Raw genomic sequence first — 72,089 nt, forward strand, 5'->3', positions numbered from 1 at the left:
GAGGAGTAAGGCCTTGGGTGCCCAACGCCCCACCGTTTTTGAAATCAGCAAATGCGTGATTATTCTCTCTCTCTCTCTCTCTCTCTCTATATATATATATATATATATTTGTACTTGTGGTATACAGCTCTTGTATCGGGACATCCTAGCTTATTTATTCCCCATGTTTTGGATGAGAATTTGTTATTGACATTATTCAGTTTGGCATCATGGTTTTTACAAAAGGAACGGACACAGGTTTTTCTCATCTCTTGCATAGCATGATCATATGTATTTTGATTAATTATATAATTTGTTAGCTATATTTCTTATTAGGTGATTGCTCACCCCAAAACTGACAACCTTTTAGGAGATGATGTAAATGTACCGCCAAAGTCAGTTGGCAAGGGATAACTTTTGGTTGGGAGCACGGAGGCTCTTTAATTGTTGATTGTAGAAGCCATGGGCTATTTTGTGTTGGAGATATGACTCCATTTTTTATTTTATTTTTTTTGGGTCTAATCAAGGAATATCTTTGAAAAGATGTGAGCCCTTAAGGCATTTTGTTTTGTATTATCTCTTATTCTTTGAACTACTTACTCATTCGATAATGTATTAATACAATGATGTAATCACATGAATAGTTCAAGGGGGAAGAGATAACTTGTGAGAGCATGTATCATATTATTAAATGCTTAATTTATCGTCATTAGTTATAATGTTCTTATATCAGCATTGTGAATTAATAATGAAATATCGGGGCATTACAAGAAAAACTGGGCATATTACTCAAACTTGCAAGTTTCGAAAACATGCACTTGTCTTGTAGGCCAATGTTACCAATAAGCCATTTGTGACGATGATTATAGACATTTGCATAGTTAATTATGTAGAATGGTAGTGGGAAAACTCTGGTGCTAATAGGCATGTCTGCTATGATTAAGCTAATTGATGAAGAGAAAACTATTATGCTTGGTATTTCTAGTCAAATACACATCATCTATGAAGAAGAACATGATGTCAAGTTATTTGTTGAAAAAGATTGGCTTTAAGCAAATTGTGGAATCTAATCAATATATGATTACCAAGAAGGGTATTTTGTGGGTAGGGCTATGCTTGTGATGGAATTTTTAATTGAATGTTGAGATTAATTGTGATGGAATGTTCAAATTGAATGTTGAGATTAATAAATCATCTACCGATTTAGTTTATATGTTCTCGTTCTATTATTTTTTGGCATGCTCACTTTTGTCATACTAATAGTAAATGTATATGAATCATTTAGGATTAATTCCCAAATTGACAAAACATTTTGAGAAATATGAAGTTTGCAAGAAAGAAAAAAATACAAAGTGGCCTCACAAAAGTGTTGAAAGAAATAGCAATTTGTAGAATTATTTTATATTGATTTGTGTGAGTTTGAAGAAATTTTAACCCGTAGTGGTAATCGATATTTTATCACTTTTATCGATGATTTTTCAAAATAATATTTACATACATTTGTTAAAAAATAAAAGTGTTGATTTTTGTGAAATTCAAAAGAATTCCTTCTTGAAGTTGAAATTCTATTCGATAAAAAGATTAAGAGAATTAAAAGTGATAAAGGTCAGGAGTATGAATCTCAACTTTTTTATTCAATCGTTGGGACTTATTCATGAGGCTACTCCAACATACTCACCTGCATCGAATAACAAGGCTGAAAGGAAAAATAGAACGTTAATTGATTTGATGAATGCCATGATTATTGATTCAAGTGCTCCTTAAAATCATTGAGATGAGGCTATTTTGATAGCTTGTCATGTGATAAATAGAGTGCCACACAAAAATATTATAGTCATACCTTATGAGTTGTAGAAAGCATAAACCAAATATAAGATATTTGAGGGTTTGGAGTTGTTTAACTTTTGTAAGGCTTGCAGATCCTCCAAACAACCAAATTTGGGTGAAAGAGCAACGCATAATACAACCTATAGATTTTTAAATAAGGAAAGAAATATTATGTTAAACTCAGGTGATGATATTTTTCATGAAAATAAACCTCATTTTTAATATAAAAATAGTAGAAGTAAAATATTTTCTAAAAATATTTTATTCACGCCTAGCACTTCTACTCCATCTCAAATTTTTCAAGATCAAGAAAATTCTCAAATTGCATTGACTATTATTTTTATAACGTGAAGGAAATTGCTCTTACTGTGCAAGAAGTTTTATCATCACTTGATGTTATTTTTCAGAGAAAGACTGTAAATGATGAGATTGATTCACTACTTTCAAATAAAACATGAAAGTTAGTGGATATACCTTTGAGTTGTAAAACAATTGGGTGTAAATTGGTCCTCTGTAATAAACTCAAATCAAATGGAATCATAGAAAAATAAAAAGCGAGACTTGTTGCTAAAGGTTCTAAGCAACAAATTGATTTTGATTTCTTTGATACGTTTTCTTTGGTTGCTAGAGTTACATCCATTAGACTACTAATAGTAGTGGTTGTGATTCATGATTTAAAAATTTATCAAATGAATGTGAATTTTTTTTTTTTAATTTTTAAATGGAGACCTAGATGAGGAGATTTATATAGATCATCAACACAAGGGCTTTGTGGAGCCTGACGAAAAAAGCAAATTGTGTGAGTGTGGGCACCACGTCTTTTGGGCTGTTTTTGATGTCGAATTTCACCCTCTAGAATGTGAATTATCGAGATCTAAATTGGTAATAAATCATTCTTCCCACAAGTCATTAAATTCCATTTTATATTTATCAATGGACATATAGTAACCCACAGTAGCCAAAAATAGACTAACTAACAAAAGGTAGGAGCCATAACCTAATTTTTAATGGGAAAAGTAGGAAATCCTAACTTCATGTTAATTTAGGCTACTGATTCGTTACTACCAAAAATCTTAATTTAGAAGTTTAGGTATAAGACTGGAAAGTCATTAATTAAGCACCCCATTTGCCTAAGCTGAAGGATTGACCTTTCTAATTCCTTTAGAAATTTATTTCCATATTAGGTTCATGTTCCATTTTTTATTCACCTATGCCTTTAAACTAACCTAGCAAGTGATGCACAAAAGTGGACTATATCACCTCTATTAGAATTTTTCTTTCTAAAAACCACTTTAGGAAAGTTTCCAAAAAATAAAAACTTATTGTGGATGTCGTGCCTTTTTGAAAGTTTTCAAGGGCGCATTTCCACACATTGTACCAAACTCTATCATCTCACATTAAATGTGAATCTTATGATCTATAATGATAACAAATTGTTTATCCTACAAGTTATCAAAATAGATCGATTTACGACAAGGAGTCACCACTTTTTTGGGGAACTAAGAAATCGTTTGACTCTGAAAATAAAATATAGGCATTAATCTGTCATAACAAAATATCCTCGGCTCAAAAACTTAGATACGAAAGGAGAAAGTCATTAATTGATGCACCCTCTCTCACCCAATCAAGTGATTGGCCTCTAATAATGGTTTATTTCATGAAATTATTGCTTTAATAGATTTCACAAACTCAATTATTAATCCTAAATCCCTTACTAAACCTAACAATTATGTGATTGAATAAACTTAGTATTGCATAAATTGGATTCATGAATAAAACCATGTAAGCCAATGATTTTGGATAAAACAATGATTTTCTTAACAAAATGGTGGCTTTAAACATCACATGGTTCTAAACATAACCCAACTCAAGTAATATCATGAAAATATCCAAAACACACAATTGAACAATCAAACCACATATAACTTGAATTATTGTAAACAATGCATCAAGTAAACAAGCAACATGCTATGAAGAACAAAGGACTTATCTGAAATCTGCCACAACATGACAATAATATTAATGCACTAAATAATAAACATCATGCCCTAAATATGCTACTACTAACACAAGCAACATGAACATAGCCCAGTTTAATGGATACTAACATGATGATTTAACGAAAATAACAACTAACAAATAAAAAGAAAGACATGTTGAGATTATATGATGATTAAACCCGACTATATGCATGGTAATATCAAGATTAAACTAACCTAAACATGCTACTAGTATACACAACCTAAAAAATGCAAAAGCAAAGCGAAAAGTTGACAAAAGTGCGCATCTACATGTCATGCATGCTTTCTAACACTAACCATTATCTAATATAGAAAACACGATTAAATATTATTGAAATCAAAGGAAAACAGTGAACTTACTTCCTAGTTTAAAACATACTGAAGAACTCAACCGAAAAGGCGAGAAACTGGCTTGATTGCTTCCCCCAAGCTTCGACCAAGGATTGATCAAGCTTCTTCAACCTTAGAGCTACCTTAGAACACTAATATGTTGCCTCCAGGGTTTAGGAATTTCGGATTTAGGGCTAGTATAACAACCCTCATTCTGGTCTTAGTCGTGCTTATATGAATTTATATGATTTTGCCTTGTTAAGATTGCATTTGCAGACTTTGATTTGTGATGCCTAAGTAAAGCTTCTTGCCTTGTTTTGTGATAATGTGTTTTGCCTAAGTATTATATGCATGCTTTGTTCCTTGCTTTGTGCGTTGAGCCTAGGCTGCCTACCGTTGTTACCCCATGCCTAGGCCACACCTTTTGAACCTCTTACACCTAGGCCGTTGAGCATCAACACCTAGGATCATCTTGGAACCATCTTGGTTGACCTCCACCTTCACCCTGGCATACTGGCCGAGATGTTCATTATCTAGGCCGAGGTGTGTATCACCTAGGCCGAGATGTGTATCATCTAGGCCGAGATGTTCATCATATAGGCATCCAACATCTTTGATCCTTGCACCTAGCGATCTTGTTCCTGGACTAGTATAACCTAGACTGAGGTGTCGCACATCTAAGCCAAGTGTTATCCTTCCTAGCCGAGATCAGGGAAACCTTACTTACCCGAAGCCCATGTTTTGATCCAGGATCTTTGCCTTGTCAGAGTGCCCATGCCACCTTACTTGTTATACACACTTTGTCATACTCTTGTCTTGTCACTCTAGCACCTTTTTGAGGAGATTTGATCAGATGATGCCACATGTCCCAGTAGTGGTTTAAGCCAGCTAGCAGTGAGGAACCTATATCATTTTACCATATCTTTGCCTTGTAAAGAGAGAAGCTCTAGGAGGAAGAAGAAGGAGTTCTTAGAGTAAGAATTAGATTTCCAAGCTTGATCTTCATACCTTGAACCGTTGGATTTGTGTTTTGAGGTTAGAGTCTTGATCTATTCTTGTTGTTCTTTATGTTAGTCTGATCACATTGCATGATCTAACATGATTCATGAGCCATATATTGATTTAAAGTTTCGTTTTAGAAAGAGAAAGTAATATTCTTGTGTTCTTGAAGAAAACCATGTTTTGATCCAAAAGTTCATGCCAAGTTCCATGTTTTTGTGTTTGTTCTCATGAAATCTTCATATATGGGTACCCAAGTCCATATTTTTGAACTCATCTCATGAAATCTCAGATTTTGAATAGAAGCTATGATTTTTGGCATTCATGTTCTTCATGTTCTTTAAAGGGGAAACCCAGATTTCTAGACTTCACTTCCCTAAGTGTGGTCACTGAGACCCACACTTGTCCAGTCCTCACACCTAGGCCAAGCATTGCATCTCACATTCGCCTACCTTGCATGATCACTTGCACCTAGCCTATCTTGCCTGCACACCTAGGCCGACCATGGTACACCCTTGCCAGCACTTTGTGACATCTCGGCAGGCAGCCGCACACCTAGGCCAAAGAGACCACACCTTGGCCATGACCTCCTGAATTCACCCAGCTAGACCATTTCAGCCTAGCTCATCTCTGTGCATCCATTCCAAGACCTGGTTTGTACCCAGCATGCTTTTCTTAGAAAAAAAACATTGGTTTGACTCATAGCACATGTTTTGCTTTATCTTGACTTGGTTTTAGAAAGAAATGTCGGGATCTATTTTACCCATTTGAAAGCTTGTTTTAAGAGTGCACTGCATACCCATCTTTGAGCATTTCTTCTTGCTTTCTTAAAGTGCATTCAGTGGACTTTGCCATGTATTTGTAGGTCTTGGATCCTTGCCTTAATTCCCTACATCCAAAGAGCTATTGTGAGTGGTATTTTTAATAAAGCTATGTTATTATGTTTTGATAAAAGCTTTGCTTTGCTTTGTTTTGGAAAAGTATTTGATCAAGTATGAATGATTATCCATTAGCTTTTGTATCAAGTATTATCTTTTTTTTGATGACATTCTTGGAAGGTCCTTTCGTGCTAAGGGACGTTAATACATGTAGCACCCACGTTTGAGATATCTCCTTTGCCACCAACGGCCGTGTATGGGTGGGTTTGTCTAATCGATTCTGAGTCGACCACCGACGGTCATGAACGGGTGTGCTTTTGATTCCGGATCGGTTATTCCTTTGTTTTGTCAGGAATGTCATCCTTTGTATTATGTAGATGTTAGTAAACATCCCAAGAAGCTTTGAAAGACTTTGATTGATGAACTCATCCCATGATTTGTTACAAGCTATGATATGTATTGTTTTGATAAAGATCTCAGATACCATTCATTCAAACCTTTATTACTTATATCATTCACTAAGTTTTTAGCTCACCCCTCTCACTTATATAGATGTAGGTGATGAGCAAAAAGGCGGTGATGCCTAAGATGCTATTTGCAAGTTGTTTTTGGATTCATGTTTTGCTAGCATCTTGAAGATTATGCTTCTTAGTTTGTAATTCATTTCCTTTGTATGCTTTGGCTTGAGAAGTCTTTTGATCAAGATGTATAATTCACTTTACCTTATGTTTGTACTCAAGTTGTGAAACCATGTTAAGATGTATGCCATTTCATTTGATATATGCATACTCTGTTTGTGTGAATCTTTGTAAGTTGGCCTTCAGTAATCTCAGATTACTGGCGATCACGGTACCATTCTACTAGGGGCGGAATGGGGTCATGATAGCTAGGGTTTGAACACTTCACACTTCTAATTCAACTAAACAACTCAAAACCACTAAAACTCTTTGTCCCTCAAAAGGGGATCAGGTGAGCTGGGGATGCTCAATTTATGACATTCTCTTCTCATGCCTAAACTCCTTAATCGAGTTCTCTAGTTGTGCCGAGTGAATGATCTATATTGGTCAATGTAAGGGTTTTCTAATTTCTCTAAAAAGATTAGGAGGCAACTCTAAATCTAGTTATATTGTCTCTATTTGGCATTTCGCTAGATTAGCGAAGTTTTTATGTTATTGCTAAATCTAGACCCTAACTCATTTCACATTGCACACTTTTGTGAACAAGACGAGAGGGCGAGTTGTCGGGCCAAATTCCCTCTAGGGAAGACATCCCACAACCACATCTCATCTCTCTCTCATTGTACTCTACGATCTGATAGGATTGATCTTGAAAGAGAAGTCTTTCTTTCTAGTTATGAAATTGCTAGATTGAATAGCAAGTTAATGATGCCATAAATCAAATGGGCGGGTGAGGCAAAAGTCTTTCACTGCCACTCACTAGAGAGAAGGGATCATCTCATCTCCAATGTAGTTGTGAGGTCTTAACCCCATATTAGTCGCCAAAGTGAAGGCCAGGTAATTTAATAAGCTAAAACTTGTAACAAAAGCATCGAATACTAGGGAATACGCTTCAACGCCGATCAACCTTCAAATTTATTATTTAATTTAATGCTTAAAAGGCTAATATAATTCTATTTTAAGATAGAAAATCACATTCTTAGAATTAAATACTAAAAATATATTGTAAAACTAATCAGATCAGGATGAAATAACACTAAATTGAGGTAAGGCAGGTGAGGAGGTGTAATGACCCGACCCTCTTACATGCTTTACGTCTTTAATTATATGTGTGATTATAAGCTTGATGTGAAATTCCATGTGAAATTGTGTTTAATTATGTAAATTATTCGATTATGAAATTATGTCCGTCAGTTATGAGAAAATCTATTGAAATTAAGACCTTTGGACTGGGAATTGAAAGCCTTAGAAGCGCAATAACCCGAAATTTACTTAAAGTTATGATTAGCATGATTTTTAGGGCATAATATGAATTTTTGTAAAAATTTAATTCGCAGCGAACTAAATTGACTTAATTTGGGTTTAAGCCTTAATTAATCTATTTAGAACCATGACTCAAGGTTGATAGATATAAGAAGGCACTTATATGAGCCTAGAAGACTTAGTTTCATCAAACACTAAAAATATCTCCTGGAGAAAGAGAGAGAAGATGAGAAAAGAGGAGAGAACTCAACCTGAGTGGAAGATTGAAGGAACTTGAGGAATAGTTCAAGGATTGGCTCAAGGTAAGTGTAAATCAACTCTAATACCTTAAATCTTTCCTCAATTGATGAGAATCAAGCTTCAAAAAGAAGTTATGCACTTATGTAAGTTAAGGTTTTGACATTAAGGTCTTGTTTGAGAAAACATCTATGGAAATCATAAAGAGTCATTGTTCTTGCTGTTTTAAGAGTTGAACCTTGTATTTTGAGGTTAGTTTGATCTAGCTTGAGAGGAACTACCTTTTAATCTTTAATTTTTCATGTTTTGGCTCCTATATGCATAAATAATTGTATCTATTTTGATTCATCGTGCAAAGATGAAGAAATGAGTGAAATGTGGTAATTTGATTTATAAATGTGCAATTAAGATGAGTTATGATTTACTTGGGCTTGAGATTCATGTTTATTGTGATTATATATTATATGTTTGAAATGTAATTGTTTGGATTAGGGCCTTGAAATGCCTTTGAAAAGCTAAAATTGTTGAATTTTCGGACTACTCAAACAGAGCCCAAATCGCACGTGCAAAGCTCATGGCCGCACGTGCGGAAAACAGGGGAGCCAGATTGAGCATTCTGAAATAAAAACACGTGTGGCACCTCTTACCGCACGTACGGTGGGGGACTTCCGCACGTGCGGCCAGTGAGGGAAAGCTCTATCAGCTTCTTTTTCTTCTGTTTAACCCTCTAGAATTATTAACGTGTACATTTGATCCTGCCGAAATGCTTAAACATGAGTGGAAATTTAACGAATCGGACGAATGATTAAAGAGAAAAGACTAAAGAAAAGTGACTTACTTACAAGTTGTGTGTTATGTGTAGGTCACGTACAGGAAAGGATTGTTGTTCATCCACATCATAGTAAGTAATAGTAGTGTAACGATATGTTTCATTTATGTATTGTGATTACGACTCTTCTATTGTTACTTGTGAATGGTGCATGTTATATCAATTGTGTTTTGGTTGAAATAATGTGAATGATTGAACCATGATATATGAAATGAACCCCAAGCCATTCCGCTTTGATTGTGAAGAATGGGCTTGAGGCCGTTATGATATGGACTACTTATGATTCAGGGCTCAAAGGCCGAGGGAGGTGGAGACATGTCGATATTCCATCTATCCTATAATGTTCCAAACAACTGTTGTTTTGTTGGGCCCAATGCCGTTTTGTTATTATATTGGGCCCAAGGCCGTTCTGTATTACGTTAGGCCTAAGGTCATTCTGTCTTATGTGGGCCCGAGGCCGTTCAGAAATGAGAATATGAATAAGACCGACTTATGACTTATGACTATGCTTTACATGATTTATGCATATACACATAAACCTCCTTACATTGCTATTATTCATTGAGCCTTGCTCACTCTATTTTTATGTATATTTATGTAGGTGATCAACTCGGAGGCCAACCCTAGTTTGGCTCCAGGAGCCTTTCGTTGACCATGTTGTGTCAAGCCTGTCAAAGAGGAGCCTTTTGCCTTTTGTGGAGTTCCCCTTTTATAGTACACATTGTTGGGTCATTGGTGATTTTGTCAAACATTCTTTTAATATGTATAACTTTTGAATCCTCAACATTTTGGCTATATCCCCATGAGTTGGGCTTGTATGTCTATGTGGACTCTATATGTAATATGGACATGGGATGAAAAATGTTTTGAGATCCTGGCATTTAGACACTACTCAATTGGCGTTTCATTTTGTTACTGTAATTGTTTTCGTTTAGGCCCCGATTTGGTATAAAATATGTGTTGATCATTTGGTTTTGAGGCCTAAGTTCAAGCCAGTCATGTCCAAACTTTTAGGGGCAAGTTTGGATTATGACAGGAGGGGTCTCTAGGTGTTAAAATATGATTGTGTCATATCATCAAATTAATGTTTTGTAGTTCAGATTCAATCATATTTGCACTTTAACTCAAAGACTAAACATTCTCGTTTTATCTCAATGTAAATAAATAGAATGCTTACTTGGTTAATGCCCATTGCATTCGATCTCTTCTGTTTCTATTTCTCAATCTAATTAGTAAAAATTACCTACCCAATCCTTCTCATTCTCTGTAAACCATATCGAACCTTATTCTTCTCTCTTTTATCTCTTTGCAATTTTTTATCGGTATCTTCTTCCTTGTAGTAGATGGGTGGTTCACGGATTGTGAAGTAGGATTAGGGGTCTTAACTCTCCTAATCAACTGCAGTTCTAAAACTTGAATTTCAAACATGGATCAACCACTGTCCAAAAGAGGGGAGATATGGAACCACCCATTGAGTTTAAAGAAAACATTCATGAACGATGTTTGCTTTGACAGTACAACTTGAGCAAAGCACAAAAATCTGACATTGAATTTTTATTTTTATTTTTATTTTTATTTTTGATGGGAGTGAACAGATTTTATATACACAATCATAAACTAAAAACCAAGATCAATTTTCCTTTTTACAAACTACATCAAACCAGATTATGGAAGCCTTCATTTCCCAAAAGAGAGAATATCAATATTTCTATCATTCACATTGTTGGTCTCAAGTGTGTAACGCCGCTGGTGATGTAAATCAGAGACATTCAGGGATGGGTTCATGGAGGCAGAGAGAATGCTTTCTCCCTCCGTTAAGAAAAATTGGCAATGTCGAGCTAGCTCTGTTTCCCGGGAATGTAAACATATTGTTTAGGTGCTTAGTTGGGATAATACGTGCATGAATGTCGCAATCTAGATCATTAAAAAATAAATTTGTGCCGGGTCACAATCCCGTTGCCGCTATTTTAGCATCCAATGTATATTTAAACTGCAGAGAAGCTGTCACTCTCCATCTTATTTGGTTTCCGCTTATCTTCTTTTGAATAAATGCAGCAGCCCATCGGCCAAAAGCACCAATAATTGGAGGTTTTTCCCAATATAAGCCTTTTTTACATTGTATTTTCAAAACTAGGCCGACTTCTGATGGAATTCCAAAACTAAGCTAAAGCGCCATTACTATTCGCGCTTTTACTGTTAGGAGCGCAAAAGTAGATGAACAGGAAAATCGCTATTACAAATAGCGACTTTGATTAAGAAGTCGCTGTTACAAATAGCGCTTCTAGGGTTAATTTTTTTCCCAAGGAAAACGCTGTTAAGAACAGCGCCATTTTTCCCAGAAAACGCTATTACGAATAGCGATTTTAACATGAATAAACGCTATTACAAATAGTGATTTTAACAGAAATTTTTTTTTTTTCGCCCAACGTTTTTAACATAAACTTTGTTGGAATAAAACACTATTTTCAAGATAAAACAAAAGAAAAAAACATAAAACATATTTTAAAAAATATATTTACACTGTATATTTTAGTACTTGGCTTTACTAAAGCCATTATCATGTTAAAATATGTTTTTTTTTTCTTTTGTTTTTGTTTTTGTTTTTGTTTAGAATGTATAATTCATAAATTTTACATAATATGAAAAAAAAACTCTTTTCATATATTAATTTTACATATTATTTTTCATATATATAATTTCAAAATCATATTCATGTAGATATTATTAAGCCAATCATGTTTATTTGTCATGTTACATTTTTCATTTTTTCTTTTGTCTTTGTTTTGATTTAAAAAATGTAATTCAAAATTTTTTTTCATCTTCACTAAAGTTGTTTTCATGTAAATTTTTTTTTTGCTTATTGTTTTGTGTTTGTTTTGGGTTAGAAGATGATACTGTAAATGAAAGCGTTTTCATTTAAGTGAACTCGCTATTAGCAATAGCTTTTTTCTGGCAAAAAAATTTAGTGTAAAATCGCTATTAGCAATAGCATTTTTCTGGCAAACAATTTTGTGTAAAAAGCGCTGTTCTTAACAGCGTTTTCCTTGGGAAAAAAATTAACCCCAAAAGCGCTATTTGTAACAGCGACTTCTTAATCAAATTCGCTATTTGTAATAGCGATTTTCCTGTTCATCTACTTTTGCGCTCCTAACAGTAAAAGCGCGAATAGTAATGGCGCTTTAGCTTAGTTTTGGAATTCCGTCAGAAGTTAGCCTAATTTTGAAAATACAATGTAAAAAAAGCTTATATTGGGAAAAGCCTCCCAATAATTGCTTTAGAATCAGCGAAGTTTTCCATTCCGTTGAATATTATATTCGCAACATTGTAAGGATCCAAAAAATAATAAATAAATAATGAAGGGAACAACAACCAAAACAGAACAAGTGATGCCAGCACAGGTAATGAAAATGAATCTCGTAACGACAGAGTGTTTCTGTTTGTTGTTTAAATCATCCATTCTTTCCCATATCGCGACAACTTGTGTAGATGCATATGCATGAGATAAGTTACATATATCAAGTGCCCGAACACAAAACAAACCTAAAAAAGGGCCATTACATAAGTTATTAACAACACATCAAGCATGAAATCTGCAAAACTCAAATACATACTCATGAACAAATGATTATAATGAGATATATGGCTAATTTAAGGTTTGGAAATACTACAGATGGCACATTTGTGCTCCTCTATTACTTTGAAATCAGTTACAAGAGCAACACACACCAGAGCATAAAAATGCACTGACATTTGACAGCGCAGCAACTATGCAATGGGGTATGCAACATAAGCAACCAATTGTCCGTGAAAAAAATCTGGACAATGGAGACATGAAATGAACCAACTTCTTAGCATCTCCTCATGATACTAGCAACATTTCTACCAATCTCTTCTTTAGTTTGCTCAGAAACAGGAACATCTCCAATGTACATATCAAAGAAAGCCCCTGGAAATTAATATATATCTTTTTGAGAATCATTGACTATATGCTATTTCTTACATATATACTGAAGACATAAACATATATATATATATATGTCAGAAATGAAAGATGAAAAGATGAATTTGAAGAGAATTCACTTACTGCCCAAATCCTTGCTATAGACTGTTCCAATCTGATTACCTCCAACTGCACAAATACAAATTCCACCTTTAAGTTGGGTAAATGAGCATGACCCAAAAAAAAAAAAAACAGACCACATTAACATATCTTTACACTGATAAAAAAAACTTTTCCCTACAAGTATACTCACTTTCAGTAATTAGTTGTCCATCAGCTGTTCTCCGAAAATCTATTATTGTTCCCTGAAGAATTTCAATTTTTAAGTCGGGCGTTAAAAATTCATGGCACCCAAAATTAGAAAAAGCAAACAATAGATTGAGAAAGGAAAAATGACTCATTACCACATGTAAAGGGATATCTTGTGCGAAAAAAGAACCAAACGTTCTTAGGCAATGGTAGTCTGTGTCTGGGTTTGCCTTTAGAATAAGAGAAAATTGTTAGGAGCCTGCAACACTCACTATCAACAGGGTCATAGGAAGAAGCAGCACAAGCCAGATGATTTACCTTCACTAATCGGGCTCGAAGGGATTTCTCAAAAGCACTGCAACAATAAAACAAATGGCTCAGAAAAATTCAGATTTCATCATCACCATTTACCATGCACACATTTCTTGCTTAGGAAAGTAACTGTTCACAAGCAGAGCCATGCAATAAATAACCTGGGTCAGGAGAAGTCCAAAGACATACATGCCTACAAACTTATGAAGCTAGTGTATCTTATTGGGCTTCAATGTAACTAGATTGAGTTGAATTGATACTTTAGAGAACTCAGATACACTAGATTTTGATCTCATTTTGAAGACACTCACTGAACTGTAGTAGGTCTCAGTTTAAATTTGGATTCTTGCACCGATAAGAAACTTCTTAAAACTTCTTAATAAAGTAAGATCAGCATCATAAGAAGCATGCCAAAAATAATATTCTTTCTTTTTCCCCTCTTATCAGCAACAGAAGAAATATTATTAAGAAAGAAAAGTACAAGAAAATTGGAGGACAGGGAGTCCTCCAAAGAGGAAAATAAATAGTACACAGTTTCTCAACACATATCACACGCTGCTCTCGTATCTCTAGAAATCAAAAATGTGTAATTCCCGCTACAAGGAGGGAATACCGAGACCCAAAAAATGACATATAACAAACCTTATCAGATGAAGATTCAACATCTTCTACCTAATCATAAAAAACCCTAACATTTAACTCATTAGACCCTTGATTTTAATTTTTGTTTTATTACAATTTTAACCCTTTGTAAAATTACCTACACGAACTAAAAACATTAAAAAAAATGTTAAATAGAATTTCTTTTTACACCCATCCCATTTCTTCCCATTTGCAACCACCATCACCCTTCTTCTCTACCAACCATTGCCAACCAACCACCACCCCTTTTCCTCCACCAACCACCGCCACCCTTTCCCCATTCTCTCTCTCTCTCTCAACCCAGGGCCAAAATACGTGTAGCAAAAAAAAATCTTTTAGCAAAAGGAAAATTTTAACATATTTTAAGAAAAAAACTAGGGCAAATTACAACCAAAAAAAAAAAACAAAAATCCCAAGGTTTAGCGTATTTTTCAAATTAAATCCCAAGGTTTCAATTTCATCAATTTAAACTCTTAATTTTTTATTTTGAAACAATTTTAGCCATACGTCTCTTTCAGTTAAATATAACTAACGAAGTTGGGGTATTTCTGTCAATCAATTCCCTATTGACGGTATATATCTTATATATACATATATATACACATCATATATACAATAACATCGGAAGGGATGACTAAAGAAGGAAAGACGGGGAGGGGGGCGGCAGGGCGGTGGGGTAGGCGACTGTCGATTCGACAACCCGCTACCTTCACCCGTCATACATCGCCACCTCCTTCCTAGATGCACTTTCTTCCTCATCATCCTCTAGATCCCTCTTTCAGGTACACAATTCACTCTTACTCCACTCAAAAACATATTAGCTCTTCACTTTTGCCAATTCTAAAAATCTGTAACACATACACACAACTAATCTTCATTACCTAACTTTTAATTTTCATTTTGAAGGTATTAGCTCAATTTCTTGTCTTCAAGTTTATGGGTTTGATTTACAGTTTATCAGTTCAATTTGAAGCTATGTGCTTGTGTTGGTGAGTTTAAATTGTAAAATCATGAGATTTCGTTTTCTCTCAACCTAGAACTTGGATTTAATATAATTTGAGTGTTTAGGTATTTTTAACTATCATTGCAAAATTATGAGATTTAGATCTAGTATTCTCTCAATATGGAACTTGGATTCGTTTGGCATGTGCCTGTTTTAGCCTAAAAGTCAAAAAGTTACTAAAAAATCAAAAAATCTATAACTTATGCCAAAAAGTCAAAGATTCTATTTTCTCTCTACTTTTTACACATCTTTTCGTAAAAAATCAAAAAGTCATTCCAAAATATTAGGTTTTTTTACTTCATATTTTAGCCAAAAAGTTACTAAAATAGCCTGCTCCCAAACGAGGCCCGCAATTGTATATCCATCACCGATTCACATTTTCCAGCAATGGCAAACTATGCTGAATCCATATCCGATGACGGCACAAGGACGGGTTGCTCTGTTATTAGAATCATACGATTCAATTCGATTCAATGGATAATCAATATTAATAGGTTGCATGAATCGCAAATAACTGTGAATCATAGGTGAATCATGAATTGATTCAATTCACTAAAACCGATATTTGGCTTTCTTTTTTGGTTTTTTATTGTTGCAAAGGGTACACAACCTTTTTAAGGTCTTTAGGATTACCATATGCCATCTTTTGACTTTCTCCCTCCCAATTTACTCTCAAATATTCAATTTTATCCAAGTGCTTGCATTTTTTACCAATCTTTTTTAACACGGGAGGCCCAACAAAGACTCCGCTTAAGATTGTCCTCCATATGTAACACCAAGTATTAAAAGGGAGAAGCTAAATAGGACACCCTAAAATTATTGCCAGCCTTTGTAATCTATCCAGCTAAAAATTAATGCCCACAATGTTGTTTTGTTTATATTAACCTTTAAAACCCAAAACAATCTCCAAAGTTCTCAAAACCAGAAGCGCAGTTACCCTAGATGTAAATTGTAAACTGTAAATGGGACACTAAGACACATTCCCTCCATATAACAAAGTCATCAAGAAGAAAAACCTCCTTAACCATATTGACCATCCTCCCCAAAACATCGACCACCAAAGTAAAGAGATACAGGAACAGAGGGTCGCCTTGCCCAAGACCTCTAGAAACATTAAAACTTTTTTCTGCCTTCCCATTTACAAGGATAGACATATTACAAGACAAGCATCCTTGGATCCATCTCCTCCATCTCCCACCACATTCCTTTATTTGGAGCTCATAATTCAAGAAACCCCAATCATGTGATCATACGTGTACTCAAAATCAACTTCAAAGATTAAACCCTCCTTTTGTCTTGCTCAACTGCCTCATTTGCAATCAAACATCTAAAATCTGACGGCCTTCTACAAATGCACCCTGGGCTAAAGAGACAATATCCAGCAAAACTATTCTTAATCTTTTTGACAAAACTTTCCCCATTTTTTATATAATGATTGTGATTGTTTGGCCTAAAGTCACTAACCTTAATAAAATTCTCCTTTTTAGCTATCAAACAAATGAAAGAAGAATTGGTACAAGCATTCAGAATCCCATACTCTTGAAGAACTCCACAAAAACTCTAAACCAAATCATCTTTAACAATATTCTAGCAATTTTAGGAAACGACCATAGTGCACCCCTCAAGGCCTGGTGATTTAAACATCTCAAAATCAAAAGCCACCTCTCTAATCTCCATCTCATCAAAAGATCTCTCCAACCACCTAAATTTTAAAACATCAATCGGAGCCCAATTTGAATCCTCAATACCATGTCTAACTACCCCTCCATCTTAATACAGAGTCGAATAAAATTTGAAAATATCGTTGACAATTTTATTTTCCCTATCCACAAACCCAAGAACCACCTCTAATCTTTTAATGAATTTTTATTTTTATTTTTATTTTTTTATTTTCTCATTTGCGGCCTTATGAAACAATTTATAATTGCTATCTCCCTCCTTATTCCAATTTATTTTAGCCTTCTGACCTCGAAAGATTTGTTCTCTAAACACAACTTCCTCCAACTTCATCTTTAACTCAACTCTTGTTATTCTCAAATTCTCATCAAGGCCTCCCTAGACTAGAGATACCGGCCAAATCAATCCTTCTAATGCCATTTTTAACACCATTCAGATCCCCAAAAACCTCTCTATCTCTAATTTTTCCTTGATCATCTTCAATTTTTTCATAAATTTAAAACCTTCCTATCCATAACAAACAACAACAACTACCCCACCATTCTTCAAACCATTTCTTAAATGATTGGTTTTCCAACCTTGTAAACCTAGATTAGATAAAAGAGGAAGAAAACCTTTCAGCAAATTTTTCAGGAAGAAAACTAGCACTAAAATCATCACACAAACACCCCCCCCCCCCCCCCCCCACACACACACACACACCAATTGGGAAAGCATAAACCAAACAGACCAACAAGCTCATCCCACTACCCAATCCTCTCCTTTAAGGCAAGTAGGACCATAAACACCAAACAACCACCACTCACATTTTCAAGGTTCCTAAATCTAACAGACAAAGAAAAGTCCCCCAAACAATCTCACAATCAAAAACTAGTCTTTCATTTCAAACAACCAAAATGCTCCCAAAGCTGCCACACACAACCCCCCAAATACTCCTAATCAAACTCCTATCAACATTTTCCAATTTTTTTCTCAAAACATGACAATGTCGGGCTCAATTTTTTAATAAATCTTTAATAACCGCTCATATTCCTAGACCATTTATTAGTTTCATCAGGAATCCCATGCATAAGCACACTTCTCACTTCTTTTGTGTGATCATTGGGCACACCCCTCTGAAACATTATTCACATGGCATTCCATATTAGTAGTGATAGGCAGCTGTGAGTCACAAAATAAGCAATTATCATAACGTAAATAAGGCACTGACACATCCCCATTGGAAACAAATCTCAGCAATTGCAAGTGAAAAAAAGGAGACAATCATAGAAGAAAGCAAACCTTGACCAGAATACCCTCCCTTAAGATGATTCAGAATACATACATCATGCCTCAGGAAAAAATAAATAAATAAAAAAAAAGGAATTATTACTATGAGGCTCAGGGAAAATAAATTTGGAAGAGGCAGTCACTGTTCTTCTTCAAAGAAAGACTTCAAGTTGATTTCTGAATCATCAATAGCTTCATCCTCAATCTCAACATCAGATTCAGATTCAGATTCCAAATAAGATCCATCAGAAGAACCGTAACCCATAAAGCATTCAAAATCTGCCTAGTTTCAATCACACCTTCCTCCGCAAATGCTAAATTTCATTCCCATCTTACCATGCTTTTAAGAAAGCACATTAAAACATGAAGATGCTAAGGAAGGGGAAGAAGAAAATACGAGTTGTAGACCAAAAAGTTCTCCTCCATCTAAGATACATTTCTATCTATGGACTAGATACTAACCAACAAAACAAAGACTCCGGAAGTGTATAATGATCATTCATTTCTCCAACAGGAAAAACAAAGGAAAAAATCCCTAGCTTGAGAATAAGTTGGAAACTGATCTAAATGGAAATAATTGGAGGTGGTAAAACCTCCCATCAAAAACATATACACACATTGCCTGGAGATGTTATCAGAGAATCCATTGTTATTCCTTATGCTTCAATGCCAAATTGCACTTTTAATGGCACAGTAATTTCTTATGCATATAAATCAATTAATAAATAAATAAACCAAGCATAATGAAGTTGGCCAACCAAACCAAACAAATTGTTTCTAAACACTTGAAAAACAAATCTAACATAACATTGCCTATGCAAACATGAACTATTGTGCTAGATCACTTTAGGAAAGTAACTTTGAACTGCAAATAACATGCCCTCTTTTTTCATTAACACTAGGGTTCATACTGCAGATACTGACACATTTAGCAGCAAAATGCAAAGCACTGGTACCTCCAATTTCTAGGGTTCTGTAATATAGGAAAGAAAATATGCAAGTGATTCCGCAGGCATTAGCACTAAAATATTGGGTATGTCAACACTACAAAATAAAATGAAGAATTGATGTATGGCCAATTTTGTCAATAAATAAATAGGAATTTTTGGTCGTCCACATAAAAGAAGAATTTCATCTTTTGTGCAATTAACCTTTTTTTTTTTAAAAAAAAAAAAAAAGAAGGTTATGTTCGACTAATCAAATAGCTTCTTCTTCTTTTTTTTACTTTGAAAGTGTAACTAAATAGCAAATATGTGCCGGTTCAGGAGTCTATCAATTGTTTTGAGATGAGAGAAATTTTGCAGTCCCCCTCTGAAGTTTGAAAAGGCTAATGTTGAGCTGAGAAATGACACTCCCCTTTCTAGCTCCCTTTCCCTTGGAAAAAAATCTGTAAAAGATCTTTTTTCCACAGTATTGTATTGCATATCTTCACATACCAATGTAGTTAATATGATTATTACACAACCCAAAAATAAAGGTAGATAAATATTGTCATCTCAAAAAAACATAAAATTAAAGTAACTGAATCAATGGCATATTCATCTTTATTTTGGACAATAAAATGTCATTAGAAGGTTTAATTTTCAAATTAATAACTGAAAAAAGAACTTACTCTCTCACAGTTTTGACTTTCACCCCGTTACAATTAACCACAAGCCTGATAGTCATATTGATATCCTCCCTGCAGCAGCCACATCAAAGACTTAGAAGGGAAAAGATTTCATGGAAGTGTTGAAGAATTCAACAGATGTATAATATTTAACTTGCTATTTTTCAAAGTTTGACTCCATCTACAAACATTTATCACATGCTAACAAATATCAATATGTATGATATGAGACTTAATCTCAGAACGAAAAATATAACCACTATGTATTAGCTCTTGATTGCATCTTATGTAAGAACATACAATGTATTTATATACCATACACACATCACAAGAATGAAACAAGCATTGCTTGGCGCAATAAAAGCTCGGGTTGCCAGGTGTGAGAAAGCGAGTGCAACCCTGATAGCAGCCATTCCGTGCAAATAAAGGTGAAGGTTGGGTATGTATTCAGTCTTGTTCCTCCAAACACCATCAATAAACAGGACCAACACTAGGTAATGTCTTTTCATACATAAGATACATTCATATTTAAAGTTGCATGGTAAATTTTATGAAAAATAATTTGACAATATTGTTTCTTGGGTATTTTCAAATTGAAAGAAAGCTTTTATGCAAATCTTTTGTTCATTATGTTCTCAACATTAAGGAAGCCTAATTAGAATACCTTCTCTTATTTATTTTTTTTACAAATAAAATTCAGTAAAGGCGCCGAAGGGGTTGCAACCTCTGTATGCTAGGAGTATATGAGAGAATACTAAAATACCTCCACAGAATGAAGTTCTCCCATAAAGTCTACAAAAGAATTAGAAGATTTTCAAAAATTTACTACAAGCCAAAAAATGTAAGACAATTTAAGTCTATGTACAAGCATCTCTATTTCTTCAAATATATATTGACACTTTCCCTCCAAAAGCACAACATCAAGCACATAGGTGCAACCATCCAAGCCCTCCTCATTCTTATTGGATGGCATCTCACCTCTCAAGACTCACACAAAAGGGGCAACTAATGCTCGCACATCACACCAAACACCAATATAGAGAAAAGCATTCTCCACAAATCCTTTGCCACATCAAAATTAAGTAAAAGGTGGCCCACTGATTCTTTTGTTCACTTACACATGCAACACTAATTTGGAAACATATTTTTCCTTTATCCGAAATTATCAAAGACTTGAGTCCAACACTTGTCCAAATAAATAAAGCTACCTTTATCAGAATCCAAATTCTCAGATTCACACTTCATTGGCCACAAGAATATCTAGTATTTGTCTTTACACACCCCCACCCACACCCCCCAACCAACAAATGCATTCTACGACTCCAAAATCACAGTACCAATAACCTCAACAATCTAGGGGCTATTAATGCAACCTACTAGGCTAATATGTTTGAAGTCTTTCAACTCCATTGCAACACCCCTTCAACAGTTCAGAGCATTAGAAAAGCATTCAAACTTCTTCCAAAAGACTTGAACTCATAGAAATGATCTATTGCTGTCATGACATCCTCTTTCATTATATTTTAACAAGCAAGAGGGCAAGCCATTGCCAAGCCCTCTTTATCCCCATTATAGTCTTTTAATGTTGCCAGCATTTCTTCCTCAAAAAACTGAATCTCTAAACTCTCCCTATTATCTCCAGACAACGTGAAAAGCCCCAAGCCAAGCAGAGTCACCTGTCACTAGTTTCCGAACACAACTGCTCATAAAAATATGCTACCACTCCCTTACTCTCTTCACTCTGCCTTGTCTCCACTACACCCACTACTAAAATTTCCAATGTGATCAGAGTGCCTATGAGCATTAGCCATCAATGACAAAATGTAGCAGTTCCATCCCATTTCTTACACCACAAAAACCTATATTTTCGCCTCCAACTCTCCTTTAGCCTCTGATCTCAACCTCTTCTTCTTTTAGAAATGTCCACTTCCCTCTCATCCAAATCCTTAATAAGTTGAAGCATACTAGCCTTTTGGACTAGCACATTCCCATACTCATCTTTAATCCATTTCTTTAAATCATCTTTCAACAATCTCATCTTCTTTAACCAAAAACAAAAATTCAGCTCCTGAAACCTGATAACTTCACCACTCTCCCACCTTACCAACAAATCCATCCACTTCCACCCATATTTTTTTCAAACAGAAAAGGTCCCACCCCAAATTCCCCCACAATAGAAAACAATAGTGGCATGATCAGAACTGAATGGAGCAGAGCAATCTGAAAAAAGGTTCAACGGCATAAAGTTCTTCATGGGAGTCAAAGTTTCTCACACTCTTGCAAGTCAAAGAATCATACTATTTGCAACGTTTAAAAACCTAGACCAGAACAACCAATTGTCTGCTTGTCAACCGTTGAACCTTCTAACCATGTACTTTCAAATATTGCCTTAATTTAGCATATGTAATGTTTGGTAAACTTTTCCTTTAATTAAGCAATTGATTTGCACTAATTGCCCTAGTATCTCACTAATTAACTGGCATTAGTAATTGACTTAATCAATCATGTATGCTACCTAATTACATTTATTTTAAATTGAATTGAGACATAATTGCATGATTAATTGATTGGGTTTGGTTGACCCATTTTATATTTGAAGACCCTTCTTGAATTGGGCTTTGGGGTGTTAAGCCCATGACTTCAGATAATTTAATTTGGGCCGCTAAAACTTAATAGAATATGTTTGGGTCACATTTAGCCCATGGGTGGGTACTTGAATCATGATGCATGACCCACCTTAATTGAGTAGGATTTGACTAGTCAATTGGAGACGCTTTGGGAGGGAAAATTCCCTTCAATTTTCTGCTTCATATGACTGAATCCCTCTCCGTCTTCCCCTCATTTTCGTTGATCAAACTAGTTCAAAAGATGTTGAATGGCAGGTTAGATTTTACCAACCCTTTGACCATTTGTCTTCTAACCTTACACACATGCAAGAGAGGACACAAACACACATTCCCCCCCAACCCTGGTCTAGCTCTCTCTCTCCCCCCTCTCTCATTTTCCTTGGTCCTCCATTGAAGAACACAAGTTCTAGAACCACCACACCATTACCCATCGCCCCCTCTTGCTCTCTTGACCATTCTTGGAGGTTTTGAAGGAGTTTTTGGAGCTCAAAGTCCACCTGAAACTTGAAAATTTGAGATAATGCTAGTTGGTGACATTGCCCTTTACACCATCCTAAGAAGCACGGACACTTCTAAGAAGGTGACACATCCGTGTCGTGTCCGTGTCGGATACCGACACTCTTTGGACACTTCCCCGACACATGTCCGACACTCTTCAAAACATGTCCTGTTTTTTAATATTTTTTAAAGATCCGGACAGTCTTTGGACACTTGGAGGACACACGTGTGTATCGCTTAGACACACGTGTCTATCAATTAGAAATATGTAAAACTAATTATAAATTTGAACAAAACAACTTAAGATATAATAATAAAACAAAAACCATATAAATTTATAAGAAATAATGTCATATTATATTTTTTATTATCTTTGAATGATATATTCATATATATAACCTATAATAAATATATAAAATTATATATTTCATACGTATCCCCCACATGTTGCGTCCTGCATTTTTTGAAAATTAGCGTATCGGCGTGTCCGTGTTGTATCCGTGTCGTGTCGTGTGTCCATGTCAATGCTTCTTAGACACCATCCATCTCTATTGCTCTCTTTGTGGTAAAATAGAGTAGGGTATTCATCTATTCACTTGAAAAGTTTAGACAGCATGCTAGGGTTTATGATTTCATGTTATTGGTTTGATGTATTCCATGATTCTCCATGTTAGTATGCTTCCATGACTATATTGCTTTTGAATTGGTGTTTTTGAATATAATCATATATGTAATAGCTTAGCTCCGTGATTTCCATGTCATTAGTTTAAAGAAAATTTAAATTTTTGTGTTATTTCATCCTATCTCATGGAACAAAGTTTACTAAAATAAAATTAGTGAGCTATGCCTTTGAATTTCATATTGATTAGTATACCAATTTCTATGAAAAGTTTGCTTGTTAGTTTTAAATATGAATTATTCAAGCTTATTTCATTGCTTTTGTATGAGTTTTGGTGTTGTTAATTTAGAGATAATGAATAGTATGTTTATGGCTGCTAGTATGAATTTCCAATATATGTTACATCATGGGTTTATGGTGCTAATGAGTATGTATCACATGTGTAATTAGAGGTGTTAAAAGATTTGTAGAAAAAGTTTACGATAGGTGCCGCGTCATTCCATCAGTGAGAGCCAATAAACCCACGCATGGTTGGTTTCGCATAGTTCGGTGGTTTCCCATAGTCGCCTAGGTTAAGGTCACAACTTGTGTCTAGTAACCCAACGGAGGTTTGACTAGGTTGTTGATTGGTTGCTTTCCTTGATTTGAGTTGCTACGTATTGATTTTATCCACATATTTCAGACTATTTGAGAAATTGGTTATTGTACATATATTACAACAATATACCCACTATAATTAATACAAAGATTTAAATATATATATATATATATTGGATGACATGACTCTTGCACGTAGTTTACTCATTTCAAATGTCTTAGATGAATTATTTGGTACGTCTTTGCTCACCCCCTACTTTTTTAGGTACTCCATTGCTGATGACATTGAGTTAGGCAGTCATGCCTTATATTTTGTTTCTTTTGCGGACTTATACATACACCCATGCTTAATTGCATTTAAGCCATTTTTTAGGTTTTGTCATTATTTTGGGCATCAGCATTTAAACCTAGGTAATTTGCATTCAGACTTGTAAAATTAGTTAGTTCGCATGCTTATGTTAATTTGATGAAACATATTCCATATATTTGGGTTGTGATCACACTCCTTGCTTTTCGAAGCCTAGTTCTAAAAATACTATCTTTGTAATTCAACTCAAACAATTCTCGATTAGTAAAGTATGCAATTGAACTCATTTGAAAAGAGAGAGAGAGAGAGAGAGAGAGAGAGAGCGGAAAGAAAAAAAAAAAAAGCGCCCAATTAGTACACAACAAGGTTAGGTGTGTACTTAATCTTTCTCCACCCAAACACACATTTGGATATTGAGAATTGGAGAAAAATAATCCTTCATTTAAATCTGTCACAAATCATTTTTATCATTAATTAAATATTGTTGGAGTTGTTCAGCTCACTCAAAATACAAATTTTCTCAAATTGAAGCCCTGCCTAAATTTTTAGCTAAAACCAGACAATTGAATTGGAACTTAATATGCTTCATCCATGTTTTTAAAACAAAATAAATGAGATTTCAAGGGAACAGGAATTGGAACAATTAAATGGCATCTTATCAGTTGGCCAATTTGTAATCTGATGAAATAAACTGGGAACCAAACTTAATTAAGTAACCCTAATCGTGCAATTAGTAATAATCCACAGGATTTAGAAACCAAGGCGCGACAGCATATTTGGGAGTGGCACCTCCTCGGTGCATTTTTCAATAAACTTTACTTATGGCCAAAATAAAAAATAAAAACACAAACAAACTTATAAAGCTGAAATCAAGAAAATGATTATTGCACATACTATAAATGAGAAGAATGATGGACTTCTTGAAAAGTAGCATAGTTTTAAATAAGTCACACACCCTTGTCTCAGCCAAGATATGAACCAGTACCTCCCCTTTGGGGTGACTGGAAATACCACTCAAACTAACGATCGTTTTTTCTTTTTATTTTTTAATTTTTTTAATTTTTAATTTTTAATTTTTTTGTGACATATAGTTGGTATGATTAAATAACAATTTCACATTTACCTGAGAAGATCCTTGTAAAAATCATGGCATTTGTTCAGTTCACCAACTGGAATAGAAGCATACTTTGGACCCAACTTCACACAAACATCATAGGGATGAACATCTAAAGGAAAGGCAACAGTAAAAAAAAATTAAGGGAAGGATTTACCAGAGCTGCATATGTCAGAAACTTGTAGTAATCGAGTGAAATCCAAGAATACTTACAAAACCCAAATGCATAGATCTTCAAAGATTTGATTTTGATTATAGTCATTGTTCTGGATCCGGTACCGACAAGCACCTAAAACAAAGATCGAACTTATTCAGAAACTACTAGTGATAATGACAAATCAAGAGCTTCTACAACAAAAGAAAGCATGCCAGCATAAGAATATTGATGTAGGGCAAGCGAGAAACACTCCTGCAAGCAGTGGAGGGTTGTATATAAGACTAATTACATCTTATGTTACATGGACTCGGGTATGAGTGTCAGGCATGGGTGTGTATCTAAATGTCAAACATTCGTAAATAAACTTAAATCTTAGAATATTGGGGTATGTATCCAAAAGTGGATATGGGTATGGGGACTTGTTATGGACACATTATATAATATTTTTAGATAAGATATTATAAATTATGTTGAAATGCATTTGCAATTAAACAAGATTTAGGGAAAATATGAATTTTTTTATCTTTCATCCATGTTAAAGGAAATAAATGTTTCTTTTCTAGCAAATGTGTGTTTTTTGTTCTTCAAACATTGTAAACAATTGGAGGATTTAAGTGTCTAAATTGGATAACGGTGTCGGACACATATCCCATACTCTTACTGTTAAAACCTATCACCTACTTCACCCACTTAAACCTACTCCACTAAACCTAACCCACTACACCACTACCACCTCACCTACTCCATTAAACCTAACCCACTACACCACTACCACTTCCACTTCACCTACTCCTTACCTACTACACACTCACCCTCTTCTATATATAGGAATCATGAATCATTGTAAAAAATATAACATTAATATCAATCAATAATACAATTCTCTATTTCTCTTTATACATTAAATTTTCTACATGGTATCAGAGCAAGGTTAAGCACTTAGTATTTTTCGCTTCACCGGCGGGCGACAACCTCGCCTTGGCCGCCCGCCGGACCCCAACCTAATCTGCTAGAATTTTCTACACATACCTTGAAATTTCTTCGAGTCCACCACCACTGCCCCTCCTCTCACTGTTGTCCTCCCATACACCACCGTCTCGGTCGTCTTCATCTACAATGTTGCAGTGAAGGATCTCAAGCGTGGTTTTGTTGCATCCAACTCAAAGGATGATCCAGCCAAGGAAGCTGCAAATTTCACCTCCCAGGTTATTATTATGAATCACCCGGGTCAGATTGGTAATGGGTATGCTCCAGTTCTTGACTGCCACACCTCCCACATTGCTGTCAAGTTTGCTGAGATTGATCGTCGATCTGGCAAGGAGATTGAGAAGGAGCCCAAGTTCTTCCGTGAACATGCTCTCCTTCCTTTTACTCTTGGAGTGAGGCAGATGATTTGCTGCTGTAACAAGATGGATGCTACCACTCCTAAGTACTCAAAAGCAAGGTATGATGAAATTGTGCAGGAAGTCTCTTCCTATCTGAAGAAGGTTGGTTACAACCCTGACAAAATTCCTTTTGTCCCCATCTCTGGTTTTGAGGGTGACAACATGATTGAGAGGTCCACCAACCTCGATATGATTACACAGCCCAAGAGGCCATCAGACAAGCCTCCTCTTCTCCACATTCTTGATAACACCAACAGCAACAGTTTGACGCATTTATTAGAGAAAAGGTCCAAAGGCAGCTCCTGTCAAAGCTGATGCTCAGCAGGCTGTACCACCTATTGAAGTGCCAGCACTATCCTTGCACATGGGGGGCACCCACTCATTTCTTTATTGTTTTCTTTTACTCACCCATGTGACCCACGATGCAACCTATACTTTTTCTTTTCTTTACACTCTTGTTCCCCACTTTCTTTATTATATATATATATATATATATATATATATATATATCTTTTTATTATATTATATTAAAAAAAAAAAAAAAAAAATCTTCATCTCTCCTCCGTTTGATTTCCAACTCCATTATTTTTATTTTTATTTATTTTCTCCAAACCACTTTCCTTATTTCCTCCATCTTTTATTTTTTGATTTCAAATATATTTTTATTATTTTTTCTTTATTTTTCTTTCACATTCTTTTTAATCTTTTTCCAATTCCCTTCATACCATATAGCTTTGCACACCAAATCATATTTTATTCATCTCAGGGATCAACCCCGATCACAATTTTACACAAAAAAAAAAAAAAAAAAAAAAAAAAAAAAAACCAACAAACAAACAAACCACCACAACACACCCGCACCCACAGTGGGATTTTTCTTCTCTACTCTGCTGCAGGTCTCTTCTTCTTGCTTTTCTCTTGGGTGTCCCTTACCGGCGCTGCCTCCATACTACCCACTCCACCGAGCACGTTCACTCCACCCTGCTCCTCCACTACAGCATATGGTGGACCTCCAAATCGGAACATCACGGTAGCCTTCCGCTTCAGCTCCTTGTTTTCCGCCTTCAGCACACTTATCTCTGCTCGCGCATCCTTATACATGCGCTGGAGCAGAGCCAATTGGCCGTTTAAATGCTGCACCTCATTTGTCCTACTCTGCAGCCGGTGCGACAAGTTTGTGACTGCCGTCATCATCTCCACACAGGACTTCAAAGTATACTGATTGGCTTCAATGTCAGTTTGCACTGCCATTTTTTGCTCAACAGACCGCATAGGAAAGTTCAACGGAGCAAACCCTGGGGCGCTTGGTTGAGGTTCACTGGCCCCCGCACCAGTTATCTCTCTTGTTGACTCGTTAAGGTCTGGAAAGAGAGTGAGCAGACCACGGGAAGACGAAGCCATTTTCTGGACAACAGAGTGTTACAGAGTGTCTCTCTCAGAAATCTCTCTCAGAAAACAGAGTGTTACAGAGTATCTCTCTCAGAAATCTCTCTCAGACAACAGAGTGTTACAGAGTATCTCTCTCAGAAATCTCTCTCAGAAAACGAAGAGTTTTTCAGAGTTTTTCTAGCAGGTTTTTGTCTCTGCTTCCAAGACTCAGCCTCCGCTTCGGTTTATAAAGACCATGACAAAGAAGCCGACACGCGTTCTGTCGATCACGTGCATCGCCGCGTGTCTGGCGCACCTTTTGATGGCACGCCTTTTTATGGATTGGGCACGCCTTTTGATGGCACGCCTTTTGAAAACATGGGCACGCCTTTTGATGGCACGCCTTTTTATGGATTGGGCACGCCTTTTGATGGCACGCCTTTTGAAAGATTGGGCACACCTTTTGAGGGTGCGACTTTATAAGGGTCCGACAAGACTCTGTAAACTGTCCCGACATTGATTCCGGTTAGCTCCTTTATGGGTCCGACAAGACTCTGTAAACTGTCCCGACATTGATTCCGGTTAGTTTCTACAAGGGTCCAGCAAGACTCCGTAAACTGTCACAACAACTGTCACAACATTGTCTGCTACAACGGTCCGACATGACCCCATAAACTGTCTTCTACATCGGTCTGACACAACCATCCAGTGTTCTCTACAACGTTATGACACGACCATACAGTGTCTTCACCATCGGTCTGACACGACCATACAGTGTCTCCTATCCTCTTTTCTTTTATGTATTCGTCTATTTTCTTGTTTTGTAACTCTCTCCAAACTCAAGTTGGCTAGTTCCTATCCCCCTTGAGTTTGCGGGGGCTGTTAAAACCTATCACCTACTTCACCCACTTAAACCTACTCCACTAAACCTAACCCACTACACCACTACCACCTCACCTACTCCATTAAACCTAACCCACTACACCACTACCACTTCCACTTCACCTACTCCTTACCTACTACACACTCACCCTCTTCTATATATAGGAATCATGAATCATTGTAAAAAATATAACATTAATATCAATCAATAATACAATTCTCTATTTCTCTTTATACATTAAATTTTCTACACTTACCATTACCGTTGTCATATCCAGAGGACACAGAATAAAAGAGTCCATGTAGCATAGATTACATCTATTTTGTCAGGCCAAAAGCTTATTGAAGACACATGGGGCGGGTATAACGGTTTTAGGGGCTAAGTACACAAAGGTCATGATTTGGAGCCCTAGTTTGGTCCACCGGCAAGTCCACATGCAATTCAAATGAGTAAAATCCAAGAAAAGATAAACTTCAAAAGTTGGCACGATCAAAAAGGAGTTCCAATTAGAACTACGCAAATCAAGTTTTTGGTTATGGTAGTCTTTTTTATCATTATTTAGGCTAGGCATAAACTAACATCAACAAGAGATCTATATAAAACTCAAATCAAGAAGCCACAACTACATTGAATAACTAGCGAAATGAAATAGAAAATGCATTCCACAGGAACTAAAAAATTATTCTATTTTGCATTAAATGGCATATTAGATAACCAATATTCAATTATATATCAAAATTTCATATAGGAAAGTTAAAGATGTAATTCAACACTTGCCAAGTTTCTACTAGAAAGTTCTTAAAAAGTTCATTAGATCTGCCCAAAATCGATTATTATTTGCTTTCAAATGGTGTAATAGTCAACTAGATGAGCCAAATAAGGAAATGCAACACAATAACCATAAATTAAAAAAAAAAAGATGCAATACCCTCAGACAAATAAAAATATAAAAAAACTGTTACAATAGTCAAGTTTTATGATATTTTACATTGAGGATACTATTGTTATATTCTTATATTATTGTTCTAATATTAAATATGCACTAAGGATGAGGGTTTGTTATACACCCAAAACCTATTCACATCTCTTTTCTCCTTCTTCCAACGCTTTTGAGGTTGAGTTATTCCAAATGTATGAAGAAAAGAATTGAAAAGGACCTAGAATTTCATGCACAATATGGGTGTAGTGAATTTTTTCCTCTATTTTTTATTTTTTTATTATAAGCAAAGATTAATAACCAAAATCCATACAAAGGGAGAACCTTGTACAAAAGGGAAAAGCCCAAAAGCTATACTTCCACTGGCACATACAAATCACCTATAAATTGCACAAAAGCTATACTACCTAGTGAATTTTAGGATTGCTGTTAGTGTGAATTTTATATTTTCATAGGTTAGTATGATACTGAAGATATTTAGTGGTGTCACATTAGGTTTTAGCAGTGTTACCCAAGGCTCATCAAAGTGCATTCAGTGCACTTCGGAACATCTCATGCCAGGCAATGTAAAACATGCCCCATAAAGGCGCATGAACTGTGCACTTTGGACTTAGGCTCAAGGCTCACGACTAGTGCGCTTTTTTTTAAAAAAATTATTATTATAATTACTACTTACCCTTGATTTCACTTAATCTCATTGTTTTATTACTTACGTGCTGCTATAAGGGATTAAACACTTAAGCATACATTGCAACCCACCACTTTAAAAGCCCCAATTATACAAAGATGTTGGTTAGATAGAGCTTTCTCTTCGACCACACAAATAATTATCGTTATTCTTCTTCCTCATCTCCTCAATCTCCTTCTCCTTCTCATTCTCTATGCTTATCTTGTAAAACACTTCGATTTTGTTGCTATTTTCAAATATTTACAATTTATGAGTTCAAAGATCATGTTTATGTGCAACTATGAATTATTTGTTTATGATAAAATATTAGAGTTTGTTGTTATTTATGTTTTAAAATATTTAATATTACATTTTATGTATGTTGAACTTTGAATTATTTCTTATATTAAATTATCTATTTTTTATCGTCAACATGAGCCTCACTTCGATGAAGCCCGCGCCTCGCCTTACGCCTAGGCCCTAGGAAACCTTGGCACTTTAGTGTGCCCATAACCTTTAATAACACTAGGTTTTAGTAGTTGAAGATTTTTTTAAGTTCTTGAATTATCTAGATACAAATTATAGAGATCACGTACAAGACATGTTAGGAGTCAAATAACGTTGTTGGGTCATACATAGAGTCTTTATTAGGTCCATAACATTAAAAATTCTTTGTTTCCTAAATGTGTATCATAGTCCTAGTAGAATTAGAAATATGTATATAGCAACTTATAGATATCTATGTAATGGTTCTATTCAATGAAATTTTGAATTTTGAGAATTTGAAAGAAAAATTTGAAGCTTTGTCTGATGTGTTATGCAGCCTTTCCACGTTGGATCCTTGAATTCTTCCTCTCTGTCACAAACGCTACTCCCAAGGGCCCCCAACCCCCAAATAAGAGTCTTTTTCAATCCGAAAACCATAGCGTATTGATTTCTAAGTCAGCCTAACCCTTTCCCCTACACTTTGGCATATGATTTCACACCAAAAATGGTAAATGCCATAGCATGCTTCCAATGTTTTCAAACTGCAATAGTTCCTTTCTTCCTAGATATACCACTCAAGTATAAGAGAGACTACTGATATTAAATTTCATAAATTTTTGTTTAACTAATGTTAATGATAAACAATGTTGGCTGATAGGTGACAAGATGTACACATTTAGGCCCTATAAACTACACTTTTTACGTCCGTAATTGTCATTATTTTATTATTCTAATGGATTTGCATGTTGTGCAGGTCATTTGAGTCTTTAGGATGACAGTCTGTCTAATTGGCAGAATTGAAGGACCAAAGTCCAGGGCCAAGCAAAGCGAGGAAGCTCAAAGCTGGATTTGGATGTGTCAAGTTGCACCCAAGGGCAAGCCTTGGTGTGCTCGAGCGCACACCAATGTGTTTACTGTGTAGGTGCACCCAAGTGCATAACTACACAAGTCAAGTTTTGAGATGAAGTACTTTGTCTAGGTGTGTCTAGGCATAGGTTATGGGAACAATGCAAATTTAAGTGAAACACGTGAAATACCGACCTAATAGGTTGGGTTGGAAGAGAAAAGTATAAATAGAAGGAGTTCTTAACTTGGTTTGAGGGTTCGAACTTTTATAGCACTACGGCTACCGACTAGAGAAAGGATTTTCAACAAGTTCTTCATGACATTTTCTTCTTCCTTAAAGGATTTGTCTCTTCTCCATGAGTGGCTAGGTGCCATACTACGGGTTTAGATGAAACCCTAGCCAGGTAAAGTTGATTGTTGTAATTAATTTTGGGATTGGTTGTTGATAGTGTGGGTGTTTGGGAAGTGAGTTTTTTTGTAGGTTTTTTTTGTTGTAGGATATTATTGGAAAAAAAAAAATTTGTGTTTGGTAAGATAGTTAGGTTTTTTTATGGTTGGATGTGATATTTGTTAGAGAAAAAGTGAAATGATTATGAGGTTTGATGTGATATTTTGTTTAGATTTGTTTTTTTTGGTTTTGTAACCAATGTCTTTTAGTGAGAAAAAAAAAAAACAAAACAAAAAACCAAAAAACTTCCAAACCAAACAGCGCCAGTTTAACTTTGAGACAATTTTTTTTGGGTAAATTACACTTTGCCCCTTTATGTTTGACTCATTTCCCACTTTAGCCCTTAAAGTTTATTTTTTTCCAACTTTGGTCCTTTACCTTTGAAGTTTTTCTCAATTTACTTTTAAAGCTAACCTCTGTTAAAAATTAGACAAAAAATGACACATTGACAATCACGTATAAAAGTATTTTATTATATATAATTCATACCTCTGACACAAACTCAAACCTCAATATAATAATATATTTTTTATGTTATGTAACAGTTATCGTGACATTTTGTCTAATTTTGAACAAAAGTTTACTTTAAAAGTAAATTGGGAAAAATTTTAATCATGAAGGGTCAAAGTGGGAAAAAATAAATTTTAAGAGTTAAAGTGGGAAAGTGACCAAACATAAAGGGGGGCAAAGTGCAATTTACCCATATTTTTATGTAATAAAATCAATTCTTCCTATAATATTTGACGTATTTGATTCTAGTAGTTTTAAATACATGATAATATAGTAGTTTTGATTGTACATGTAACTGTGAATTGTGATAGCCTATGCTTGGACAAGATGAGTCATGCTTAAACTTGGTTGAAGACGATTCGTTCCATCAAAGATAGGTTATACCTAATTCATAACTATATGAATCCACTTGAAGACAGTTCAGGCTTGCAGTCATGGATGGATCATGATTGTTCAGTTAATCAGATCTCGAAATTGGTACAATATTCATAGTTACGAAGCTAGGTTGGATTCAACACCCTAAGCTCTTTCAATTGTTTCTCTTCAAATACTTTGTTTACTTGGGTCTTAATCCAATTCGATCAAATTCATAATTCTTCTCTTCATTCAAATTAGTTTAAGAATCAATTTCAATAATTAACACAACATACCTTTTTAGTCCCTAACGTTTGGTCCAGATTACAACCGCTATTTTATTTGAATTAAGGTTATAGTTCGGTTATTTAATTTAAACGATCACTGGCTATCAAGAAACAACATACATGGAGAGAAATGAGTTCACTTGATGTGAGAATGTAGAAATAATTGAGAGCCAATATAAGAAGAAATAGAATAAGGACTAAAATTTTCACTAGAAACTGAAAGTCACATAAACAAGGATAAGATGAGATGTTCTTGAGGTTTGATCTGTAAACAATTAAGACCAATAACTATTGCAATAAAAAGGGAGGCAAATCACAGTTAAGGCTTAATGCATTACGATTATACTGCCCTCTACAAAGCTAAATGATTTTAAGGGTTTGAATAGTTGACCTCAAATCCACTAGATTCTAGCTATGTTGAATTTTGAGATTGTTAAGATGTGGGTGCATATCTAGGATAGGCCGACTCTACAAAGAAGGATCCAAAAATTAGGTATAGTTACGTGGATGCGTCGTCTAATTAGAATATCATAATTTCATATATGTAAAAGTAATATTTATTCAGGATATAACATATTATATATAATGATTTTACTATAACTTTAATATATTGCCAATGCAAAATATAGAATACAATGATTTTACTATAATTTTAATAAATTGGCAATGATTCTACTCCAAAATTTACTTTTTCCCTAAAGAAATTAAAAGAAAAACTAAGGCCTTGTTTGGTTTGTTTTTCAGAAAAATTTTTGGGAAAAATTCTCTACAAACAAATTTTCAAGAGTAATCAAACCAAACAAGTTTTTTCAAAAAAAATCTCAAAATTTTGTTTGGTTACCTACTTTCCAAAATCACTCTTTCTCTCATACACATCAAATCAATCACTTTTTTTAAAACTCTCTCCCCAAAACAATTTTCCAAAACTATTTCTGAAAAAAGGCAAACCAAATAAGTTTTCGTACTTTTTATCTCAAAACTACTCTACAAACACAAACCAAACACACTCTAAGGGTGTGTTTGGTTTAGCTTTGAGAGAGGAGTTTTGGAAAAAAAAAATCCAAAAAATTGTTTGGTTTGAGATTTCTCAAAAAATTTCCAAAATCACTTTTTCTCTTTTACACATCAATCAATCACTTTTTCTCTCTCCTCTCTCCTTCTCAATCACTTTTTCTCTCACACATCTACTCAATTACAACAAAATATCAAATCATCCCAAACTTCCAAACTCCAAAACTATTTTCAAAATATACAACCAAACAAACCAAAAAAATTTCTAAACTCTCGCCCCAAAACTTTTTTTGAAAATCACTCTCTCAAAAGCAAACCAAACACATCCTAAGTATTTGTTTCAAATCAAAAATATCAGATCCATATCCCATACCATAACTGTGTTCTGTCGTATCAACAAGGGTACTTCAGCAAAACGGAAGAGTCCATGAAGCACACATAGTAACGTACAATATAACGGTCCAAACTCCTTTAATCATTTTCATTTTTTACCATTTATATCTATGAGACCTCTTCTTTGCACATTTTAGCTAAAAGATGAACAAAAGAATAGTGATCAAACAAAGGTTTGAATGCTTAGCTTTATAAGAGAATTTCTTAGCCACAGAATAAATATCCATCTAGTGCATAATTGCGTCTATTATCACCATTGATCTCCAGTATAGGATTTACAAAAAGGGTATCCACTAAAAAGGAACCACATGCAAAAGCAATTGCAGCTACAGAGAACCCATAAAATGACTACACAATGACACATCTTTGTAGCAGCTAAGCAGATTCAGAATGCAGATCAAGAAGCATATGTAAGGTTAATGAATACTATGCAAGAACACCATCAGTAACCCATAAGAAACAAGTATAAAGTTTTAAATCTTGACCTCTGAAGTTAAACTAGAATTATTCCCTCCAGCTAAAATGTTGTCCAAAATTGTAGGGAACTCGATACCAGTTCTGGGCTCAACTGAATACCTTGTCCAGTTTAAATCAGGAAAAGAAAAATCACCACATCCCTGATGCTCAATGTCACAGGGAATTTCATCTATGCATCTCTGTATTCGCATATCAGTATTCTCCAGAGGAACACCAAAAGCCTTTGGAGACCTGATAACCATAGATACTGAAAGAAAATTAGAAAGCAAGATTCATGCAAAAGTTATGCAAACAAAGACTACAAAAAAAAAATGTTGACCCACATCACACAACACATCTAATGAACAAATGATAAGTTGTTTCGAAACAAACCAAAAAATTCATATGTAGAATAGAAAGAGCAAACATGTATAAATGACTTACACATTATCAAATGGTGGTACTAGAGCAGCAGCCAGTGAGAGGACAGGGAATGACTGGAGCTCCATAGCTGCACTGTGCAATTGTTTTGTGGTGACACTCAAAATATTACCAAAAATCACTGGGGAGAAAGTTTTCCCTTTTGACCTAGAATTGAAGTAAAATCCTAAAAGATTGTGTCTACTTGAAGTACTGAGTTTTACTTGTGCAGGAGATTTAAAGCCTTTAGGATTTGAAGCATATGAATTTCCCGATAATTTGTGACTTGTATTGGAATTCGACCCACTGGCAAACCAAAAGAGTAGAGCACCGGCAAACTTTGAAATGCAGTTGAAAGCCTCCTGAAGAGCCAGACTTCCAGGGACATACAAGTATCTAGTGTTGTAAAGAGAATTGTCAACAAACGAACTAATCTGATACAACAAATGACCCCCAAAACTATGTGGCGCAAGTGGTTCTACTGGAAACATGTAAGGTGATCCCCCATCAAGATCCATAAAAAACAACCAATTATTCCGCATATTGAATTATGTACAGGTTATTTCCCAACACTTAATGGGAAATTCTCTCGAGCTAAAAACCCAGCCCTAATATAACGCACCTGCAAAAGTGTCAATCATATTGAACAAGTTCAAGTTATGTACTTTAAAATATATATATATACACACACATATACAATAATAAATACATAAACATAATGGGCTAAAAGAAACAGAAAGAAAAGGTGTAAATTACAGTAAAAAACTGTAAACCGCACTCAACTATGAGTCATTTCCGAGTTGCCCTTAACGTTTCAAACTCAGCACTGAAACCCTTCAAGTATATGAATTATAAATGCCATAGACGCCATTACGGAAAGTATTAATTTTCCTTTTCACCCTTCAATTATAGCCCTTCCATTATCTTCCTCGATCAAACCCAATCAGTTTATCTCTCTCACAAAAAAAAATACATCCACCCATCACAACCTGCCACCTTCCCTTCCCCCTTTACTGTAATTTGATGCAAGAGCTTATAATTCATCCAAGAATGAAAGATATAATTTGATGCAAGAATAAAATAAAATCAATTTGATCAAGTATGAGCACCAGAAGTCCTTGACATCACTGAACTCACATAGAGCATGTCAAAAGAAGAGAAAATCAAAATGTTGTTTTTTGGCGAGAGACACTTATACTCATCAAAATCAATAAGAACAAGAACAAAAGATCAAAATGGACTCATGGAACAATGATGTTCACACCTCATAATTAAATGTCCCCCACTAATGGGCAGCGCTACATACATTACTTGGGTTAGTAATTATAGATGTAATACACATCTTGGATTGTCAATTGTCACCTCTGAAAAAAAAAAAAAAAAAAAAAAAAAAAACTATATATTAACACCCTTGACTTGCTGGTGCAGACACCCTAACTTGCTAGTCTGAAGACTCTAAACCCCCTCCACCAAAATTTTGAACACCTTTTCTATGTCAAGTTCAGTCTACTCCAAGAAAGTTTTATCCAACCCATTGAACAATATCTCATTTATTCCCCTCTCTCTCGCTTTCATGACTGATTGTTATTCTTTTTGTAGTTTGAGGTGTGTGGTGGTGAAGATCTGTTGCAAAGTATAATGTCTTTCCACAACACTAAAGATTAGATAGTGTGCTGCAATGGTATGTGCATTTCTTAGTGTTTCAATTCTTCAACCATGGAGTTTTGGTTGTTAGGAACAACGGAGCCCCAAGCCACGTTGTGGGTGCATTAGTTTGATATGCAAATGTTGTCGATAGCCTTGATGTTTTTAAGACATCTTGTTTTTTGGCTGGTCAAAGTAGAGGATAGCTATTTTGTTGATTTGTGAGCTGAATTCTATGGGATTGATTAGTATATTCTATTTTTGCTGATTTGATATTGGCATATGGGATTGCTTAGTATATTCTATTTTGGAGTGTTTGATTACGCTATGTTTTTTTGTTGGCTTTTTGATGTGTTGAAGTGCGTTTAAAACGCTTATTTTTTGGAGAATAGGGGTGTAAGAAAGATCGTCAGAACCAAATTACCCAATCAAAATTTTGGTTTCCCTGGACTTTTGTTGGCTTATCGGTTTGTTCGTTGTTTATTTATTTCAAAACAAACAGTGCTATGTTCGGTGTACATATTCAAATGTTTGACCCTGAAAGTAATCGAAAACAACCCACATAATTATAAAAATGTATAATATATATGGATGTAGATGAATGAGATAGATGTTCCATCTAGTTATTAAAAATAAAGGGATGAGGGAGTTCTTGTCAGGTAATGAAAATATTAGGGGGGATTGCAAATCAGTGAAAAATAGAGAAAGTAATTACAAAAACATGGAGTGCGGTGCAAATGAAAACTGTGGCCATACTTGCAACAGTGCACAGACCCCACCTGCACTGTGTTTATAATTATATTTTGTTTACTTTCCCTAATTTGCAATTCCCTCAAATATTTAGTGCATATCATTATTTTAAAGAGGGAGAAGTAATAAAGAATTAATCAATGAGTTAGATAGATATATGTCAGTCTCCATTCTTTTTTGTCCTTTATTCTTTTGACCTCTCTCTCACCCTTTTTCCCTTTTCTTTCTCATCCTCCCATCTCTTTCTCATTTTTCCATACCTTTTGTATTCCCCAACAAAGTTTCACATATCTCTCTCTCTCTCTCTCTCTCTCTCATGGCGTAGTACCAAATGACCCATCTTTTCTCTCTAAAAATAACACTGTTCAGCTTTCTCCACTACTTTCATGGCTAGAAATACTCTTCTATTTCCCCCCATGTTCACAAGATATTACAAGGGTGGGTATGTATCCGACACCCATACTCAATTAAAACACTTTCTACAAATTTAATTTATATGTTCTTTGATTGATGTGTGTATATATATACACATTCAAAAATGCAAGCCAAAAGATTGACTTTATATGTACTTCTTGGACTAACCGATTAAACCGACCAAACTATACCATCTCAATACACAATGGTTCAACTAAACATAAAATTGAGAGGATTAGTTCGGTGGAAAATCTCCACAAACCCCAAACCAAATCTCTGTAAACCCCAAACCGATTTCACCCCTACTGGAGATTTTTCACCCAAGTCACTTGTGTAAAACTACTTAATTAAAATGCTTGTTGATCTTCGTGTTTCTCTATTGAGAGATTATTGTGGTTGTTTGCTTGGACAGGTGTTTTGAGCTTGATTGTAATATTTATTTTTTTATTAATAAAATTTTACTTGTCAGAAATTTTTTGTTTCTTTGTACTGAATACTGATTTAGACTTGTTTTGGCAACAACCTAAAATAGTCAAAAACCCAAAAAGCCACCGCTAAAAAGTCAATTCTTCTCTCTATTTTTCTAATGTCTTTTCATAAAAATCCAAAGGGTGATTCTATTTACACACTAGTAATAATCTTAGTACACACAATTACTTAGTATACACACAAAATAATTTTAGGGTTTATAAATGTCTTAATTCACACCTTAACTTTCCATTACTAACCCTATATTAGCACACCACTAACTATTTGAAAATGCACACCATTACACACACCAAAAACTTTTCATCTTCACCACTACACACAACAAAAACCCTACAATCTTCAAAACAGAGACCATCTTCGTCGGTCTTGATCTCCATCCCCAACAGAGGTTTCATTCGGCCTCCTTCTTCGCCAGTGTTGATCTCCACGGTTGGTGTTGAACTCTTATCGTGTCTCATCTCATCGTCTCGTCGTTTCAGATCACCGGCAGAGTGTTTCATTCAGCCATCTTCGCCGGTGTTGATCTTCATTATCGATCTTGAACTCTCGTTTCTCGTAGTCGTTTCAAATTCATCAAATTAGTCATGTTCATAAATATAGAGTTGAACAAACTTAATGTGTTCAAAAATTTATATCTTAACAATAAATAAAAGATTAATTTATTTTAACCGAACTAACTTAAAATGTTCAATTTTTTATATATGAACATTTAATATTTGGTCAATCTTAATAATTTAAACAAAATTGTTTTGTTCAAATATAAATAATCGAACACTGTGTAAAAATTCAACTCTAGTTATCCGAACACGACGAACAAACTCACTTGCCTAACATACGATGAAATAAATAAAAAATCAAAAAACTAACTCATAAACTACCATTTTCAATGTTCAAATCAACGTTTTCAATATTTATATCAGAACTAACCATCTCAGTGTCATCCATGATGTACAAATCTTCAAAACTAATTAATTTCAATGTTTCTTAAATCCTAAATCTTCAAAGGCAATAATGTTTTGGGTTTGAAAAATAAGTATAATGGAGAAGAGAATGAAGTGAGTTAATTGATAATGAACGATATCATAATGATATGTTAATGGTGAAGATGATGAAGAAATACAATGTTTATATATTAAAATCCTAAACCATATTGAAATGATGGTGTGTGAAGAGTATTTTGTGGTTTTAAATATGAAATTTTTGAATGGGTAAAATACACCTCATGTTGTCCTTAATGGTCATATCATTGGAGGATACTATTGGAATATGAACTTAATCTATTAATAGCGTACACTGAGAGTATTAGTGGTGTGTAAATAGAGTCACCCAAATCCAGAAAACCAACTAAAATATCCACTTCCCAAAACAACCCTACATCAAATTGAGTATATTATTTATTTTAATTAGTGTTTCCATTACGGTTAAAATTTCTTTATATATATAAAAAAAAAAATTATAAAAAAAAAGTATTTTTCAACATATTTTCCTGTTAAATGTGATTTCTTCTATTTCGTACAAAAATTTGAATGCCATAGTAAGAAAAAATTCTGGAGCCGAAACTGCCCCCACTCCACCCCATCCCGCCCCCAAAACTATAACAACATTACATTTATAGCATCTACTTCTTGAAGAAAATTCAAGAAAAATTATTATAAAAAAAAAAATCAAAGCAAACCTAAAACAGTTTGAATGGTACAACGTCTTCGATAACAGCTCATAACTTAACCAATGACTAATTAGCAAAATCAAAATCATGTATGAACCTAATGTGTGTATATATACATAAGGAAATCGAGATATACATATGAATATGAAAACATAATACAGATCAGTTGAAAAGGAAACAAGGACGATGTAAAAAAGCAACCTGAAATGAGGAGAAAGGTTAAAGGTGATCGAATGCAGAGGTCGATCAGGGTTCGGTTGCGTTTGACAAACGAAGCAGATGCATGTGAAAGTTCGTGCTTTTGGAGTTTTGAGAGAGAGAGAGAGAGAGAGAGAGAATAAAAAGGAAACGAATATGCCTTACTTTACATTTGGGAACAGAAGAACAAAACAAGTCATAAATTCGTCTCGTTTGGCAACTACGTGTTTAACATGTACTTAAAACGTGTATTTTATTTTTTTTTATACATATATTTATTTATTTAGATCATATTAATCAATATTTATTAATAATTATTTTATTTTTTTATCCATTTTTTTTATTTTTTTACATATTTTTTATAAAAAATTAAAAAATATACTTATTTAAACAATCTCAAACCATTCCATTAAAAAATTTAAAAGTTATTATAAATTATCACATCACTTTTTTTATTTTTTTATATATTATCTTGTAAAAATATAAAAAAAAATTACTAAAATAACTTTATTTTCAAATGTTACTAAAATAACTTTATTTTCAAATGTGACATAAATACACAAGAAAATGACACGCCTTTTCTTTTTCTTCTTTTCACACTTTTTTTTGTTTTGAGTAAAGAGATTTATTTAAAATATAAATTATAATCACTGTGTTTGGTTTGAATTTTTTGGATTAAGTTTTTTGAAAATTGAATTTTTTGATTTTCGTATTTTTTTATTTTTAGTGAATATTTTTAAAATTTTAAACATTTTTTTTTACTTTTTTAGATGTACCTTACTTAGATGTGTCTAAAAAGTAAAAAAAATTGTGAAAAAATATTTTAAAAAATATTTTAAAAAATTAAGAAATACATAAAAATACAAAAAATGTACTAAATTCTTGTATTTTTTTGTATTTTTAGTATTTAGTGAATTTTTAAAAGATTTTTTTTACAATTTTTTTACTTTTTAGGTGTATTTATGTTAGGTGTGTCTAAAAAGTAAAAAAAATTGAATAAAATATTAAAAAAATTCAATAAAAACAAAAAAACACGAAAAATAAGAGTGTTGAATTTTCTGAAAACTGTTTTTAAAAAATGGAAACCAAGCAAATTCTGAAAATTTCATCCGCCTTTTAAGTTTTTAATCATTAACAATTGACTCCTTTTATTAATAAATTATCAAATTAATTAATAATTTTTAATAATATTAAAAATATAATTTAATTAACAATTCAAATAATTTTATTATTATATAGGAGAATCGTTAGAAATTTTATTTTTTTATTAATTATGTTAAATAAAAAATTTTGACAAAACTGATATTTATAAGTTTCAAAATTACAAAAGCATTTTATATTTTAAACAAATTTCAAAAAATATATTTATAATTTACCCTTTCTTTTAACAACAAAAAAAACCATTTTTTTTCTTTTTTTTCTTTTTTTTTATCTTTTTTCTTTTTTCATATTTAATGCGGTCATTTTCCTTCCGTGCCGACTGAAACTATCCCATTCATCCGGAACACTATCGATATGTTATGAGGATTTTTATTTTATTTTTTGAAAAAAAACAACAACAACAACAACCACAACAACAACAACAACAAAAAAAACTAAGGTACAAAATCATATTTCATATACTTGTAATCGAATTGATTTATTTGTACTTTTATTTATCCAAATTAGTTGTTTGGGTTTAAAAAAATTGACCTAATAGATCTAATGTTTTAATTTAACAATTGTTGTGAACGTAAATACCCTTCTGGATTTGGTTTGGTATGTATTTTAGTTCTATGTTAATATATATGATATGGGATCAACTCTCTTCTATACCTTCATTTTTTTATACTCTTTCATTCTCTTCATGCGTACCTCAATACGAATTTACACAAATGATTCGAACCATTTATCTTGTATGTCCCGCAATAAAGGTCATTCATGTACAAAAATCAGTATTATTAGACATATATAAGCACATAAATAAATCACATTTTCTTTTATAAAATAAAAAGCAAATATGATTATAAGTTTAAATCATCAATTTTATAAAACAAAATGTAATTTGTTCTTGTGTTTATAACTGTCTGATGAAACTAATTTTTTTCACTGATAACCTTTACTACGAAACTTACCAAATAGTCGATTCGAATCATTGGTGCAGATCTGGATTGGGGCCCACAAAAAAAGCATGGAGAGGAGCTCATCCCATATAATATGACGTATATGTAGCAGTGTAGCGTATTTGTATCCGTATTGGGGGACTTTGATAATCTCTATTCCACGTATGAAATGGAAAATTTCCATTACATATCTAATGGCTATAAAATATGAATATAAATTTATAATTATTTTAAATTTAAAAAATATCTTGACACTAACCATTAAATGATATAATGGAACCTCTCCATTACATAATAATGGAGAGGTTCATAATCTGTATTGGGTAATCTGTTACACATGAATCGTAATCTATTTGTTGGTTCGTGTAGCAGCTAGTGTTTGTGGGAAAGTGGTTTGGCAATACTCTTCTAATCCTGGCGGACGCCAATGATCCTCTGCTAATCACCTGAAAAGGAATAAACGCTCCGGTCGGGGGTGCCGGAATTAGCACTTCGATGGTCAAGTCAGTCTCTACATTCAAGATAACTTGTATTCTAAGTTAAGCACAGTAGTTCTCACATCCCTTTCTTTGACTGTTGTCCCTCTATTTATACTCATTTACAGGGCCTCGGGGCCTGGTCCATTTTTGGCTCACAAACTGCTTATTTGTTCGGCCCTATAGTTACTTGCCCTGTTAATTGAAGCTGGCCTCCGAATTGTGCAGGTTAGAGCCGAGCAGCGTCCATCTTTTAGAGCGTACACTTCTGATTCTGCCCAATTATTCAGCTCCCACAATTGCCCCTCAAACTTCCCGTTGACGGCAGTTAACTAGTGTGTTTGGTCTCGAATTTGGAAAGTCAAGAGAAACATAAATTAGGCGGCTTCACCTATCCCAATGTGAATGTCAGAACACACACGCCTTTCGGTCATCATTATACGTTCCCGCCTCGTTCGTGCATCTTCTGTATTTATTAAGATTTGAAACTTCAGTCTCTTCAAATGCATATTTTTTTAATATTAGAGTCTCCTGGATTGCTAGCCGAAATCCCTCTATTTCGCGTCTTTTACAACTTCTTTCTGTCTCTTCCTGTCTCCTTTGCCTCTCGTAAGTTTTCTTCTCCTTTTTGTAATCCTATTTTCCGTGCTCGTTTTTGCTTTAGAATACCTGAATCCTTACCAGAATGGCTAAGCATTTGAAAGACCTCCTTTCTGAGGGTCGTATTTCTAGGTTCCGGAGACATTTCTCTATCCCTGATGATGTCCACATATCTCTAGTGACAAACAATACCCTTGATATGGAGAGGGAGGACCAAAATACCATCGTCTTTTTTCTCCTATCTATTGCGGAGGGCAGGGTTCGTTTTCCCCTACACCCATTTCTTAGGTTCTTCCTCCGCCATTGGGGTCTGATTCCTTCCCAACCTAATGTGAATTTCTTTCGAATCATAATGGGAATCGTAGAATTGAACCGGCGCCTTAGGATCAACCTTGGCATTCCGGCGATTTGGCACTGCTACGCTCTGGCCAAATCCTCCGGTCGGCTCGGGCGCTTCTTTCTCAGGGCCAAGGACACTGACCATCACTTGGTAACCATGCTTGTCAGTTCTGGCAAACGAGTTGACGATGTAATGGTCAATGTCCGTGGCAACTGGGAATTCGACGAAGGCGAAGATCGCCTAGACCCTGTTCCCAAAAATAGGGGCGAACCAAGTGGCCGTGTAACTCCTTATTTTTATTGGTTTTTCTTTTATTCGGCTTTCTCTTCAAGTCTAATCCTTTGTTTTTGCGAGCAATAAGTTGAAGAAGATTTAGACTTCGGTTGACGACGCAGTCCTTGCGGAAATAAAGACTGCACTCAAGTATTTTGGCCGTCCAAACGTACAGAAGCAAGGGAGAGACGTCCATATACTTCTGCGGTACGAGCCCACTTATACTATGTTCTCGGCGGCGGACGACATTCCGATCCCCTCCGGCAAACACCACCTTACGACTCTTATCTTCCCCAGCTTCAAGACCCTCAGGCAAATTGGTCTTAAAGCTTCGGATTCGGAGCAAGACGTAGAGACGGTGGTCAAGGTAGTTGCCGAACCGACGATAGAGTTCGCTGCGGAGGCTGAAAAGGTCGACGAGGCTCTGAACTCGGCATTTGAGGTAGCCGGTCTTAACCAGCCTGACTCACCGTCCACTTCAGGTCGGGCGGAGTTTTCTTTCGGAGATATTTTTACAAGGTTGGGAGATTTACCCGGCGATTTTTTTGAAGGTATGGCTGGGGAAAATCTAACGCAGATGGCGCGAAAGAGAAATACCGAACGCATGGCAGAGTGACAAAAAGCCTAGGCCAACCGTTCTGGGCCTGTCTCGATTAAATCTTTACAACCCGTAATAGTAAAAGAGACGGCTCAAGTTGTTTTGGCTGAGTCGGATAAAGAGGCCGAACAGTAAATCCAGGAATAACGGCCAATTCAAGAAGAGCGAGGCGAAAAACGTACCGTCGAGGGAGAGGCCGGCTCGGAGGAGAGCCCTGCTGATAAGCAGCCTCGTCTAGAGGAGTCGGATGTGGTTGTTCCTTTCGTTATTCAGCCGAAGATCAAAAACACGCCGATCTCCTCTGACGCATCCGCCTTGAAGGATCCAGCTATAGCGTTGAGATTGGCCGCTTCAGTCTCGTTGTCGGCTGACAAGGCCACCTTTCGAGCAGAGCCGGATTTGGTAGCTATAGCGTTGGCTGCTCAGTCGGCCCTTCTGGTATGTGACTTGATCTTTTTTACTCCTTGTTTGGTTTGGTTTGCATGCGATGTTTCTTGGTATGTGATGATCCTGACTCCGTGTTTTGCAAACAGTTGGGAGGATAGCCAAACTAGGTCGCCGCCAACACGAAGCCATTGAAATAATTGGCCGCCTGAAGTCAGAAGCTGAAGGTGAGAGGAGTAGGGCCGAGTTCGAGGCGATGAGAGCTGCGATGGAAAGTGCTCGAGCCGAAGCTGAGAAGGAGAGGGCTCAAACTGCTGACCGGCTCAGGTTCGACGCCGAGGAGAGAGCTAACGCGAGCGAGGACTCGCTCAAGTTAGCCAATGAGGCGCTCGCCAATGTGGAGGCCGAGTTGGAAGAGTTGAGGAAGGCCAAGGAAAAAATTGACTCTGAGGCTTCTGCGGCGTTTGAGGCTAAAAAGAGAGCTGCCCTTGACAACTACATAGAAGAAGTCCCCAAATTCGAGAATCGGGGATTCAAACATGGGTGGCTCAAAGCCCTTGCTGCCGCTGGAGTTACATTGGCCATGCGAATTCCATATGAGCAAGTGGACGTTGAGCCACTTAAGTCTGATAATGAGGATTGATTTGGGGGACATTCTAGTTTTATTAAGTATTTTCAATTTCGATGTATGTTTTTTATTAGTTGATTTTCGTCTTTTTTAGATTTTCATATGTAAAATGTCTGCTGCTAGCGCCCAATTTATGAATGAAAATTTAATATTATACTCAAGTTATTACTTGTATTGTTTGTTGTATCAGTACATAATTAGGAGAATCAGCAGTTAGAATAAAAGGTCATGATTACGCGAGACAGCAAACTTAAAAACCGATTAAGTTTAGGGATCTGATTTAATCATAAAATGAATTCATGAATATTGTACTAATAAATTGATTCAGTGGAACGGCTGGGACACTCAAGCCGAACTAAATTGATGAATCTGCCTTTGCCCCAGCTGGTTCATGATCGTAGAACACCGAATAACACGTTACTGATGAATCTTGTAGTGATAAATCGATTCATGGAACGGCTGGGGCACTCAAGCCGACTATATTGATGAATCTATCCTTGCCCCAGCTGGTTCATGATCATGAATATTGTGTTGATAAATCGATTCAATAGAACGGCTAGGGCACTCAAGCCGAACTAGATTGATGAATTTGCCTTTGCCCCAGCTGGTTCATGATCGTAGAAAGCCGAATAACACGTTATTGATGAATCTTGTACTGATGAATCGATTCGTGGAACGGCTGGGGCACTCAAGCCGACTAGATTGATGAATCTGCCCTTGCCCCAGCTGGTTCATGATCATAGAACGCTGAATAACACGTTACTGATGAATCTTATACTGTTGAATCGATTCATGGAACGGCTGGGGCACTCAAGCCGACTAAATTGATGAATCTGCTTTTGCCCCAGCTGGTTCATGATCGTAGAACGCCGAATAACACGTTACTGATGAAACTTGTACTGATGAATCGATTCATGGAACGACTGGGGCATTCAAGCCGACTAGATTGGTGAATCTACTCTTGCCCCAGCTGGTTCATGATTGTAGAATGCCGAATAACACGTTACTGATGAATCTTGTACCGATGAATCGATTCGTGGAATGGCTGGGGCACTCAGGCTGACTAGATTGATGAATTTGCCCTTGCCCCAGCTGGTTCATGATCGTAGAACGCCGAATATCAGTGGTTGATGGGGCAATTAGAGCATATGACTCAGTCGGCGCTGGGCTATTGTCGCTTTAATGTTAATGAGATTACCTCGGAGGTGCTGCTCTCATAGGGAATAAATGGGCGTGTACTTCGTGAACGAGAGTCCTATTTATGTGCTCAATCAGCAGCTCAGTCCAGCTCTTTGAGGAAGATTAAACAAGTACGAATGTCAAACAGACTTTTCTTCAATAGCAGAGGTGAAACGATGACGCTATCTGAGATGGGTGGAGCCATGAGTCGAAGCGGTGAACCCTCACGCACAGGCAGTAAGACTTCGAGGGATCGGGAGAGATACCAATCTCCTCGTCGTCGAAGCAGGTCGCCCAGGAGGGACAAACAGCCACAGCGTAGGTCTCCCTAACCCCGTCCTAGAAGGGAATCCGACGCGACTCCTCGCCCATTGAGTTTTGCGGTCTTCGTAGGTAATAGACCAATGATAGAGGCGGATTCGATCATTCGAGATCCAAATGTGGCAGTCGAGTTTGCTCGACAGATTTTTTCACCCAAAGTTCAGCAATCAATGGTAGGTCGGCAGGACTTTGAAGTGTTTCGTGAAGGCGTTCACAGGGCAGTGAGGGGACTGTACACGGCTTACGAGATTGGCATGCGTCTCCGCGCCGCTCTCCGCGATATAGAACAAAGAGATGAATGCATTCGGAAGTTAGAAGCTCGCGCTGAGAAAGCCGAGCATGAACTCAGGAAAATAAAGTCCACCGAGCCTCAATCGGCCAGCCACTCAAACCTAGTTGTGGAAGAGAGGGTTACTCAACGGCTGATTAGTGATGCAATCACCGATCAAAACACGGCCAGCATGTTCGCGATCGAAACTGCGAGGGCTGCGGCCTATGAAAAAGGCTTCCACGACGGCCGAAAGATCGGAATTTAGAAAACCAAGGAGAAACTCGCCGAAAAAGTTTGCCGATATGAAAATCGTGGATTTAGGCATGGCTGGATCAAGGCACTTCAGCAAGTTGAGAGTCTCCAGGCAGCAGGGTTGGATCCGGCGTTTCCGTTGTACCAACAGAATGATTTCCCCTTCTCCGCTTTCGAAATTGAGAAGAGTGATGATGAAGAAGCTGCCGAACCGAAGAAAACCTTGAAATGATTACGTAGATCGAAAGTGAAATTATATATTTATTGGCTTAATTTTAATAAAATGCTTAGTTCTCAATTTGTAGCGTACTTGTTATTTATGTTAGTACACATTTTATTCCGAATGTGCGCACGTTTTAGATTACGTTTATGCGGCTTGAACAATCTTATCTGAATATTTGCATTTTTCGGCCTTTGTTTTATGGAGGCTTTAATTTGGATAATAGTACATTGTACATTGTCTATTTTAACTGTCTATTTCGATGTAATTTTTATTCGGCACACATGTGTTTGCATGTTTTATTGTATAAACATTGTCCGGCCTGAGATAACTAGTCATTTCGGCGGCTCAGTATGAGAGCATTCTACATTAAGTATTTAATCGGCATAATTATGTTACGCACAGAGGCTTAATTGGCACGAAGACGTCTTGCGCCGATGGGGCTCCGAATCCGGAGGCTTTATTTGGCCAATCGTGATATCCACGAAGGGCGCTCCTAATCCAGAGGTCTTTTTCGGCCCAAAGACATCTTGCGCCGATGGGGCTCCGAATCCGGAGACTTTATTTGGCCAGTCGTGATATCCACGAAGGGCACTCCGAATCCGAAGGCTTTTTCGACCCAAAGACGTCTTGCGCCGATGGGGCTCCAAATCCGGAGACTATTTGGCCGGTCGTGATATCCACAAAGGGCGTTCCGAATCCGAAGGCTTTTTTGGCCCAAAGATGACTTGCGCCGATGGGGCTCCGAATCCGGGGACTTTATTTGGTCAATCGTGATATCCATGAAGGGCGTTCCGAATCCGGAGGCTTTTTCGGCCCAAAGACGTCTTGCGCCGATGGGGCTCCGAATCCGGAAACTTTATTTGGCCAATCGTGATATCCACGAAGGGCGCTCCGAATCCGGAGGCTTTTTCGGAACACCGTTGAATTGGAATTTGTAATGAGTAAATAGGGATCTTTGCATTACAGAAAATGAAATGTACATGGTGAACCGTTCAGAACAAGCATCATGTCCCACAAGTCGGGTCAATGATAAAATTTGCATAAATGCGTGGAGTTCCAAGGTTGTGGCAGACTCCTTCCTGACATGTCTTTAAGCTGATATGCCCCTACTCCTGCGATCGAATCAATCTGATAGGGGCCATCCCAGTTAGGACCCAATTTTCCATCAGCCGGTTTCTTGGCAGCTGGCAATACCTTCTTCAGGACCAACTCTCTTGGTATGTAGCAGCGCAGCTGAGCACGTTGGTTATACGACTTAGCAAGCTGCTATTGATACCGCGCCATGGATGTAAGGGCACGGTCTCTTCGTTCTTCAATCAAAACCAAATCCAAGGCCAGCATCATGTCGTTTTGGCCCATATCGAAAACTGTCGATTTCAAGGTTGGGAAGCTGATCTCCAGGGGTATGATTGCCTAGATTCCAAAGCATAGAGCAAACGGCGTTTCCCAGTAGACCGTCTCGGCGTAGTTCGATGAGCCCACAACACACTCGGCAATTCTTCGACCCATTTGTCTTTAGCTTTCTCCAGCCTCTTCTTGATGCCGTCCAAGATGGATTTGTTAGAGGCTTCAGCTTGACCATTGCTTTGAGGATACGCTGACATAGAAAAATAAGGCCAGATACCATATTTGCTGCATAATTCTCGGTAGACGCCACAATCAAACTGGGTGCCGTTATCTGAGATGAGTGCTCTCGGAATGCCGAATCGCGTTATGATGTTTCTCCAAACAAAACGCTTCATGTCGGTATCTCGGATATGCGTTAGTGTCTTCGCTTCTATCCATTTTGTAAAATAATCTGTCGCGACAATCAAAAATCGCTTGTTACCCGGGGCACGAGGCAATGGTCCGACGATGTCAAGCCCCCATTGGGCGAACGACCAAGGACTGGTTATAGAGCTTAGCTCTTCAGCAGGCAGGTGAGTCAAAGGAGAGAACTTCTGGCACTGTTCACACTTCTTTACGTAATATTCGACATCTGCTCTCATTGTCGACCAGTAATACCCCTGTGTCACGGCTCGGTGAGCCAAGGACCGCTCGCCAGAATGGGCGCCACAACTGCCGTCATGTATTTCATTCAGAAGCTTGTCGACTTTGTCCGGGTGCACACATTCCAAATATGGACCAGAGAGGGATTTTTTATAAAGCATTCCTTGCGGATCTAAGTAGTATCACTGGGCTTTGTTTCGCAGTTTGTGCGCTTCTTTCTTGTCCTCTGGGAGCTGTTCGGAAGACAAGAATACAGCAATGGGATCCATCCAACTCGGTCCAGCTTCTATAACATTGACCTGGACTTCCTTCGGAGGGCCAATGCTCGACTCTGGGACGAAGCCTACTTCGATAGTCCGTTTAATCTCTGAGTTAATAGCGGAGGCTAGGTAGGCAAGGGCATCTGCATGTGTGTTCTGATCACGTGTTATCTGGTTCAATTCATGATGGTCAAATTTTGCCAGCAAGGAGTTGGCCGTTTTCATATAAGCCGCCATACGATCGTTTCTTGTCGCGTACTCCCCCTTTAGCTGATTGATCACCAGTTTTGAATCGCAAAATACAAGCAAACGCCGAGCACTCAGAAGATGTGCATTCCGCAAACCGGCTAGAAGGGCTTCGTATTCGGCTTCATTATTTGATGCTTCGAAGCCGATCTTGACGGCCTGCTCAATTATTGCGCCGTCGGGAGCCATGATTACAACTCTGGCTCCACTGCACCGTTGATTGGATGATCCATCACAGTACAGCTACCAAATGTCCCCGACATAAATTCTCCAGTTCGGCTCCGGTCAAATTTTATCGGACCTGAAATCGACAAGACCCCCAGTGAATTCGGCAACAAAGTCGGCAAGCACCTGTCCCTTGATTGAGGTTCTAGGAAGAAACTGAATGTCGTATTGGCCGAGTTCAAGAGCCCACTTTGAAACACGTCCTGACACTTCTGCACTTCGTAGTACTGATCGAAAGGGATAATCTGTTAGCACTCCAATGCTATGTCCCTAGAAGTAATGCATCAGTTTTCTTGCCGCCATGACTAAGGCTAGGATGAGTTTTTTCAGCGAAAGGTAGCGTGTTTCGGTGTCAACCATAGCCTTGCTCACATAATACACTAGCCGCTGCTCTCCCAGCTCTTCTTTTATTAGTACGGCGCTGACGGCCCTGTCGGAAATTGCCAGATACAAAATGAGCGGGTCACCAGCAACAGGTGTTGTCAAGAGTGGTACTGAGCGGAGGTAGGTCTTAAGGCCGTTGAAAGCGGCTTCGCATTCAGCGGACCATTCAAAAGCCTTTCCCTACCGTAATGTGTGAAAGAATTGTCAGCAGCGATCTGTAGACTGACTGATGAACCTGTTCAGTGCGGCGGCCATCCCCATCAACTTTTGAACCTCTTTTATTGAACGAGGGGAGCCGAGTTCCAAGATTGCTGTGATTTACCTCGGGTTGGCCTCGATTCCTCGATGGTTGACAATGTAACCCAAGAACTTACCAGAGCCGATCCCAAACGCACATTTGGAAGCATTCAGCTTCATTCTATATTTGTCTAGAATGCTGAATGTCTTTTCTAGATCGACTATGTGATTCCGCTCTTCCTTGGACTTGACCACCATATCGTCAATGTACACTTCCATAGTGTGGCCGAATTGCTCATTGAACATGGCGGTGACTAGTCTTTGGTAGGTTGCCCCTGCATTCTTCAACCCAAAAGGCATAACATTGTAGCAGTAGGTTCCTCTTGGGGTGAGGAATGCAGTTTTGTCCTGGTCCTCTGGATGCATGGTGATTTGATGGTATCCTCTGTAAGCATAGAGGAAGCTCATACATTGATGGCGTGCTGTCGCATCTACAAGTTAGTTGATTCTAGGCAGGGGAAAACAATCCTTGGGGCAGGCTTTGTTTAGGTCCGTGAAGTCGACGCACACTAACCAAGTCCTATTTTTCTTTTTCACCACCACTGTATTAGAGAGCCATGTAGGGTAGGTCACTTCCCTAATTGCCCCGGCGTCAAGCAGCCTATCAACCTCCTCAACAACGGCGGCAGTGTGCTCTGTAGCTGACCGCCGGCTTTTCTGAATGATCAGCTTGCACTTAGGATCGACATTCAAATGGTGCTGTGAAACGGACGGATCTATACCCGGCATCTCATACAGAGTCCACGCAAAGACATCGAGGTTACTGAGCAGGAAAGAGATTAGCTGCTGTCTGTCCGCCTAATTTAGGGAGACGTCGACCATGAAGAACTTGTCTGGGCTTCCATCGATTTCAACTCGGTCTAAGCCTTCTGTGGCCTTTTCATTTGGGAGCCGCCCAACATCGTCGAGGCTCTCTCGATCTGGCACCTCAATGGAATTCACCTGTAGTTCTTTTGGCGTTTTTTTAGCAAAGAGATAACATGCTTGTGCCAATTTCTGGGAGCCACAGATCTGCTCAATACCACGTTCTGTCGGGAAGTGTAGCAGTTGATGATAGGTGCTTGGCACGGCCTGCATAGTATGCAGCCAGGATCGCCCCATGATGAGATTATATGGCGACGGCAGCTTGACGACCAAGAATTCCACATCCATTGTTCAGGAGCCTGCTCGAATGGGTAGTTTGATTTTCCCCAACGGGTACTCTGGATTGGCATTGAAGTCGAATAGTGGGTAAGGGGCCGAGAGAGATCCGATTCGGAGAAGCTGTGTTTGGTAAATGTCTTATAGTACATAATCTCCGAAGTGTTCCCCAAATCAATGAGTACGCGCTCAATCATGAATCGGTTTACGCGTAACTCAATTATCAAGGGATCAATGTGGGGCAGCGTTACTTCGGCCAAATCTAAATCATCAAAAGTAATGCCCTCGGCTTCATGGGGCCGTTTAGCCGGAGTGAGTTGGTCTTAAGGGTCAAACTTTGACTAAATTGCATGCACCGCTGATGACATTGGCAGGCTGTATATCATGTGTATCATGCCGAGCGGAGGTGAATCCTATCTCAAGGCTATTGCTTTGGTTGGGTTACCTTTTCGGACGTACTGTTGTAGTCGGCCATCTTGTGCCAATTCCTCCAAGTGGTCCTTCAGTGCATAACAACTATCAGTATCATGGCCATGGTCCTTGCGATACTAACACCGTCTATCCCGTCTTCTTGTGTCGGGAGGTTCCACCATTTTCGACGGCCATTTGAAGAACAGAAGGTGTTGGATTTTAGACATAACCGCACTAATCGGCTCTGTCAACTCTGTATATTTCTTGTTGGCGCGCCTCGTGCACCTGCTGTCAACTTGCAACTGTTCATTTTCTCGATGGGAGCATTGGTCACTTGATCGGCGGAAATGCCATCTCTTATCTCGTTTCGCCCGATGCCGTGGTTCAGGGCTCTGAGGTGCTACAAAATTTAACGGCTGAGCAATTTCAGCAGAAGCCGTCTTGTTGGTCATATTGCCAGCTTTAACCCTCAAGGCATCATCTTTCACTTTATAGTATTCTTCAACTTTCTTTATCAACGACCAAACTGTTTTGGGGGACTTTATAGTATTCTTCAACTTTCTTTATCAACGACCAAACTGTTTTGGGGGGCTGTCTGGTCAGAGAGCTGCAGAGGGCGTTGTCGGGATTTAGCCCCATCTCGAAGTCGGTGATGGCCATGGAGTCATTGCAAGCATCGTCTACCAGATTGAAACATTCCCAATACCTCGCCGAGTAGGCACGAAGGGTTTCCTCCAGTTGAATCTGTATTGCCCAGAGGGAATCGGCTTGCTTTGGCTGGACCTCATTAGCGATAAACCTTGCCCTGAAGGATTTTTGGAGTTCATGAAAGCTTTTAATCGAAATCGGCTCCAGTTTGTAATACCATCTGACAGCTAGGGGTCCCCAACTGCTCGAAAATATTCTACACATCAAAGCCTCGTCATCTGCATGGAGTGTCATGGCTTGCTTGTAATGGCGGATGTGATCGGTGGGGTCTGATTTTACCGTCGTACAAGGTGAATGACGGTGCTTTGAATTTCTTGGGTAGCATTGCCTCTGCAATCCGTCGTACAAAAGGATCATGTTGATCTTCATCCGAACTGTTTCTTCTTCGCTTATGCCTTATACGGGGACTCTCTTCAGAAGAACTGGAAGTTTTAGATCGTCCCTTCTTCTTGGGCTCCGGGGATAATGAGTCAGAGTCGCTATCAGTGTCTTGTTGACGGGCTCGAGATCGTCGACCACCTGCCCTCACAAGTTGTTCCGGGCTTTGGTGTACAGCTTGTTTGGACAACGCCACCTCCAAGGCCATATCCTGATAGAGACGTTCGTTCTCTGCGATCATGTTCTCCAACCTTTGTTCGTTTTGCCTTGCTTGCTCCATGATCGCTTGCATTGCTTCATGCTTTGGAGTCGAGGGTGAGGCGAAGTTCAAAGCGTGTCTTACGGGGATAGTCTCCGGTCCAAGCATGTTTGTTGGAGTGAGGTCGTCCCTCTGCGTGGTTTCATCAGTGATTATCGGAGGGTCTTCCATTACGCCCGCCATGGATATGTTTAAGTATTCCTACAGATGGCGCCAATTGTGTGGAAGTGGTTTGGCAATACTCTTTTAATCCTGGGGGACGCCAATGATCCTTTGCTAGTCACCTGAAAATGAATAAACACTCTGGTCGGGGGTTCCAGAATTAGCATTCCGACGGTCAAGTCAGTCTCTACACTCAAGATAACTTGTATTCTAAGTTAAGCACAATAGTTCTCACATCCTTTTCTTTGACTGTTGTCCCTTTATTTATACTCATTTCCAGGGCCTCGGGGCTTGGTCCACTTTCGGCTCACAAACTGCTTATTTGTTCGGCCCCGTAGTTACTCGGCTTGTTAATTGAAGCCGGCCTCCGAATTGTGCAAGTTAGAGCTGAGCAGCGTCCATCTTTTAGAGCGTACGCTTCTGATTCTGCCCAATTATTCGGCTCCTATAGTGTTGTATAGTTATTTGCTTGTATTATGTTGTCCTTGATTATATATAGATTTTCTTAAAAAGATGCACTAATATATATGAATTGTTTGATGATTTTTATATATATTATTTGAATTGTTACATATTGTTTATTGTTATACTTGTTGGTTGAATAATTGTTTTGTTGCCGTAGAACAATTAGAACAGTCGATTTTTATATTTTTTAAATTTATTTTGTATTTCACATTTTTCAGTTTATTTTGTCTTTTCACATTGCAATTACATTGTTACAATTTGCACTTTAAACTGTTGATATTTGTTTGGTACGATATATTAGAGTTATAGTATTGATCTTATTATTATGTTTTTTCAGGCTGATTGTAACCATTGTATGTGGTCAAAGATGATGCAATTTTTCTATGAGGTTATGTGAATCTGATTTTATATTTTTTATTCACGGTAACTTTTTACATTGTATTTTTATATGGATTTAGTTTTTTCAAAAATTAATTATATGTTTATTATTTATTGTGAATATTCATATTATATTTTAGTTCGTTTATATTTTTTGTTGCGTGATTTTTATATTTTCACATTATCAAAAAAAAAAGTGTGAAATTCATAATCTGATAATTTTCATAATATGAATATTTACACTTTCTATTTAACAATTTGTATAATTTTAGTTTAAAAGTGTGAATGTTCATAGTTTTTATTGAATGATTTAAAGAAGTTAATGTTATAGTAAATTTATTGATTAAAAATATGAAGTTTGATACTTATTTTTTATGTCATAGTTTTGAATGTGAAAATTCACACTTACAACTTCCGTTTTAAAATATACATATTTTATTTATTGAAAACTTGCCTATAATGACTTTGAGACTCAAACAGTCAGAGATGGAAATATTCTTAACAAAAACTTAAGAAAGTTGAACTTTGTGACACAAGACAATCCTACTATCATTAAAAAAAATTACAAATAGTTGGGGAGAGCCGTTCGACGAACAAACTCGTTAAAACCACTCACTTAGGTCTCATTTGGGAATAAGCTATTTTAGTAACTTTTTGATTTTTTACGAAGATGTGCAGAAAAATAGAAAAAGTTATGTGATAACTTATAATGATTTTTTGACTAAAATAGTTACTCCAAAACGAGGCCTTAGTCACTATGATTCTACTAAGGGAATGAAAAAGGATGTAGCCGTGTTTGTGTCAAGGTGCCTTACTTGCCAACAAATGAAAGCAGAGCATTAGAGGCCAGCGAGTTTATTGCAACCCTTGCCTAAAGCCGAGTGGAAGTGGGAGCATGTCGCGATAGACTTTGTTGTGGGTCTTCTGAGGACTCAACGAGGTAATGATGCCATACGTGTGATAGTTGATCGATTGACCAAGTTAGCGCACTTTGTACCTATGCGCACGAGTGACTCGATAGATTACCTAGCGAACCTTTACATTAGGGACATAGTTCGACTTCATGGGGTCCCTATGACTATTGTTTCGGATAGAGATCCGCGTTTTATGGCTCAATTGTGGCAAGGCCTAAAAAATACCTTGGACACTAGATTAACTTTTAGTACCGCCTATCATTCTCAGACTGATGGGCTGTCAGAGTATACCATTCAGATCCTTGAAGATATGCTTCGGGGTTATGTTATTGACTTTAAGGGATCATAGGAAAAGCACTTGCCCTTAGAAAAGTTTGCCTAACAGTTTCCAGTTGAGTATTGGTATGGCACCATTTGAGGCATTGTACGACCGACCATGTAGATCTCCTGTGTATTGGGCCGAGGTGGGTGATGCACCTATGATAGGTCCCGAGTTAGTCCGAAAAATGATAGAGAAAGTTGCACTTATCCGTAAGAGGTTGGTTACTGCTTAGATTCGTCAGAAGAGTTATGCCGACCATAGGACGGGACCGTTATCCTTCAAGATGGGAGATCATGTCGTCTTGAAGATTTCACCTAGACGGGATTTGATGAGGTTTGGAAAGAATAGTAAGTTGTCTCTTACATTTATTGGGTCTTTTGAGATCTTAGTGCAGATTGGGGAGGTAGCATATCGTTTGGCCTTACCGTCACAGCTTTTCTGGGGTTTATGACATATTTCATATCTGTATGCTTCGGAAGTACAAGCTAGATCCATTACATATGTTGGATTGGACGGAGTTAGAGGCAGACGAGGATGCCTTGTATAAGGCGAGACCGGATAGAGTTTTAGACACTCAAGACCAAGTCTTGCGAAGTAAGACGATTCCTTTGGTAAAAGTGTTCTGGTGACACCACGGGGTTGAAGAGTCCACTTAGAAGCACGAGGCAGAAGTCCGTAAGAAATATCCGAACCTATTTGTTGATGTTTGAATATGTATTGAAAATTTTGTTATATTAATGTAATATAAACGTTGTATATGTTTTGAAAATGTGAATTGTATATTCAGTAATGTGCATATGTTTATCATGAGGACAAAAATGAATGACCGGTGGATGGGTCATGGCGTTGGCTTCAATTTACCATCATTGTTTTAACTAGTTTAGACATGGTTTTGTCGCTGATTTAAAGTTTCGGGGACGAAATTCCTTAAGGGGGAAGGTCATAGCAATTATGGTTTAGACTCGACCCATTTGATGTTTTGGATTCGGGTTTCATTGTCTTATGTAGTTATTCATGTCTTGTTTCTCTTTATATCTCTTTGAGTTAGGCTATTGTGATGTGTTGGTTGCGTTTTGAACAGGTTAGTAGCTTACTTTTCAAACTGTTGTTGCCCAGAATTTTGTTTCTTCGCTCGAGTGTCACTTTTTGCGCTCAAGCAGTCTTTGTGAACCTTCAGTACTTTTGCAAGTCTGTAGAGATGCTGGAAGTTAGTATTCTTTGCTCAAGCGATGCTTCTTGTGCTCGAGCGTAGAACTTTTGTTTGTAAAACTTCCAGGAGTTGGTATTCTTCACTCGAGTAAAGCTTTTTGCGCTTGAGCAATACAACTTACTATGTCTGGTTGCTCGAGTGACACTTCTTGCGCTCAAGCGATCTGTGTGTATGTCAATTCGTAAACAACCATTTTGAGTCACTTTTTTATTTCTCTCTCTCTCTAAACCTTTCAAAAGCCTAATTTCTCTCACTCTCTCTCTAAAACTCACCTATTTCCCTCGAATACACCTAGATCCGTCGATCTTTTCACCAGCGTACCTGTGTTAAAAAGATAGAGCTCGACGAAGGCTTTGTTCTAATCAGAGCAAAGTCAAATTTTAGCGTCTTTGAGTTTCCTACACACACTCTCTCTCATATTCTAGCTTGAGGTAGGGATATCTCCACACATTCTTATGATTTTTAACTTAGCCATTTGTGTTTTAAAACAATATTGTGATTTGGGAAAATTTTTGAACGAATCTAGGGTTTTTGGTCAACACAGGGGCTTCTTTTTTTCCCTAATAGTTTCATGGAAATGGTTGTAAGATTGGAAATGAGATTGAGTTGTGATAAAATAGTTGGTTGTGTTATGTAGAATTGGTTTTGGAAGAAAATGGTCAAATGTTGACTTTATATAAATTATGGAATTGGTGTTGGGAATATGAAATTGGATTGGTTTTGATGAAGATGGTGGAGTTAGATATGTATTATTACTCACATATTGAAATTTAGAGAGTTTATCTTTATTGATAATTGTTTATCTGTTTATAAATTCTTGTTTTGGGCCATCGGTGGAGAATTGTTATGATTGTTAGAAAAATTGCATGAGAATTAGGAGAATTGAAACTATTTTCTCATTCAATTACATTGAGCATCATCTTACACTTATACATTGATAATGTTTGTCGTTTTAAGAAAATGGAGTGAATCTGTTAAATATGGATTGTCTCGTTGAAATAAGTTTGCTTGAGTGTTCATGGTAAAAGTCCTAAAAACCGCGCGTATACATGTGTGTCAATCCCATGAATGAAATATTTGTAAAGTGATAATAGTAGTGTTTGTATAGCTTACGTTTACATGGGTACCGGTTCACAATTTCGTATGAACGAAATTTTCGTGAAAGGTTATATTGGTTTTGAGATTCTCAGAGTGTGATTCACTGCCCTGTTTTCTATGGCGAAGGAAATGATTTGTGAACCATGATATTAATGTAGCATTACATGGTTTTGGAAAGAAATGTAAAACATTTTGGCACGAGGATTGCACATGCATTCATCTTATATCTTTATTAAAGTTCATATATTGTGTTTGATTATCTCTACTGGGCCTTGACTTACCTTATGTAGGAAAAAACATTTCAAGAGCAGATGATATGCCTCTGTCAAGGCAATAGTTTAGGAAGACTTGGAGTAAGGGCTTTATTTTGTTGATTTTGTATATGTTTTGCACAGGCCAAGTGCCTTTAATTATATTAGACTTAATCCACTTTTGTTGTAACCAACCGCTGTTTTGAAAAGTTGTAAACCTTTAGGGTATATATTATCTGCTTTACTTTCATACGTTATCTTTTGTTGTAACAAATGTATAGATTCAGGGTTAGATTTGTGAATGTATATTTGCATATATTATCCTTTTGTACAAGTAATTGAGATTAATGGAAGATATTCATTTCATCACATGTTATTATGTAATTAATATTGTGGATGGTTTATAATAATTATTTCGAGGCGTCACATTTATTGCACAATAAATTTTTAGGTGAATTACACTAACCTCTTTTGAGGTTTAAAAAAATTACAGTTAGTCTTATAATTTTTATATAATTACACTAATATTTCTTTTAGTATAGTTAAAACCACCGAAATTAATGTCAACAGCGACACTGAAATAAAAAAAAAATTAAAAAAGAAAGGATAAATATATTTTAGTAAGAAATAGATTACAATATTATTTTTTTATTTATATGACTAACAAGGATAAATAAGTTTGTTCTTATTATAGTAGAATGACTATGAAGAATCACACTTTAAAAAATATAATTTAAAAATAAATAAATAAATACATATCTAAACTATTAAACTTTTTTGATTCTAAGTGGATTTACTATTCATCCAAACAAATCGAACAGAAATGGTTGGTTATATTTTGGACGAATATGTGATGACACGTAGATGGATGTCAGGTTCAAGTCTACCCGACCCATCCACATATGTATCAATTATTACTCCATCCGTCCTAATATAATAGTCTCTTTTGAGAAATTTAATTTTTTTTAATAGTACAATTATTATATTTTTAAAATATTAATTTTTTAAAATTACCTCTTGATATTATATTTTTTTAGAAATATCAGTTGTTATAATGGTACTTTTTGGTTATTAATGAATTTAAAAAAATGATAAAATAATAAATTTATATTATTTTATTTCTTAATTTTTTGAAAGGAATTAATATTTTGAAATAATAAAAATAGAATAAAGAATTAATATTTATTATATTTTTAAAATATTAATTTTTTAGAATTACTTTTTAATACTATATTTTTTTAGAAATATCAATTGTTATAATAATACTTTTGTGTTATTAATGAATTTAAAAAAATGACAAAATAATAAATTTATATTATTTTATTTCTTATTTTTTTTTTTGAAGGGTAATACTTTGAAATAATAAAGGGCAAATTACAAACATCCCCTCGAGATTTAGTGAAAATATAGATTCTCTTGAGATTTGAGAAATTACATCCCGCTCCCTGAGGTTTATATTTGTATAACAAATTGTCCATTGAAATTTTTATTTTAATACAAATTTCCTCATAATTTCTCTTAATTTGTTATGAAAATTTGACCCTCATAAGATAATTTGTAATTTTTTAAACCTCAGAAAAAATTTATATTTTTATCAAATTTTGAGGGGTATTTGTAATTTACCCAATAATAAAACATAAAATAAACGACGAATTTTTTTTTTTTCCTTCCATCGCGTCCCTGCCCCTTTTCATTTCAACTTTTGCCTAACCCAAACCCTAAACTGTTCGGCATCCATTTTCCGGAAGAAGACGAGCTTCTTCGATCTCTTCGATTCGTCGAGGGCACTCGAGAGCACCACCAGGCCTCTCCTCCCACCGGTATGTGCTTCTCTCTCTTCTCTCTCTGTCTCTGTCTCTCTGTCTTTCTCTCTCCGTCTTCGTTTTCTCTCTCTATCTGGTATCTCTCTCACTCTTTCTGTTGTGATTTTTGTAAAATTTTGTTACATATTTATATGTTTTGGCTGTTGTTGAGATATAATTGACTTCTACGGTTGGTTTGTTTTCAGATCTAAATGTTTTTCTATACCTCTGTTAAACATGATTTCCTTTGGTTTTTGGGTTTGGCTATACATTATTTGACTTGAATTCATTTTTTGTTTTCTTCCCTCTTTTTTAAAAAAAAAAAAAAAAAAATCTGTAATATCAATTGATTTTGGGTTTTTTGTTTGGTTAATTGCTATACATTATTTCCTTTGGTTTTTTTGTTTTCTTCCTTATTTGCCTGTAATTGGATTTTGGGTTCTATTAGCTGAGCTGGTAGATCTTAGGTATGTTTTTTGCTTGCATACTTGGTTCAGTAAAAGGCAAGGTGAGCACAAAATTTCTATGAAAGCTCAATGAGTCAAGAAATTTTGTATAATTGTTTCTTTGTGTGTTTTGACAGGTTTTATTATGTTAGTAAAATGTAAACCGTCAAACTAATTTGCGTCCATTCGTCAATCTGCCAATTTGCCTAGTTTGTTTTGGACGGATGGCGGATTGAAGGTTCTCAGGCAGCTAGTTTGTTTTCTTCACTTGTCTTAGATTCGAAAAGGAAAAAAATTATTGGTTGGTCGTGGGACATCACGTGACCATGCCCCAGGCTAATCACCACCCCCCATACATTTTGATGTTCCCAATCATCCAATACAAAATCGCAGTTCTTACTTTTTTTCACCAATCACAATGCATGTGGAGCACCACATGGTACTGCCCCTGTACCAACCAATAACTTCTCCCAAAAAAGGTGATGTTGAGAGGTTGTTTGGGGGTGTACTAAAAAAGTGTACTTATTTATCTTTTTATATTTTTTGAGTTCCATCATCTTTCTACTTTTCTGCATATTTTTCGTAAAAAGTCGAAAAATACACTTATTTAAATCATTCTAAACAACCTCAACCTGACATTTGACCTTATTTTTAAATATTAATTTTTGTGTTTTAATCTTTTTTTTTTTTTTGAATTTTTTTTAGACAACTTTGTTAGTGGGTAGAGATTAAGGCCTCATTGGGAATAGACTATTTTAGTAATTTTTTAGTTTTTTACACAAAGATGTGCAAAAAAATAGAGAGAGTGATGTGACAACTTATAGTGATTTTTTGACTTTTTAGCTAAAATGTTTAGTCCTCAAACAAGGCCCAAGACCGTAAATAAATTGAGTTGTGTATAAGTTCAACTCATTGTGACACTATAAAAACTTGACTTATCCCAATTCCTTGTATATATATAAACAAGTCATTTAAATTTTGTAATTCGTTTAATAAACAAGTCAAACTTGAGATAGAATAAATGCAACTCATAAAAATAGGATAAATATATTACTTATATATATTAAATAATATAAGATATAGTATATGCGATTGATGACACTATTTTCTAAATTTGCTTTTGCCGATCTAATTTTTCTCTCCCATTGATTTGGTTTTTTTGCAAAACAAGGTAATTTTTCTTCTGTGTCAATGTCCATTTTATTGTTTGATAATGATGGTGGTTCATGATGTTCATATAAAATAATTTGTTTTTTATTTTTTATTTTATTTTTCATCTACACTAACTAATGAGAGAGTTTGAAGGTCTGCGTAGGATAAAATTCCAGAATTTTATTTAGGCCTAGTTTGGGAAGACTAAATAAGTGCACTTTTTGACTTTTTATGAAATATGGGTTGGATTTGGGTTGGGTTTGAAGTGATGTGTTAGAGAGGTGATGCGACTTAAATAAGATGATGTGACTTAAATAGGATAGTGACTTTTTTACTTTTTGCCTTTTTTCAACCATGCCAAACTTGGCCTTAGTCTCTTAGGGCTGTTTTGGATTTTTCAACAATTTTTTCTTTTTTTTAAGGTTAACTTTTATTTGGATTGTTTGTTTTATTTTATGCCTCTACTTATGTACTCAAATCCAGGTGCCTCTATGTTTAATCTTTCTTCTTGATTGTCAGTAAAGGTAGAAAGAGAAGTGAAAACCCATATTTTTTCACTGACTTCAAATCTTCAGATTTGTAGAGACTTATAGAAACAGAAAACCCTAGGTTGCGTTTGGTAGAGTTTTAGAATTATGATTTGAGAATAGAGTTGTATTTTGAGTTTGTGAGTTTTGAAATTATGATTTGAGTGTAGAAAATTTGTTTGGTTATGAGTTTTAAAAAGAGTTTAAATTGAGTGATGTGACATATAATATTGAAAAGTGTGTGGAAAAGTGAGTGGAATTAATTTTTTAAAGCTGTAACCAAACAATGCACTCAAACTAGGGGGTAGAATTATATTTCAAACACTCTACCAAACAGAGCCCTAATTTTTCAACCCTTGAAGCTTATACCAAGGACTTAGAGATATTCTTTTGTTTTTTATTTTCCTTTTCTTTTTTTGTGGTCAGTTTCTGTTAGAATTATGAATCTTTACTTAGGTTTTCATTTCTTAAATTTACGTTCTTGTTCAAACTCGAATGCCTATTTGGTTGTTACTAAAAGGAGCAAAAAGAAAAGTGAAAGTTACATTTTTGTTATCTTTATTTTGCAATACTTAAAAAGAACAATTTTTGAATCAAAATTTTCTGCTGTTGTGCAGTTTGTGAGTTTCTCTTCTAATCCTGTGGAGAAAGTCCAATTGATTGGTAACATATTGGCAATGCTATATGAAGTGACACTGAATTGAGTAGGCTGAGTTAGTTTGTCAATTTTGATCAATTACTCTTGCTACTTGGAGGGGCAAAAATGCTTGGAACGTTTCCGATATTACCTCTTCCAGCGCCCCCCTCTGATGGGAATCTTGGTCCTCTTCCCCCATCTCAAATTTCAGATCAATCTGATGATGAGAAGAAATTAGACACTGAGGATCAGAACAGACCTAACTCTGTTCCCACATCAGTTGCAACCCATACGAGAACCATTGGAATTATACATCCTCCCCCAGACATTAGGAATATTGTTGATAAAACTGCACAATTTGTTGCAAAGAATGGACCCGAGTTCGAGAAAAGAATTATTGCAAACAATGCTGGTAATGCTAAGTTTAATTTCTTGAATGCCTCGGATCCATACCATGCTTATTATCAGCACCGCCTCTCTGAGTTTCGAGCTCAAAATCAAACGTCTTCCCTGCAACAGCCTTCAGATACATCTGCCCCAGAGTCAGCTCCTTCTGTTCTTGACGCCGATGATAACGAGGCAGTTACAAAATCTGACCCCTCGGCCCAGTTTAGACCTGTCCGTAAAGTTCTTGAGCCACCAGAGGCTGAGCAATACACCGTTAGGCTTCCAGAGGGTATTACGGGGGAGGAATTAGATATTATTAAGCTCACTGCCCAATTTGTGGCTCGTAATGGAAAGTCTTTTTTGACAGGATTGACTAGCAGAGAGATTAACAACCCTCAATTCCATTTTTTGAAGCCAACCCACAGTATGTTCATGTTTTTCACGTCACTTGCGGATGCATATTCAAAAGTTTTGATGCCTCCAAAGGGATTGACAGATAAGTTGAAGAAGAGTGTTACTGATATGACTACCGTGCTTGAACGTTGCTTGCATCGGCTGGAGTGGGAACGTTCACAAGAGCAAGCAAGGCAGAAAGCTGAAGATGAGATTGAGCAGGAACGGGTGCAAATGGCTATGATCGATTGGCATGATTTTGTTGTGGTTGAGTCTATAGATTTTGCAGATGATGAAGATGAGGAGTTACCTGCTCCAATGACCCTCGAAGAGGTTATAAGGAGGAGCAAGATGTCAGCTGTGGTAGAAGAAGATATTGTTGAGCCCGGAAAGGAAGTGGAAATGGAAATGGATGAAGAAGAGATCCAACTTGTTGAAGAAGGAATGAAGGCAGCTAGTCTTGAAGAGAACGGTGAAGAGAAGAAGAATGAGATGACCATGCCAATGGAGGAACAGGAACCACCAATGAGAATTGTGAAGAACTGGAAGAGGCCCGAGGACAGGATCCCTGTAGAAAGAGATCCGACAAAATATGTTGTTTCGCCAATCACTGGCGAGCTAATTCCCATTAACGAGATGTCAGAGCATATGAGGATTTCTCTCATCGACCCCAAGTATAAGGAGCAGAAAGAAAGGATGTTTGCTAAGATTCGGGAGACTACTCTTGCTCAGGATGATGAAATTTCCAGAAACATTGTGGGACTTGCACGGACCCGTCCTGATATTTTTGGTACGACGGAGGAAGAAGTTTCGAATGCAGTCAAGGCAGAGATTGAGAAGAAAAAAGATGAGCAACCAAAGCAGGTCATATGGGATGGTCATACGGGGAGCATTGGTCGCACCGCAAGCCAGGCCATGTCGCAGAATGCAAATGGGGAGGACCAAAACGACGCTGCGAACAGTGATTCAAGGAATCTTCCAGGTCCTGCTGCCCCTCCCCCTCCTAAACCTGGTGTGCCATTGGTTCGGCCACTTCCTCCTCCACCTGGTCTAGCCTTGAATCTTCCTCGCCTACCCCCAAATGCGGTCCAGTATTCGACTCCAACTAGTAGTGGAATGCTTGTACCACCTCCACCAAGGCCACCAGTTAATATGATTCCGTCTGTTCGGCCACCTCCAATGCAACTAATGCCTGGACAGCAATCTCTTTTTTTAAATCGTCCACCCCCAATGCCTCCATCCATCTCTGTGAATCCACCACCTAGTATTCCTGTGCCGCCTCCACCTGGATCTCAATTTACACCTCTGTCAGCTCCTCGGCCTTTTGTCCCTCTTTCTGTACACCAACCAGGCATGCATATGGTTCCACCACCACCTTTACCTCAAGGAATGCCCCCGCCGCCACCACCTGAGGAAGCTCCTCCGCCGCTTCCGGAAGAACCAGAGCCAAAGAGACAGAGGCTTGATGATTCTGTTCTTATTCCCGAAGAGCAGTTCCTGGCTCAACATCAAGTATGGAGCGACTCTGCATTTATCTTTATTCATCATTTGAGTTATTCTTGTTTTATTGAATTATTCTTTGCTTGGTTATTGAATTATTCTTTTTGCTTGGTTTATGTGCTGTTTGTATTATCATTTAAGACTATTTTTTGGATTTTCAGTTCCTGATCGAGGTTATGCATTCTTTTCTTTTTTTTCTTCTGCAGGGACCTGTTCGCATTGCTGTTTCTGTGCCAAATGTTGATGAAGGAAACCTCAAAGGGCAAGTACTGGAGATTACAGTACAGTCCTTAACCGAAACCGTTGGCAGTCTGAAAGAAAAAATTGCAGGAGAGATCCAACTTCCTTCAAACAAACAGAAGCTGAGCGGAAAGGCTGGTTTTCTTAAGGATAATTTATCACTTGCATATTACAATGTTGCTGGAGGGGAAACACTTGCTCTTTCTTTAAGAGAACGTGGTGGTAGGAAGAGATGAATGGTTTTTGTTGGCCTTAAGGATAATTTATCGCTTGCATATTACAATGTTGCTGGAGGGGAAACACTTGCTCTTTCTTTAAGAGAACGTGGTGGTAGGAAGAGATGAATGGTTTTTGTTGGCCAGGCCTTTAAAGGTTCATATTGAAACTTTCTTGTTACTGTGGGAATTCTCCATATGAATTGTGGGACTCTTAATTCAACTTTCTTAGACGTTATATTGGAGATATGTTGGTCATATAATTTAGACAGTTTTAAAATTTGATCATCATTGTCTTTACTACAGATACCATGTATTGGCAATCATCTCTCGAGGGTAACAGGAAGTGAACAGTTCTTTGTCACTAAGCAGAGAAGTTGATTCTGTCTTTGTACAGACTGTTATCTCACAATGATTTCTCATCAAATCTTCTTGTTGAGATGGATTATTGGTTTATGTTTGCTCTTTCATATGCTGTTCATTGAATTCGATAATTCTGAATTTTGCTATTGGCAAATTAGCAATTTGAAGCTCTTTCTAGAATGCAAGTTTTGTTTTGTAGGACCATACTTGAGCAGGAGAGGAGGAACTGTTGTGGAAAGGTCTCATGCTAGCTATGTCTCAACTGCGGTGACAGGTAGGATTTTGTTGTTTCCTCTGTAGAGCAGAAGAATATCATGGAATTGGTGAAATAAAACTTTATTTATTTATTTATAAATTTGGTGCCGTAACAAAAAAATGTAACATGAAAGACACAAAAGGATGGGGGATCAGAGGTTCCTGTGACGTCTAATATCGTTGTACATACATACGGAGGCTCGCTTTGCTCCACAGCCTCAAACATATCTACAAAGACAAGAAAACCTCAAAAAATACTCAAAAAAAATGAATATAAGACACTTTTTATTCATTGCAAGACTACTACTTCTATAACACTTTTCATGTCAATTCCAGATTTAAACAATGCTCAAGGACAGTTGCTACTCCACCACCATTGCGACTCACCACTATCATGACCACAACCATCACCATTGCTGATGTTATTCTCCTACTTACATCGTCTCACCAGTACTACCGCTGTTGCCACCAGTCATATTGGTTTAGGGGTGTTACTACCGCTGTTGCCACCAGTCATATTGGTTTAGGGGTGTTTGCGGTTCAGTTGCGGGTGGAGAACTTCTAATTGGCCATTTGTCTGTTAGATTGGCGGATTGAAAAAAAATCAATCAACATCCGTCTGCTAGATTGACGGATGCGGATTTAGTAGATTGGCGGATGGATCCGAATTGGTTTGGCGGTTTAAATTTTTATAAATTTTGAACATAATATAACAACTTGTTAACATTTTTTTTTGGATAACAGTTTAACTTAACATAATCAAAAGATTATCAAGTAAATTGTCAAATATCTATAATAAATAGGGATAAGAAAATCATGCATTATCAAAATTATTTCATTACTTCTTTTTTATTCAAAACCTATTTAATTTGATTTTTTTTAAAAAATGACAAAATTAAGTCTTGTATTTTTCACACAAAATATTAAATATCAACGCTTATCATTTGATAAAATGATTTCCAATTGAAAACACAACAGAATATCTTTTTCAATTAAAAACGCAAATTAGAATATTTAAACAAATTGAAAACACAAAGTCTTATAAATTATTAGGGGTATTCGTGGTTTGATAGTTCAGTTGCGGCCAATAAAATTTTAAATCCGTCATTCGTCCAAAACTAGACAGACTGAAAAAAATCAATCCGTAATCATTTACCTGTTATCACGTATCCATTCAAAATGTAGCGGAATGGTTCAGTTCGTTTGGTGTACTGTTTCAGATTAGTAATATATTTCGGTGTTTTGTGATTTCCATTTGTATGACTGTGACTGTGCATGTGTTACATATAATTGTTACATAATACAATTGGGAGGATATTTTAAAGAAAACCAGCTACCAAAAGGGAATACAATTTACAATATACCCCACGAATATTGCTTCTTATAAATTTCAACTGATCATGAAAAGTATGTTATGCCAATCTCCAACCCCTAGATTATATCATGATAAAACGTTCCATAAAAAGTCAATAGTAAATCCCAATTATAGGAGACAAACACAATAACAAATAACTGTGTGTGTGTGAGATGATAAGAAAATCCATTCTAAACACATGATCCAATCAAAATTACGCAAGCATAAACCAGCAAGTATAATTAAATTGCAGTCACCTTCATGGCAGGAACTTTATGGGCCCTTATGTCATCGGTAATGGTACCAACTCCCCCGGATACAATACCAGTAGCAATGTTAAACAATTATATTAAAAAAAACACTGTTTTAGAGTATACATTTGGTTCTGAAAAGTAAATAACAATACATGAATTTAATTCTAAAGCTCCGTTGAACAACAAAGAGAATTTTGTTTAAAAACAAATACTCCCTCCGTCCCAAAATATTGGTCCCTTTTGGGGAATCTAAATTTTTTTGGTAGTACACTTATTGGATTTGAAAAAAGTTGATTTTCCAAAATTACCCTTTTGATAGTACATTTTTTGGGAATATCAATGTCATAATTGTACTTTTTAAATTGTTTATTAATTTAAAAGAATGACAAAATAGGAAATTTACATTATTTTGTACTTGATTTATAAAGAGGGACTAATATTTTGGGATAATGAAAAATGAAATAAGGGACTAATATTTTGGGACGAGGGAGTAGTAAAGAAATGGCACAATCTTTCTATAACAGAAGTGAAGCAACTTTGAAAAGCATTGTCATTTTCCCACTTTCTGTCAATGACAGATTCACAGTGAGATCTAAAATAGACACTAAATCTTCAATTTCTGATTATTTGGGATGTGACAAAAATAAATAAATAAATAATATACGCATACTATGATTTTATTTTATTTTTTTCAACTTTCAAAGCAAACAGAAACATTCAAGATTTCTTCTTTTTTATATTTCGTTGTGGTACCTTATACAATATTCACAATTTTTAGATAGTTCCATACACTATTCACGTTTCCATAACACAGAGGATGCCACTAGAAAAAAAAAAAAAAAATCCCTATAAAATGTTCAAGTTTTCTTCTTTTTATATTTCTTCATGGAATCTTCCTAATAAAATGCATATTTCACATATTTCATATAGTATTCACAAATTTTAGAGATACTTTCACACACTATTCACATACTTATTTACAATTTTTACTTATACAACGCAACTAATGACTATAAATTTCCTAAATAATGCACAAGATCCAAATAACAATATTGATCTATGTATAGAGAGATATACACCCTTTTTGAAAGTGCATTATAGAATTTCCTACTAATAAATACAAATAAATAAAGGGCCAGCTAGTAATTTATAGATATAACTGAAGGCATAAAAGTGCTGGTTGGCAGCTTACCTGAAGGATACTATGACCAAGTTCAACAACCAGTCCTTATGGTCCCTTCTTGAAACAATTATATTCAAGTGTTCCACAATAATTGATTGACAATTTTAGAGAAGGTAAGAGTATTGATTTCATATCAGTATATATCTTCATTGCTCACAACTTAGCTATGCCAAACTTTGTTCTAATTTTAATTTGCCTTCAAAATTCTAAATATTTGAGTTCATGTCTGTTAGTGTATTATATGTTATTAGCTGTTAGTGTTATTAACTGTAAAGTGTCCAAGCTGTAATCATGATGTCTTTGCTTTCGGTTCTTTTAGCAATTTCTGTACACTCTTCTCTCTATAAAGGAGAGTAAACTTCTCCTTGTGTAAACATACTGAACATATCAATATACACAATATATTTTTTCTCTTTCTATATACATTAAATTCACACGGTATTAGAGTTATAGGATTTAGGCTTATATTTCTTTCTCACCGTCAGGCAGCCAGCCGACAACTTAACCTTCACTGCCCGTTGGAGTTTTCTACACATACCTTCTTTATCCCTTCGTCGGCATCATCCCTTCCGACCCTCTGCATCTTTGGTGAGGAGCACTCATGCTCCAACCATGACCCATCATTCCGGCCTTTCTCCGGCAGCTTCTTTTGGACTTTCTGCCGCCTTCTTACCATCTTCTTCTCTGCCGATGCTTACTCAGCCACTCCAGCCATCATGCTGGCAGATCTAGTTCTTCACCGTCGCCTTCTCCTCGGCCCAAGCCGTCCAATGCTTCCTCTAATTCACACCATTAATTTGAGCTCCAAAACCAAATCTCTCTCTCTCTCTCTCTACTTTACACTCTCAGATTTACACCCATCTTACACACCAAGGATCCTCTAGAGTGAAATTTTCCTAAAGTTTCCTAGAGTGCTATATTGTGTGGTTGAGATTTACTGGCAAGTCACATTAGAAAAATTGATGTGACTTGTCAGTAAATCTCAACCACACAATGTAGCACTCTAGGAAACTTTAGGGAAAAATCACTCTAGAGGATCCTTGCTCCATCTTACAACTCATCTTTTCACCTTCCCCCATCATCCACATATATATATATATATTTAATCCACCACATGCTTGTTCCTCACTATATATATTCAAACCCATCATCCATTACCCTACCATATATATATATATATATATATATCTTCATCTAGTTTTTTAATCTCTTCATTCTCATCATCCATCACCATACCATATGCTCCCGTGGGTTTAGATGAGGCTACTGAAGAAGAATTTTCTTTACCATCTAAATTGCTTCAAG

The 72,089-nt window shown here is 36.4% G+C and overlaps 2 protein-coding genes and 1 long non-coding RNA gene across 5 annotated transcripts; 2 read left to right on the top strand and 1 right to left on the bottom strand.

Annotated features, from left to right (window-relative positions):
• The first annotated feature begins 8,116 nt into the window (after positions 1–8,116).
• Positions 8,117–9,947, top strand: LOC145801283 (uncharacterized). The gene is made up of 2 exons (XR_014342527.1): positions 8,117–8,276; positions 9,642–9,947. It is a non-coding gene; the product is annotated as an uncharacterized LOC145801283 (long non-coding RNA).
• Positions 9,948–12,654: 2,707 nt separating this feature from the next.
• On the bottom strand, positions 12,655–41,547 carry FAP2 (Chalcone-flavanone isomerase family protein). The gene is made up of 11 exons (XM_028196433.2): positions 41,336–41,547; positions 36,196–36,793; positions 35,781–36,003; positions 25,777–25,852; positions 25,573–25,675; positions 19,805–19,873; positions 13,608–13,644; positions 13,445–13,519; positions 13,294–13,345; positions 13,125–13,169; positions 12,655–12,986 (listed from the first exon to the last, which is right to left on the bottom strand). The coding sequence occupies exons 2-11, from the start codon at positions 36,711–36,713 to the stop codon at positions 12,889–12,891; spliced, it is 1,296 nt and encodes a 431-aa protein (XP_028052234.2). The 5' UTR covers positions 36,714–36,793; positions 41,336–41,547; the 3' UTR covers positions 12,655–12,888.
• A 20,165-nt stretch (positions 41,548–61,712) lies between these two features.
• LOC114256752 (putative splicing factor 3A subunit 1) lies at positions 61,713–67,831 on the top strand. 3 transcript variants are annotated; one of them, XR_014342528.1, is made up of 4 exons: positions 61,714–61,896; positions 64,621–66,932; positions 67,127–67,532; positions 67,682–67,831. XR_014342528.1 is itself a non-coding variant. In XM_082892170.1 (4 exons), the coding sequence occupies exons 2-3, from the start codon at positions 64,767–64,769 to the stop codon at positions 67,394–67,396; spliced, it is 2,436 nt and encodes an 811-aa protein (XP_082748296.1). In that variant the 5' UTR covers positions 61,714–61,896; positions 64,621–64,766; the 3' UTR covers positions 67,397–67,411; positions 67,520–67,663. The 3 variants fall into 3 exon arrangements, 2 of the variants coding, with proteins under 2 accessions (XP_082748295.1, XP_082748296.1); XM_082892170.1 differs by lacking the exon at positions 67,682–67,831 and having other exon boundaries at positions 67,127–67,411; positions 67,520–67,663; XM_082892169.1 differs by having other exon boundaries at positions 61,713–61,896; positions 67,127–67,831.
• The last annotated feature ends 4,258 nt before the right edge of the window (positions 67,832–72,089 follow it).

This window comes from Camellia sinensis, chromosome 10, assembly GCF_055761805.1.
Source record: "Camellia sinensis isolate YWXY chromosome 10, ASM5576180v1, whole genome shotgun sequence".
NCBI classification, from domain to species: Eukaryota; Viridiplantae; Streptophyta; class Magnoliopsida; order Ericales; family Theaceae; genus Camellia; species Camellia sinensis.

What these genes read in the sequence shown, in the direction of transcription:
- LOC114256752 (XM_082892169.1), top strand. Translation starts at nt 64,767, where the DNA reads ATGCTTGGAACGTTTCCGATATTACCTCTTCCAGCGCCCCCCTCTGAT. An exon ending in AGTTCCTGGCTCAACATCAA is followed by an intron (nt 66,933 to 67,126) that starts GTATGGAGCGAC and finishes TTTCTTCTGCAG; the next exon opens with GGACCTGTTCGCATTGCTGT.
- FAP2 (XM_028196433.2), bottom strand. Translation starts at nt 36,713, where the DNA reads ATGCGGAATAATTGGTTGTTTTTTATGGATCTTGATGGGGGATCACCT. An exon ending in ATTCTAGTTTAACTTCAGAG is followed by an intron (nt 25,853 to 35,780) that starts GTCAAGATTTAA and finishes TCTTTGTTTTAG; the next exon opens with GTGCTTGTCGGTACCGGATC. An exon ending in TTTTACAAGGATCTTCTCAG is followed by an intron (nt 19,874 to 25,572) that starts GTAAATGTGAAA and finishes TGGCTGCTGCAG; the next exon opens with GGAGGATATCAATATGACTA.